At 40.8% G+C, this 72,089-nt stretch overlaps 3 protein-coding genes and 2 long non-coding RNA genes across 5 annotated transcripts; all 5 read left to right on the forward strand.

The window, feature by feature from the left end:
* Positions 1-3,815: 3,815 nt before the first annotated feature.
* LOC113018953 (Fc receptor-like protein 5) lies at positions 3,816-56,733 on the forward strand. Its single transcript, XM_026162412.1, has 15 exons — positions 3,816-3,939; positions 6,829-6,861; positions 7,243-7,482; positions 12,930-13,229; positions 13,401-13,658; positions 13,903-14,151; positions 43,409-43,516; positions 46,503-46,565; positions 46,662-46,721; positions 53,092-53,151; positions 54,870-54,932; positions 55,562-55,627; positions 55,965-56,027; positions 56,275-56,340; positions 56,446-56,733. The coding sequence occupies exons 1-14, from the start codon at positions 3,894-3,896 to the stop codon at positions 56,325-56,327; spliced, it is 1,662 nt and encodes a 553-aa protein (XP_026018197.1). The 5' UTR covers positions 3,816-3,893; the 3' UTR covers positions 56,328-56,340; positions 56,446-56,733.
* Positions 22,505-23,256, forward strand: LOC113018965 (uncharacterized). The gene is made up of 3 exons (XR_003271889.1): positions 22,505-22,519; positions 22,734-22,796; positions 22,908-23,256. It is a non-coding gene; the product is annotated as an uncharacterized LOC113018965 (long non-coding RNA).
* LOC113018956 (high affinity immunoglobulin gamma Fc receptor I-like) lies at positions 36,750-41,471 on the forward strand. Its single transcript, XM_026162418.1, has 5 exons — positions 36,750-36,798; positions 39,592-39,864; positions 40,059-40,325; positions 40,809-41,087; positions 41,188-41,471. Exons 2-5 carry the CDS (start codon positions 39,738-39,740, stop codon positions 41,469-41,471), a joined length of 957 nt encoding a protein of 318 aa, XP_026018203.1. The 5' UTR covers positions 36,750-36,798; positions 39,592-39,737.
* A 6,025-nt stretch (positions 56,734-62,758) lies between the features above and the next one.
* Positions 62,759-69,660, forward strand: LOC113013666 (basement membrane-specific heparan sulfate proteoglycan core protein-like). Its single transcript, XM_026154752.1, has 5 exons — positions 62,759-62,988; positions 63,126-63,386; positions 64,985-65,257; positions 66,901-67,152; positions 69,599-69,660. Exons 2-5 carry the CDS (start codon positions 63,164-63,166, stop codon positions 69,658-69,660), a joined length of 810 nt encoding a protein of 269 aa, XP_026010537.1. The 5' UTR covers positions 62,759-62,988; positions 63,126-63,163.
* Positions 69,661-70,604: 944 nt separating this feature from the next.
* On the forward strand, positions 70,605-71,449 carry LOC113018968 (uncharacterized). The gene is made up of 5 exons (XR_003271892.1): positions 70,605-70,644; positions 70,740-70,755; positions 70,835-70,926; positions 71,052-71,102; positions 71,253-71,449. It is a non-coding gene; the product is annotated as an uncharacterized LOC113018968 (long non-coding RNA).
* The last annotated feature ends 640 nt before the right edge of the window (positions 71,450-72,089 follow it).

Below are 72,089 nucleotides of genomic sequence, written 5' to 3' on the forward strand. Positions count from 1 at the left end.
AGAAAAAGGTTGTCTTCTGCCCTGTCTGTTATGACAATGACATGGTGCCCCTGCAGACACAACAGAACTTACTTGAGTGCCAGGACGACAGCTTGCAGCTCCAGCATTTACAGTGAGGTCAGTAAGTATTTGATCACCCTGTGATTTTTTTTCTCTTACTTAGAAATCATGAAGGGGTCTACAATTTTCAGCATAGGTACATTTACACAGTGAGAGACAGAATCTAAAAAGAAAAATCCGGAAATCACATTGTATGATTTTTGAATTATTTATTTGTGAATTACTGTGTCAAATAAGTATTTGATCACTTGAGTCAAAACATGTTTGGTACAGACGCCTTTGTTAACAATTACAGAGGTCAAACGGTTCCTGTAGTTCTTCACCAGGTTTGCACACACTGCAGGAGGGATTTTGGCCCACTCCTCCATACAGATCTTCTCTACATCTGTCAGGTTTCAGGGTTGTCGCTGAGCAACACAGTTTCAGCTCCCTCCAAACATTTTCTATTGGATTTAGGTCTGGAGACTGGCTAGGCCACTCCAGAACCTTAATATGCTCCTTACGGAGCCACTCCTTGGTTTCCTGGCTGTGGGCTTTGGGTCATTGTCATGTTGGAAGACCCAGCCATGACCCATCTTTAATGCTCTAACTGAGGGAAGGAGGTTTTTGCCCAATATGTCACAATACATGGCCCGTTCATCCTCTCATTAATACAGTGCAGTCGTCCCGTCCCCTATGCAGAAAAACACCCCCAGAGCATGATGCTTCCAGCCCCATGCTTCACTGTACGTATGGTATTATTGGGATGATGGGGTGGCTGTAGCTCAGGTGGCAGAGCAGGTCAGCCACTAATCAGAAGGTCGGTGGTTCGATCCCAGGCTGCATCCTGGCTGCATGCCAAATATCCTTGGGCAAGATACTAACCCCGTGTTTGCCTACTGGTGGTGGTCAGAGGGCCCGATGGCGCCTGTGTCCAGCCTCGCCTCTGTCAGTGCGTCCCAGGGAAGCTGTGGCTATCGCCAGTGTGTGAATGTGTGTGTGAATGGGTGGATGACTGAATGTAGTGTAAAGCGCTTTGGGGTCCTATGGACTAGAAAAGCGCTATACAAATGCAGGCCATGATACTCATCATTCTTCTTCCTCCAAACACGGTGAATGGAGTTAAGACCAAAAAGTTCTACTTTGGGCTCATCTGACCACAGGACTTCCTCCCATGACTCCTCTGGATCATCCAGATGATCCCTGGCAAACTTCAGACAGGCCTGGACATGGGCTGACTTAAGCAGGGGAATCTTCTGTGCGATGCAAGATTTTAAACCATGATGTCTTAGTGTATTACTGATAGTAGCCTTGGAAACGACCAGCTCCTCCCGTGTAGTTCTGGGCTGATTCTTCACTATTCTTGGCATCACTGAAACCCCACGAGGAGAGATCTTCCGTGGGGCCGACAGACATTGACAGTCATCGTTAGCCTCTTCCATTTCCTGTCAATTGCTCCAACAGTTGTTCTTTTTTCACCAAGCTGCTTAGCAATTGCCCTGTAGCCCTTTCCAGCAAGGTCTACAGTTTTGTCTCTTGTGTCTTTTGACAGCTCTTTGGTTTTGCCTATGTTGCTACTTAGACTTGGCTGGTTGTGGGGTGCACAGGTGTCTTTATGACAGCTAACGACCTCAAACAGGTGCTACTTATTTAGAATCATGAGCAGAGTGTAGCTGGACTATTTGAAAGCAAAATAACAGGTCTTTGAGGGTCAGAAATCTGGTTGATAAGCAAGTGATCAAATACTTATTTGACACAGTAATTCACAAATAAATTGTTCGAAAATCATACAATGTGATTACCGGATTTTTCTTTTTAGATTCTGTCTCTCACAGTGGAAATGCACCTATGCTGAAAATTGTAGACCCCTCCATCACTTCTAAGTAAGAGAAGTTGCAAAATCACAGGATGATCAAATACTTATTGACCTCACTGTAAATGTCTGAGACAACCAATGACTGATCTAACAGCTGCTGAGCCGAGAGCCTTCATGGACTGTGCACCAACCTGTTGGGGAGTCATCTGTGAGGACCAACTAGTGGTAGGTTACAGGACCCATCCCTTGGCCCTCCTCCAGGCTGGTTGAGTACCCTCCACCGATGGAGAGCTCGATGTAGCCCCTGTGAGACCACCACTGTTGGGACTGTGTTAAAACATGCTTCAGTTTCTCACATTTTTATGCAATCCTTGTTCATCCTACAGAGTTATCAGTTTCATTAAAAAAAAAATCAGGGGTTTGGGGTGGGATTAAGGAAGTTTCAGAGTACTGCAGATTCCTCAACCTGTAGATGATAGTACATATGAGTCTAATGGTGCACGTCACCCCCTCCCTGCTTGTTCTTTGTTTCTCTGAGCAGACTGTGATGACTGCATGTGTGGAAAAGACTGTTGTTGGTTTGTTTTTATCTGCTGAAAATCAGACACCACAAAATTTCTGTCTGGGCCTCCAAGAAAAGAGGAAATGCAGCCTGTGGTTTCAGCCTGAAGTCTAACGTTTGTTTTATTTAAAGTCAACACAGCACAGTGGAAATGTGCAGGTATGACAATGTGTGAAAACAGGTTAAAAGTAGCTTTATTGTGGTGATGACACATGCTGGACTAAAGGATAAATAAAGCATGTGGGCATCAAGAGAAACGGTGAAAAGCTTGTTTCTCACGCTCATGTCTTTAAGAGTCTCTGCATGGACGTGCTGTAAATGTTCATTTATCTCTGAAATAAATAAAATCATCCATCACTCTCTCTGTCCACAACATCATATACAGATACAGTGATACAAATAAATTTAAAAATCATGCAATGTGATTTCCTGAATTGTTTTCAAAATCCTGTCTCTCACAGTGGGAATGCAGCTACATTGTGAATTTCAGATCCCTCCATGATTTCTAAGTGGGAGAACTTGCAAATTTGCAGGGTGTTCAAATACTTCTGTTCCTCCCTGCATGCTTTTCTTCTTACTGCAACTTCCAAACAGGCCAGTTCCTCACAGTATAACACAAAACTCCAAAGTATAATCACTGCTTTGTAACCAGCAGAGGAGCCAGTAAATCATCTAAACCTACTGATACTAATGTGTCTGTTTGGCTGCTGTTACAGAAATGGTTCCTACACCTGTGATGATGACGTCAGTGTTTGACTCCAAACTGTCTGCTGGACTCTGCAGTATCACAGAGACTTGCTGTCTTCAAGCCTCATAACATATTGATATGTACTGAAACTTTTGCACTTATGTTAACATATAAACTGCAAATAACATAAAAACATGAAGTAACATCTTAATGTATTTTACCTTTCCCACAGAAAAGTGGAGGGAAGGAGAAACAAACATGCTGTTCAACAATCTAAAACACTTCGATATCAACATGTTTGTGAGTGTGTGTAGATGATATTGCAACAAACCTTAACTGTAACCTTTGTAAGAAAGTGTTTGACAGAATAAGGATAGATGCTGTGTTTACATGCTTTAACTATTATTAATATTATAGACTGTATCTTGAGAATGAGAAGTGAGAAACTGAGGTACACTGCATTCTTATATGGAGGGGATTAGCCAATCACAAAGTTACCACACAAAGCTTTCACTGCTGTGTTGTCCTTTTGGACTCCAATGTGGGCGGAGCCTATAGTAGCTTTCATTGTGTATAAGATCACCTAGACAGGTTATGGAGAGACAGACAACCATTCATGTTCACATTCACACCTGCAGGCAATCATTGGAATCACCAGTTAACATAATAATATATGACTTTGGACTCTGGGGAGAAGTCAGATAGGTGGAGGGAGAAGATGCAAACTTCACACAAACAGCCCAGCTGGTGGATTCAAACCAACAACTTTCTTCCTGTGAGGCAACAGTATGAACCACAGTCATCCAGCTCATGGTGGTCTAAGAAGTTTGGAAGGAAAGTGACTAAACTTCTTTAACTTTCTTGAAGACGTGTAACCTCTCATCTAAGAGGCTTTTTCATTTCTAAAAGCAAACAGTAGAGAGTCTCAGGTATTTTAACCTCAGTGAGGGTTTTACTTTAAGTGGGTCATAGACCCACAATTAATGACGTGAGTCATCACATGAGCCAAGCTGTGAAAAAAGGTGCGAGAGTCTGGGGAGGGTCTGTGCTGGCGGACGTTGGTTACTGGCCTGGTAGCCTGGCTACCCTTGGGTGGGTCTGGGACGGGCGTGGAGGCTTGGGGGACTGGGGTGCTCCGCCCTGGTCTGGGGTGCTGGCTGGGCCTTGGGGGCTTAGGTCCTGGTTGTTGTGTCGCTGGAGCTGTGGGTGCATGGGGACTCAGCCCAGTGCAGGGGACCCCTGGTGCATCGGCCCAACTGGAGGGCTCTCTAACTGGTGAGGAGGCTGTTATATCTTTGCAGGAGGTCTCCTCTCTACAGGAGCTCACTCTGCAGGTGGGGGAGAGATATACGATATATATTTTCACGGACCGGCCTTTAAGGTGTCGCGGATAAATACAACAAAATAAAACTAGTACCGGTACCGAAAAAAAGAAGATTGATTTATAACACACGTGAAAAGACCCAGGAAAACCGAGTTAACGATAAAAACGATAACAAAATAACGCTGAAAACCGATAAAGACCCTCAAAACCATGCATTTCACACCTGAGCCTCAACTCTCGCGACCTGGTACCAAACGACTCATGGACTGGTACCGGTCCGAGGCCCGGGGGTTTGGGACCGCTGCCCTAGCAGATCGTTACATGGAGAAACCCTTTGAATACAAGTGTGCTGATCCACACAGGTGTGCACACAGGTGTACACACGGGTGTTCACAGACACAAACTACACCTTTCTTGGCTGCTACCTCAAAGCACATTGTGCGCTGTCGATCTTGCGTGCTGCACAATAACATTTAATATTTAGTATCTACTGTTATCTACTGCTAGCTAGTTCATTGTGATGGTGCTGTATTTATTATGTTGCTCTGTTTTGTTTGTTTTCTCTTCTGTTTTTTTTTTCTCCACATAGTTGATCCAGGTGTTTTGTTTGTTTTTCTTTCTCCCCCCTTTCTCACCGTCTCTTCTCCCCTCTATTTTTCTTTCTCTCCCTCTCTTTCTTTCATTCTTTCTCCCTGTCCTATCCCATAATCATGTCTGTCCCGTCTGTAACAACAGGAAATAAAATAAAATAAATACATAATTATAATAAAGGTCAATCAAATGGACCAATATGGCAAGGCCATGATGATCCACTTGGTAAAGTAAATCTTTCTTGGCCTTAAGACAACAATTCTGATGGCTAAAGATCTAAATGGGACAGGCAAAAAAAAAAGAAAGTGAGCCGTTATGGAGCTTTTTGTACTTAAAAAACACATTAATGAATCAAAGCTAATCAGTGCTCTGTGTATGACTTATTTAGTGAGTCAAAAATAGAAAAGAGTGGCCGTACAGATGAAAGTTTACAATTTTACCATTGTTTTAAGTCACAGTATGTGTGTCTGCTCAGCCTTTCCAAGCGGTAAATGTGAGTTGAGTTCCACAAAAAAAAAGAAATTTCCAACTTCTGGCTTATTCAGAAATTATCATCGGAGATTTTGGGTGAGAATGCTGTGAGAGGTTGCCTCACCCCATCATGTGATGTATTGAGGTCACCTGAAGAAAGATACTAGTGGGGGTTGATGTGCCTGGGAAGAGATCTCAAAACAGGATTGTAGTTGGCTGACAGCTGACGCCATAAGGCACCACCTCTGGTTAATGATGGTCATTCACAGTAGAGACGGCCTCTTTCACTCCTCTTTCAAACCATCATACTAGTCTGTTCAAATGTGAACACTGGCACCTATGAGTGATATTTGATATGATATTGGGAACAGATGAAACCAAATAAATATTTGGAGATCATTGTCTGTGCATAATCCTGGAGAGTGAGTGCGGTGGCCAGAAACTGAAAACAACACATTTTGGGAAGACAGCATTCATGTATTGCACAATAAATGTCTGTGGATCTACACAAACATTGACTGATAAGATGACTCAAGATAAAATATTCCAACATTATGATGATCCACAGCACACTGCACAAATCACATAAAAGTCTCTGAGAATAAAACATAATTATGAGCTGGTAAAATATGTCACCTGACCTGAAACAACAGAAGGTAAGAAGCAAACACAAGAAGCAAGCCTGCATGTTTGCAGTGGACAGGAAATGTGAACACGTCACACAACTGCTGTGGTCAAAGCTACAGGAGCTGTTTGAGGTTTGTATAAAAGGAAAGGAAGCACAGAGAGGCCACAGTCAGAAGAAACACTCTGGTCTTATCTGTATTAAATGCAGCTTCTCTTTTTATTATTGATGTAAAGTCAAAGTGTTTGAGATCAGCTGAGGATCAGAGTGCAGCAGGGCTGGATGTGAGGATGGGGCACTCTTTGCTCTGCATGACGGGGTTATTGTGTAAGTACATTTGTGACATTGTTTGAATGGCACTGATTAATGAAAGTGTTTCTCATGTGTGAGAATTAGAGTGTATCACTGGTTTGAAGTGTTTATGTGAGAGTTTGAACAAAGCATATTTGTGATGTTTATGAAAGTTACAGACAAATGTTGGCTGGTTCCTTGGTTCAGTTTAGTCTGAGTATCGTGTTGGATACATCGCTGCTTGTTGCACTTGACTCATTGTTGTGTACAAGTTCATATATTCATAGTGTTTTATGCACAGAAATATTTTGATGAGCAGTAACTGTGTCATGTGAAAATTAATCTTTAAAAAACACTTTTGTTCATTTTGAGTTTGATTTTCTGTCAGTTTGATGCTGATGATGTTTAATCTTTACTTTAGTGCTCGGTTCTCTCTTCTACGTTAATGCTGAAGGTGAGAAATGGTTCATTTTCCTTGCTTCATATTTATATAATATGTATAATTTTAATCTGATATTTCATATTTCATGCACCATTTTAAATCACATCCTGTTTCTCTGTTTGTGCATTGTTTTATTTAAGATACTAAATGGGTTTATAAACAGTGAGTGAGTTAAATCCTGCAGCTCTGTGCAGTCACTCTGTGGTTTTACTCAGAATATTAATTAACTGCTTTAATTTGTTTCATAAAAACACATCTTATTATTTTCAAGTCCAAATGTCACCAGGATGCAGTAAATCTTTTGACTCTTAACAGCAGCAATAAAAATCAGTTCAGCTTCAAAATGACTTTATGCTTCCATCAATCTCTAACTTGATGTGTTTATGTGAACAGTTCCCAATAAGCCCACCGTGATCCTCGAACCATCCTGGCCTCAGATATACAGCAGTGAGACAGTCACTGTCAGATGTGGAGGAAGTCAGTCGCTGGTTGTATGGAGAGATGGCACAGTAATCAGACCTCGAACATCTGAATACAGAATCAGCAGAGCTACTGAGTCTGACAGTGGAGGATACAGCTGCTGCAACGTGAATCTTTCAGTCTGCAGTGACATCATCACACTGACTGTATCATGTAAGTTGGACACATTTCATTGAGTCATATTGTTCTTTGTTTTAGTTTAGTAACAAAATCAGAGAAAATCGTAACAAACATTAAACACAGATGTGATGATCTCAGTTTCTTCAGTACCTGCACATGTGTAGTTTCCACCACTGCAGCTCAGAATTATACACAATTATTTTGTTTTTATAATTTATTTGAAGTTGTGGATCAAACATGATCAATAAATACAGAATGAGCAGAGCTGCTGTCTGACGATGGAAATACAGATGCTGAAAAAAGAAAAGGCTGATCATCAACAGAGAAGAGTTCTGTTATCACATCACAGCCCTGGTTGGGGTCGGGGATAGCATACAGTATGAAAAACATCTGTGTGAATTATGACTGATAAATGCTGCTGACTGTGCACTGGTTATGCATCTTTATGCATATATATTTATGTGATCATGATCCTTAAAACAAACATTTAAATAAAAAACAGATTAACAAAAAATCTGATAATAAGAGCGACCACAATCAACTGGCCTCAGATCAGCTAACAGTGTATAGTTCACCTGTCTCTGCATTTAGGAGTACAGTTTGGTGACAGAGCATAAAAACAGTCTCACCTGATTCTTGATTCACTCTGATAAAGTTTTCATCATGTTATATACATCCAGCGTTAGCTCCTGGCTCTCTAGCTGGCTAACAGTTAGCTGAGATACCTGTGCTGTCCTCATGTGTGCTGCTGCCAGTTGTTGATTCTCATCAAATTTGCTTTGAAGTCACTTTTTTTTTGTGCTGTTGGTGCCTGTTTGCATCAAGTGTGATGATCACACTGAGATCAGGGACCGACCTACCTGAGAAACCTGAGATCTATTATTGAACTCCATCCATCTTCTTAACCCATCATCCAGGGTTGTGACCTATTAAGCACTTACTGAATTAAAAAAATACATAAATTATAAATTAATAAAAATAAATTTTATTTTTTTAAATTACTATTGAGTTTTTATGTTGAAATCTTTATTTGTTATATAACAAAGTTTTCTCCGAAGCAACTGACAGTCTGATGTTTGTCTTTCCTGTAACATCAACAGCAAGTAAACCCAGAGCCACACTGACAGCACAAAGTTCAGTCATACCAGCAGGGGGCAGTGTGACACTGAGCTGCTCTGTGGAGGGCTCTGCTGGCTGGAAGTTTGACTGGTTCAGACGTGATTCACGGTTTTCTGGAGCTCAGAAAATAGGAGCTGGAAGATCAGAGCACACGATCAGTATTTCAGAAGGAGGCATCTATTACTGCAGAGGAGGGAGAGGAGATCCAGTTTTCTCCACAGAGGACAGTGCTGCAGTTACAATTCAGAAACAAGGTGAGGGTGAAATTTTGTTGTGAAATAAAACGAAACATCATGATTAAACTGAAGTAACAATTGATTTATGATTTTTTTTTCAATTTAATATTTGTGTTTATTTGTTTGTTAGGGAAAGTTTTGGCTGCTTTGAAACTGCAGCACAGCTGGTCTCAGATATTCACTGGTGAGACAATCACTCTCAGATGTGAGATTCAGGGAGGTGAAGGAAAGGTGTGGAAATATGAATGGACAGCACCCAACACAAACAGCCCTCCAACATCCAGTGAATACAGGATCAGCAGAGTTTCAGTGTCCCACAGTGGAGACTACAGATGTCGGGGTAGCAGTGACTATCTCTTAACAGGATGGAGTGATGCCTTCAGACTGACAGTTTCATGTGAGTTGGACCATGATTCATGCTGACATTTCATGTTTTCATGTTTACATCTGTCTTAACAGGAAAACTCCAACAATGATCCAGCTGTCTGCAGGCAGCTCAGGACAACAGTTTTTCTCACTGTGCAAACAGAAAGGAGAGACACCATGGAGGCTCTTAAATATCAGCAGTTTAAAGAGGAATGTACAGAGATGACAGTTTGATAAGAGGATGATAAATCAGTGAAATCTTTAGTTTGTTAGACAGTCTAATGTGTCACATGCAGGTAGGGATGGGAATGGATAAGAATTTATTGATTCTCACTGGCTCCACTTTGAGAGTCGCCACCATCTCTAAGCACAATATCAAAGACATTCATGCAGATTAGAGGCTGTGAGGGCAAATGTTTGTGCATGTTGGAGGTATTTCTCCTCTTTGTTGGGATCATTACTAGAAAAATGTAAAGCAAAAAAGCTCTTACACAAAATCAGCACAAAGAGACCTTACATCGGTTGTCATGGTGATTCTACAGTAGAAACATGAACAAGTAGAAATGGAGCTGCAGCCTGACTGCTCATCAGTTTGTTAGGATGAAGTTCATCACTCTTGGTTATTGGCTAGCTTAGCATTAGCATGCTATCCTTGCAGGTGCTTTAAAGAGCTCCAACAAAAACTACTTTGTTTCTGTTTGTAGATAAATTAATCAGTGAATGTTTAAAGTTTGATCAGTGCTGTAACAAGTTTATTCTTGAGGGTGATTTAATGTTTTACTTATTTTGTTTCTTCAACAGCAAGTAAACCCAGAGCCACACTGACAGCACAAAGTTCAGTCATACCAGCAGGGGGCAGTGTGACACTGAGCTGCTCTGTGGAGGGCTCTGCTGGCTGGAAGTTTGACTGGTTCAGACGTGATTCAGTCTCTTCTAAAGCTCAGCTCATGAGAGGAAATGAAGCAAACAGAGTTATTAGTGTCTCACAAGGAGGTCTGTACCACTGCAGAGGAGGGAGAGGAGATCCAGTTTACTACACAGAGGACAGCAGTGACGTCACAGTTACAGAAACTCGTGAATTTAATTATTTTATTTCTACAACACTAAGAGGTCATTATGTAATGTGTGCTAACAACTTTATCTAATAGCTGTGAGTTTATTAACCCTCAGATAAGTTTTCTGCTCATTAAGATTACTTGGAGAGGTGGGAAAATAGAAACATTTATTCAAAATTGTTTTTGATTTAAGTCCAAAAATTGTGAGATTAAGGACTCACCCTCACAGAGAATGTGCTCTCCAAAAAACATCAACAAAACAATTCAGACCTTTAAAAAATGTATTTTAGCTACAAAAGTTCAGATTCCAAAGAAAAATGAGATCTTGCAGTGAAAAGTTTCAGATTGTGTTTTAATAACAAACAACAAAACAAATGTTTCTTTGTTACAGTGTTGATGTAAACACCAGCCATACCTGCAGGTGTAAACATGAGACTGTGCTGTAACAATGTAAACACTGTATATGAGAGTTGTGTTGGATCTGATTGTTCAGTGTTCAGCATGGTGATGGCTGAGGGATCAAAGCTGTTCCTTAGTTTGTTAGTTCTTGTCTTTCTGGCTCTGAAATGTCTGCCTGAAGGTAGACGTTCACACAGTGCATGACCTGGGTGAGATGGATCCTGAAGGATTTTCTTTGTGTTCCTGAGACTGCGGGAGCTGTGCAGGTCTTCAAGTGAGGGCAAAGGATGGCCGACTATCCTCTGGGTGACCTGTATAACCCTGTGGAGCTATTTCCTCTGTGCTACTGTGCAGCTGTGCTATACAGTTCTTCATGTAGCACAGTATGCTATCAAAAAACAGCTACAGGTCAGGGTGTTTGAAAATATCTCAGTGAATCCTGATGAAACAGTCCTGCCTCTGGCCTGGTTTTGACTGTCTTTGTGCTGATTGTAGCTATTTTACTAAGTGGGATGTGGCCGTGATGAAAACAGTTACCTGTGGTCAGACTGGCCCGAGGTGTGGTTTAAACCTGTAGCCTGTTTGAGGTTGATTTTTTTTCCACTCATGTTACTCTCATGTTTTAAACATCTGAATTTTTATGTTTCTATTTGTCTCTAACTGGATATTTTTCTGTGAACAGTTCCCAGTAAGCCCACTGTGACCCTGCAGCCATCCTGGACTCAGATATACAGCGGTGAGACAGTCACTGTCAGATGTGAGATTCAGGGAGGTGAAGGAGCTCAGTGGACGTATGAATGGAGAGCAGCCAAGTTAAACACACCTCCAACATCCAATGAATACAGAATCATCAGAGCTACTGAGTCTGACAGTGGAGGATACAGCTGCCGGGGCAGGAGGGACTATTTCTTCTCAGAGTGGAGTGATATCATCACACTGACTGTATCATGTAAGATCTTTCATCCAGAGTATCTAAATAAGGAAAAAGCACGTCTTCTTTCTTACAGCTTTATAACTGTCTTTCATGTTGGTCAGTAAAATGTTTAGTTTTTATTCCAACAACAAAAACCTGAACAGCAGCTTTTTATTCACAGTGAAGAGAACAAAACATATGAGAGTAACTTCTCTGCTGTGCAGCTCTAATACATGAAAGATGAAATGCAGAACAAATGCTGGATCTGTCTCAGCTGCTCCACCACATCCACTAAGAAACATTAAATCCACTGATCGTTCCTCATGTGTGTTTTTAACTTAGAAATTCAGCAAATTAAATATGAAAGATTAGTATTGTGTTTGTGTGATAGTTGTACAGTTTGTTGCAGCTTCACCATTAAAGTTATGTGATATTTATTATTTCCATATTTCCACCAAGTTATTTCAACTGGTTTGATTCAGTCATTGACTTTTGTTCTTTTTCTAAACTGAACTGCAGATAAACCAAAGGCCAAACTGAGAGCTGATAACACAGCTGTTCCAGTAGGGGGCAGTGTGACCCTGACCTGCTCTGTGAACCCATCATCATCATCTGGATGGAAATACTACTGGTACAGAGATGAGAAATCCTCTGAAGCCCTGACCACACAAGATGCAGTTTTCCACTCAAATGGACAAATCAGTGTCTCACAGGAAGGACTCTACAGGTGCAGAGGAGGAAGAGGAAACCCAGTTTACTACACAAAGGACAGCCAGTCAGTCAGGATTGGGAAAACTGGTCAGTTTAACATGAGGTCAGATAAATTCCTGATTAAGGAGGAAGATGAAGAAAAAAAAAACTTCAACATTTTTGACATTCACGTGTTTTTATTGTACTTTCTTGAACAGTAACAGCCTCAAACAGGCCTGTTGTGACTCTGTATCCAAACTGGTCTGAGATATACAGAGGAGAGACGATCACTGTCCGATGTGAGATCCACGGAGGAGACACTGAGTGGGATTATGAGTGGGAAACAAACAGCATGATAAAAGCTCCAAATCAAAGTGAATACAGGATTAGATCTGCTTCATCATCCAACAGTGGAAACTATCGCTGTAAGGGCAGAATGAAAAGTTCACAGCATGAAACAACAGAGTGGAGTGATTCAGTCACACTGACAGTTTCTGACAGTAAGTAGAGTCATTGTTCATTTAACCTGGAAATAGAAACAGTTTGTAAAAATGTGTTTTTATTAGTACATGTTGAGATATTTGACATGTTTAGATAGTCTCACTCTTAAAGTTCATCAAAAATATTTGTGAGTCAACATTTTAGTGACATTGAATTCAGAGTTAAGAGACGAAAAATTGAGAGAAAATCGTTGTTGAATAGATGAACCCCGTCCTGTCCTCACTGTGTCTCCATCATGGCTGAGTCCTGGAGCCTCAGTAACTCTGAACTGTGAGGTTGAACATCCGTCTGCAGGATGGAGCTTCTACTGGTATAAAGCTGTTCCTGATCTATCAGAGGAATCCTCCAGTTATGAGCTGCTACCTGATGGCAGTGGGACTGCACAGGACTCCTACATCATTCATGGACAGACACACACAGCAGGATATGTGTGCAGAGCTGGAAGAGGAGACCCAGAGTATCACACTGATCACAGTCGACCAAAGTTTGTTTGGTCTGCAGGTCAGTTTGAGGATTTTAAATCTTCACGCTGATGATTTGAAAGTCTGTAAATCTGGCTGCATAACTATCAGGACTCTTGTGAACCAAACAAAAGTCAAACATATATTTCCACTGTGATATGTTGATCCTAACATCTGTGAGCTTTGTGTCTTCACTGCATGTTGTTTCCAGATGTTCATTCAGCAGCGTCTCTCACAGTGAGTCCTGACAGAGTGCAACACTTCACCTCTGACTCTGTCTCACTGACCTGTGAGGGAAACTTCACTGAGTGGAGAGTGAGGAAGTTCTCTGAGGACGGCCGACTCTCTGACTGTAGGAGAATGACTGGATCCACATGTGACATCAACACATCAAAGTCAGATACTGCAGTGTACTGGTGTGAGTCTGGATCAGGAGAGTTCAGCAGTGCAGTCAACATCACTGTACAGAGTATGTTATTATACATTTACTTCTTGGATCTGAATGATTTAGACGTCACATGAACATTTGTCCCAGCTTTGCTGTATGTGAAGTCATTTTATCTGGAGAAAAATAGCAGTTTTTAAATACACAAGATCAGATCTTCATGATGAAAAACATTTGTACAATCTGTTCTTATTATTGTTTGTCAGCTCTTTCTAAAAGTGTGCACCAGCTGATGTGACTGAAACAATTGTGTGTGATTGTGTCACAGATGATGGTAATGGTCCTATCCTAGTGAGTCCTGTTCATCCTGTGACTGAGGGAGCTTCTGTTAGTCTGAGCTGCAGTTTGAGAACACAAAAAATACTTTCCAATGTGTTTTTCTATCACAATGACAAACTTATTGAAAATGATCCCCGAGGGGAGCTGAAGATCTCTGCAGTGTCAAAGTCTGATGAAGGTTTCTACAAGTGTCAGTACTCAGGAAGAGAGTCAGCACAGAGCTGGATGTCAGTTAAAGGTGAGCAGGATCAAAACATCTGATGGATTTTTATAAACCAATGACTGAGAAGGAACGTTATATTGTCTGATTTAAGTCTCAAAGTCACTCGGCTCCATTTTATAAAAGTATTTTTTTTTTATAAAATTCTAATTTATTAATAATTAATTGCTATTTGTTGTTACAGTAACTGTGTCAGGAGCTGACAGCTCTTCGTCTCCTGTGTGGTTGATTGTTGGACTGGTTTGTGGAGTCTCTCTCATTATTATTCTCCTGCTCTTGTTGTATCACTGCAGACAGTCCAAGTGTAAGAGCCTCTTTTCTGTTATTATTATTGTTATTATTAGTATTAGTATTGATATTGACATTTCATTGAGTATCTGTCACGGTTAGTAAACTAAAACACAACTTTATCACAGAACTTAGAAAATTATCCAAATAAAAAAAAACTAGGAAAACAAATTTCTACAAATCTTATTAAAACAAACTTTGATGAAGGATGTGACAGTAAAGGAAGATTGAGACAGTCTATAAAACACAATATAATGAGATGATGGGAAACAGGTGGGAACACAGTGATAACTAATGCCCCTTTTCCATTAGTACATTGGTGGACAACTCCAGGCTTCGAGGACCGGTGTCCCTGCAGGTTTTAGATGTGTCCTTGAACCAACACAGCTGATTTAAAAATTAGGTCCTCAACATGTCCTGAAGTTCTCCAGAGGTAACAAACTAATAATGTGATTCAGGCGTGTTGACCCAAGGTGAGATCTAAAACCTGCAGGACACCGGCCCTCGGGGCCTGGAATTGCCACCCCTGCATTAGTACCTACTTGGATCAACTCACAACTATTCGAATCGTATTGACTGGTTTTCTATTACAGTCAAGTACCACCTAATGTGTGTGGTCGTCCTAATAGCAACGTGGCTGAGCATCCTGTGACGTAATTAGGATGCGTCAAACACACTACAATGAAGGTGGACGTTGAGGCGATGATATACCTGCTGCTCAGTCTGTGAATTTTCGTCACACTCTGGGACCACGGTGTTGCTTTTGTAGCTGTTTTCCTCATTGCTGGGTTTCAAAAATGGCTGTTTTGATTTTCATCAATGTAATACTCTCATAAGTCATTGAGTGACGCCACTGAGCAGTCAATCAGTGGGATGCAGGCTGTTGACGTCACATTTTGGGATCGCCTCGGATCGCCTGGAACTCCGGCTGAGTAAATACTGAAAAAGTACCTGGTAACAGGAACAATGACCTGATGGAAAACCCTGAAAACCATGGTGACCTGACCTGAGTAGTTACTAATGGAAAAGAGGTTAACAGAATGACTATGGAGGATGTAAAACTAGACCCACGATACAGACGAGAACAGAGTCCAAAATAAAACAGGAAATGAGTGACACTGAGACCTGGAGTAAGACACACGAGCTTGACGCAGACAGTAAACAAAACATGGAGACCAGAGAGAAAGAACAGAGTGAGAACACAAGGGGATAAACAACCTCTCATTAACCAAATAGACAGATAACTGTAATGTAAACATAACATCATACGAGAAAACGAGAATGTCAACAATACAAAATACAGAACTATGAAACTAAGAATGATCAAAAATAGAAAACCAGAGAAACCAAAACATCAAACCCCGGGTCAACCATTCAGGGACCTTGAAGGAAGCACAGGCAGGAAGTTACCTGCTACACATTGTTACCTGTTGCACCTCCAGTGTTGGGAAGGTTACTTTTAAAATGTATTCCGTTACAGAATACAGAATACATGCCCCAAAATGTATTCTGTAACGTATTCCGTTACGTTACTCAATGACAGTAACGTATTCTGAATACTTTGGATTACTTAATATATTATCATGCTTTTTACAACAACGTGAATGTACTATTGCTGTGTGATTTATTACTATTACTGAAGGTGCGCGACTCCGAACTGTAGTAAAGGGACCTCTGACTAATACGGCGGGGTCCCTGTCGGCTCGTAGCCAAAAAATAGCTTTACTTTGTTGTCTGGGTCAACTTTTCTGGCGAGAGACAGAGAGAGGCGTTGAAAGGCTGCTCCAACGGAACTTATTGTTTTCGGAGGAAAACACGAACACGGTGTACAGTCGAATCTTAATAGCTTACTTACAACTGGGCTCGTCAGGCACTCTTCTTGGCTGAAGTGGTTATTATTATATTTACATGCTTCCAGCTCCCGTTTTTCCTCGATGACAACTTGTACCTTTCTACTCCCCTTTTTCTCCCTCCTCGCGCTCACAGACACATAACGTGTATGGCAGTCCATTCTCCCTGCAACACGGACTACACTGCCCATGATGCTACATTCTTTAGAGCTATGCTTGTAGCATTCTGCCTGTTAGCTTAGCACAACAACAACAACAACAACAACGAAAAGGCGCTCTCTCTCTCTCTTTTTTTTTTTTTTTCTTTTCATTTTTTGTCCCGTTTGGATCTATAGCCATCAGAATTGTTATCTTGAGGCCAAGAAAGATGCCAAGCGGATTTATTTTACCAAGTGGATCATCATGGCCTTGCCATATTGGTCCATTTGATTGACCTTTATTATAATTATAAATTTATTTTATTTTTAGTTGCAAACGGGACAGACATGACTGGGGGATAGGACAGGGGGAAAGAATGAAAGAAAGAGGGGGAGAGAAAGAAAGAAAACCAAAGGGGAGAAGAGACGGTGAGAAGGGGGGGAAGAGAGAAAAAAACAAACAAACAAAAAAAAAAAAAAAAAAAAAACTCCTGGGTCACCTGTATGGAGAAAAAAACAGAGGAGACAGCAAACAACAAAGAGCAACATAATAATAGAAAAAAAAAAGCACCATCACAATAAACAAGCTAGCCATAGATATCAATAGTTGCTAAATAATAAACGATATTGTGCAACACTCAAGATAGACAGCGCACAGTGTGCTTTGACGCAGCAGCCAAGAAAGCTGTAGTCCGCGTCTGTGAATACCCATGTGTACACCTGTGTACACCTGTGTGGATCAGCATGCTTGCATTCCAAAGGTTTCTCCATGTAATGATCTGCTAGGGAGTGTGGGGAGCCACAGCCCTGTCCTTTATGGTATCAAGCAGGTATGGAGGAGATCAAAACTCCAGACATCCAGAGGCCCCCAGAACACAAGAGACCAAGGAAGACCCACAGAGGGGCAGCTGCGCCACTGTCCCAGTAAGAGCTAAGGAGAGTCCCAGATGAGGGCTCATTCAGCAGCCGCAGAGCAGAAGCCAGGGGGAGTTGCAGTGACGCGGCCATGAGCTCCGCCGGCAGCCAGCTGTGCCTGAGTGAACGAGCCCCAGGCCGAGAGGCCGGGGGCACCCCACCTCCGAAATGGCCTGAGCGAGCCCCAATAAGCGGCCGCCAAGGAGTGAGCCGGTGTGTACCCGGACGCCCACCCCCAGATACAAAGAACGCACCGACACCTGAGGGAGTCCGCCACTGGTAGGGGAAGTGGTGGTGGGTGGAGATAGGCCTCCAAACCTTGGAGGGCCCGAGATGTCCCCAGAGAGGTGGCGTCTGATACCCAACCTGACATATAGACACAAACATACAGGCACACACATCCATTCCCACCCTCATGCTCTCATATGCACTTCACACTCAACCGACGTGGAGACAGACATAAAGAGACGCTGTATACACGATCACACTCCCCAAGCGTACTCTACAAACCGGGTCTAGGTACCCTTGCCCCTGGAGGGGGGAACCGCACCCAGACCCAGGTGGTGTTACTCTTTTCCCTGCGGTGGGGAGAGGCAGACCGCCCCGACTCCGCAGCAGCAGGGAGGCCCCACACCCCAGACCGCAGCCGGATGGCCAACTCCTCCTAGCCCCCCCGCTCCAGCAGGCCGCAGAGAATGGGGGTGAGAGAAGACTCCAAACCTCCCTCCACCCGCTCATTGTAGTGTTGATGCATGTGTGTTCTAAGGTGCAATTAAAACCCAGGAGGGCATGGAGCTACCTGCCAAGGAGCAGCAGGTAAGCGCATAGTTCCTCCTGCTAGCCCTCAATGTCTACGTACATAGCTGGACTGGCCATCGGGCATACCGGGCATTTGCCCGGTGGGCCGCTGGCGATTTTTTGTTTTTATGGGCCGATCGATTTTTTTTTTTGGAAGGGTATAAATAATGAAAGGTGTTGGATTGGCCAATTGGTCATGATCGACTCTGGGCTGGACCAATTACAGCCAAGGAGGTCGGATGCACCCGCCCCCTTGTTTAGCAATCTTATAGACGAACTAAAGAAAATGGAGAACAAAAAAGGAAAGGAGGTGCAGAAAAAATTAGGGCCAAAAAGAAACAAGCCCTTCAGGCAGACGCTGCCAAATGTGTAAAAATAACTGAATTGTTTGGCGGTGGCTATGACAGAGCTTCCACAGATTTAGCAACATCAGCAAGTGGCGGAGGCCAGCAGGTGGATAAGGGAAAGGGGAGGCAGGAGGAAGAGAGACCGAGGTGGCCGCCGGTCATAGTGGCAAGTGAACTGAACTTTAGGTAAGAGGTTATGACCTGCTGTCTATCTGTGTCAGATATAAACCAAGTTTAGTTGGAGTTTGTTTTCGTTGTGCTGACTTTTTACAGTCGCTTAGAATAACTGGTACTGCGTACTAGCTAGCATGACGGCGTTTATATACTGCTGGGCGGGTGCTATGAAGTTACTGATAGTAAATTGTATTTTATGCTTAAGGTTAGTTTCTCAAACTCCTCACAATCTTAACAAATTGTGCCAATCCTTACATGTTGCACCAGGCTGATTTATCATCAAAAGTGGAGAAGTCCGTGACAGGAGACAGAAGAGCAGCAGAGAGAGATGGAGAGATGACTTTATGTCATCCATGAGGGATGCATTTGACATATGTTTCACATATTATAGCCCAACAAGTTACTCATAGCAATTTAAATACGAGCAATCAATTTTTGGCAAATACCGGAAATCACTTTTTGGCACAACACCGGCTATTGCAGTTAATAATACAACAGCTTCTTGCCATTTTTTGTGTTTCTTTTTATAGCTGTGTAACTGAGTTCAATTGAAAGCCTGCATGCGCTAGTACCTGTTTGCCACAAGTTCCCAGAATCCTTTGCGGTTTCTGAATGACGTCACATTTTTGGTGGGCCGGTCTCTAGTCAAAATGCCCGGGCCGATTTTTTGTCCCAGTCCAGCCCTGTCTACGTGTATTTAAAATTGAGAGGTGGGCAATGATTCTTGGGGTGAGGTGTACACCCTGATGGTAACTTGGACTCCGTGTATTGTGCCCACCCCCAAGATCCTATATGTATGTGTAATGAGGGTGTGAGTAATGTGAATGTCTAAGTTGTGGGATCGCCCAGGAAACACACAGTCGCAGAGAGAGAGAGAGAGAGCGTCGCCCTGTAACCATGGCAACCGTAACGCTGCCGCCTGGAACAACAGAACGTAGCTGTCAAACAAAACCCAATCAGTCCTGACCCGCGACAAAATGAAACAGGAAAGTACCGCAGTGTAATCCATTTATTTCAACAAAGTAACTGTATTCTAAATACCACCTTTTTAAACGGTAACTGTAACGGAATACAGTTACTCATATTTTGTATTTTAAATACGTAACGGCGGTACATGTATTCCATTACTCCCCAACACTGTGTACCTCCAACAGTTACATCATGGTAGCTGAAGGGTCATCAGCTAGGAGCCACCCTTCATTGATGTTTTGCTCCATTAATCATGGAACATCTTGTGGTGGTGGAGCAATGGGTGGAGGTCTCCCTACTGTCCCTGCAGCTGACCCTAGGACGCTTGTCTTCCCCACAGCTGGTCTTTCCAGATCTCCATTAACTTTCACATGTCTTAGATTCAGTTTGTGCTCAGTTTTTATTAAAATCTAGTTGCACAAACATCTAAATAACCAACTGACTACATGCACAAAAGATCAGAAACAAACAGGATTTTATAAACTGATTGTATCTTTAACTCGACTGAAAGAATCCACAAATGTTATTGTTTCATATCAGAACAACACAAACAGTAACACCATGATGGGTTCATGCTCTGAAAATATCTGATAGTCCTGTTGTTGATTTAAACACAACTAATGAAACTCTGTAAAAGGTTTTTCTGTTTTTTCATTTATCTTTGAAAAATGTGTCATGTTGGTTTTCATGTGTGAGCCACTGAAACACTGGTGCAGTACATCATGTGAAAAGCACAGAGCAGCTAGAGATGAAACAGTCTTTTAATTTAAGGAAACTGGCACCATGTCATTGGTTTACAATTGTGTAACTAAAATATGAACATTTCAGGTGCAGATAAACCCCCAGATGTCATTTACTCTAATATTGAACTGGAAAACTTTGGAAATAAGTGTGAGTACACAAAACATATACAATGTAGAAGAAAAGCCTGGAAAGTTTTTGAAAAGTTTAAAAATATATTAAATGTTTTTCTTTTGTGGATTCGATCATCTTCACAGGGAAGCAGCATAAACCAGAGCAGAGTGCTGTTTACTCTGAGGTGAAGACGGGAGCTGCAGGTACAGTCACAACAGTCTCATTCAGTGTTTGTACTTGAACGTGTCATCACATCATTATATTGCAGGTAATTATAGGTCAACATGGAGTTTAGTTATTCACTTACTAATCAGTGTTTCAGCTTTACTGAATCACAGCATCCACAGATTCTGACCCAGACCTCAATCACAAAACACACACATGCAAAGCTGAAGTGTCACAGGCAACAAATGATTTTTACTTAGATTTCTTTCACTGTAGTTGTAAAAAGTTTAAAGTTCATATGTATTCAACATGTTTGTATCATATCTGTGCTGAACAAATGTGTCCTGAGCTCTGACGTCTCTTTTAGAGGACAGTCTGATGTATGCTGAGGTCAAACAGCCCAAAAAAGAAAAAGCCAATGTTACACCCCGGCCTAGGCAACCGGAGTGCAACACGAAAAAAAGTAAAAATAAAGAAAAAACACACGAGAAAGAACTAATACGGACCCTCCACAAAATTAATCCCAAAACGAGATTTAAAGCAAAATACCACATTTATTTACATCACCAAACACAAGACGTCAAACTATTTACAACGGGGGGAAGATCGCGACCATGACATACAGAAACACAAGGCTTAAATACATAGAAGGAGCAATCAGGGAATGGACCACAGGAGGGAAACACAGCTGGGGCAAATTAGACCTGACGAGACAAGGAAACGTAAACTGAACACACTAAGATAACAGACCTTCAAAATAAAACAGGAAACACATGACAGTCACGCAAAAACAAAACACTGACAACACCGAAACGTAACATTTCCCCCCACCCAAAAATCAAACATGTAACCCCAAGTGAAATGTTTGATCAAAAGCGGATGAAGGCTGGTGGAGGCTGGAGCGGTCCCACGGACCCTCCAGCGACGACAAAGGCTGGGGCGGTCCCACGGACCCTCCCCCCAGCGAAGGCGGATGAAGGCTGGAGCGGTCCCTCGGATCCTCCAGCGAAGACAGACGAGCAGCTAACTAGCTGCACACATAGACACGCAGCCCACCAGCTGCACACACGGACACGCAGCCCACCAGCTGCAGAAGGCTGGAGCGGTCCCTCGGATCCTCCAGCGAAGGCGGATGAAGGCTGGAGCGGTCCCACGGACCCTCCAGCAGACGACGAAGGCTGGGGCGGTCCCTCGGATCCTCCAGCGAAGGTGGATGAAGGCTGGAGCGGTCCCTCGGACACTCCAGCGAAGGCGGATGAAGGCTGGAGCGGTCCCCCACGGACCCTCCAGCAGACGACGAAGGCTGGGGCGGTCCCTCGGATCCTCCAGCGAAGGTGGATGAAGGCTGGAGCGGACCCACGGACCCTCCAGCAGACGACGAAGGCTGAGGCGGTCCCTCCCTCGGACCCTCCAGCAACGGCAAACGGCTGAAGCGGCCCTCGGACCCCACAGTGACTGGACGAGCCCCCATATGTTACACCCCGGCCTAGGCAACCGGAGTGCAACACGAAAAAAAGTAAAAATAAAGAAAAAACACACGAGAAAGAACTAATACGGACCCTCCACAAAATTAATCCCAAAACGAGATTTAAAGCAAAATACCACATTTATTTACATCACCAAACACAAGACGTCAAACTATTTACAACGGGGGGAAGATCGCGACCATGACATACAGAAACACAAGGCTTAAATACATAGAAGGAGCAATCAGGGAATGGACCACAGGAGGGAAACACAGCTGGGGCAAATTAGACCTGACGAGACAAGGAAACGTAAACTGAACACACTAAGATAACAGACCTTCAAAATAAAACAGGAAACACATGACAGTCACGCAAAAACAAAACACTGACAACACCGAAACGTAACACCAAGAAAAACAAAGGTGAGCAAAGTCTGCCATCATCTCCACTGAATATTGTTCAACATGTTTATCTGCTCTTACAATGTAAATCTGTTTATTTTAATATTTATATTTATGTATTCACAATCCATCAGCTTTTAAAAATCTACTATTTTATCTTTGCATTAGTGGAGACATCCAGTTTCCTCCTGGTTAATGATATTATTGTTTTCAATGATCTTCTCGTCATTCACAGGAACATCAAGTCCTGCAGCTGATGCAGCAGTTTATTCTGAAGTCACATCAGGAAGCTCTCTCAGTAATTCTGCTGCCATGCAGGCTGATTTATTCTTCACATTATTAAATGTCTTCAGCTCATAATATCTTTACATGTTGGAAATCACTTTGTCTCTTTGTGCTCGTCTTACAGGTCAGTGAGGAGAGCTGTAGCAGCAAAGCCAAGAAGAAGCTTTTTATGAAGCCACTCTTGCTCCTCTGCTCCACAAATATCAGACATGCTCAGCTTTATGTGCAGTTACAATATTACATCATAATATCATATAGAGTTAGTACTCTCTTATAGCATAAAGCATACTGTGTTCTATATAGTCAGCTGTTTTTATATTCTTAAAGCTTTCTGTATATAAAACTTAACTGAATGTTTCCTGTTTCAACATCAGTGAGAACAAAGTGTGAAATATGTGATCTTTAGTAGCTGATAGCACGAATTTAAGTCAGCAGTGTTACATTAAAAAGTACTGTTATGGGCAGCAACACATACTTTTACTGTATTTGTTTAAAAATCTATATTATTAAAAAAAATGATCTGATCAGTACTGTGTGAATTTAAATGTAATGAATGTATTTCTTGATTTCTTTTCTTTTTTGTTTTGTTTTGGGGTTTTTTGCTTTATCTTAAACATTTTTATTCATTTTCATGCATTTATAGTTAGATTGAATCTGAATTGCTCAACTTGAATAAAAGCTTCTAAAACTGAACTATATTTTTAACATTTAAAACAGATTTGAAGGATGGGTCGGGTGTATCCTTCGTGGCCCAACCTATCCCAAAATTCATAGCGCGGCCCAGCCAATTCCAGTTTCCAAGAATGGCGGCAGCTACTTAGTTTTAATATTACTCTTATTACTCTTTCTGGGTTACAAAATAAACTTTTAAGATATTTTCAGGTGAGAATGTAGCTGTGTGCACTTCAAATATCTGCTCTGTTTATCAAGACATCACATATTGGCAAAAGTGCTCCTTTTTGTTACCCACCAGCTCGATAGCTAGCCGGGGTTTCAAGGCTCACAAGAGCCGGCGAGAACACTGAACTACCCGGCACATCATTTTCAGATCCCTGCGGTCTTTGGCTACTCAGGTTAAACATGATCTAAGTCACTTAGATGACTTAAAAAAATATATTTTTTTGGCTTTTCTCAGTGTTTTATTTGTTCCTGAGTAAATCGGTTTGGCTGAGATTAAAGTTATAGTTTTTACACAGCTGAATAAACATCACACAAAACTGATTAAAAAGAGTGAGATGGTAGAATTTACTCCAGTGTCCTGTTATATTTTAGATAGCAAGGAGCAGACGGCTGAGTTTATTATTAAACTTTACTCAGACAATCTGCAAATTTCATTAAAGTTTAATAAACTATCATCTAGTCTTTATTTTTAGTTAGCACATATCTTAAACACTTAATGCTGTAAGCTAATGATAGTTATTTAAGAGCAGATGCTGCTGGTGCAATAAGCTGCACGTTTTACGATCCAATGGATGCATGATCTGATTAGTCAACTATCAAAATAAGCATTTGTGGCAGCCTTAGTCTGAAGTCATAAAACAAGAATTGTGTATATTTTTTGATGGGTGTATTTTAAAACTGGAAACATGACGATAGAGAACAACCTCTTTGTTCTTCTGAGCGGTCTGTCATCCTTACACGTGTGTAACAAACTGTTTATTCTGCTGTTTGTCTTTTTATCAGAGGAAACTGAAACATCTCATGATTTCTGGCTGTGCCTGTGGGTTGAGCCACAAATCTTCTGTTCAGCAGGTTTGATGTTTTCAGCAAACTTCACACAGCAGAGGAAACAAGGAATTCAAAGAGCACCGTGGGAATTTCATAAGCAGCTGTTTTCCTGATTGTTGATTTGTGATTTGCTCATTTAGTGCTTCTGTGTTCAGTTTGTTTGCTACCTGATATGTTACTACAATATTTTAAGTTATTTATTGCAAGTGTTCATTATCAAAAATACATTAAGTCATCGTTTAAGGACGTTTTGTGTAGTACTTTAGTACAAAATATAATCACTGGGTTGTGTTTGGAGTTGGTTGCCAACAGAGGGAGTCATTTTATTATGACTTCATCTGCTTGGCTGGATGTTAAATATTAGAAGATAAAAGTTGAAGACTTTGACTTCAGAGTCTATTATTTGCCATGTCATGTTGCAATAAATAAATACAATACACACAGTTTTCTGTGTCTATAAAAAACAAAGTGTGATGAGCCTTAAAAGTGAAAGAGGATGAATTATTTCTTCTGAGCAGCCTTCAGTGCTTTTGTCACTTGGTGGAAATGATTTTAGTATCACACTCTGTGTTAGTTAGTACACTTTTGCAACATATGTATTTTGTTTGTATGCTTTTATTTTGAAAAGTAGTTTTGTTACTTCCTAACCTCATCCTCTGAACGCAATGAGGTAAACTTAAACTTAGAGCAAAGAGGACATAAAGGAAGTCGTGGCAGGAGGCCGTGGAGCTGTTTCTTTGGAACCAGTGTCAGACCTGGAGGAGGAGCCAGACCCAGTAACAGGTGATATACAACTGATAGACGACAGAGTATATCTTTACCATATTATTGCGATTTATTTAAGGCCGTTGTCACCATATGCAGACTACACTCTTGCACTGCTAGTTTGCTCTGTGTGATTTTATTTTTCATTGTCTGGCTTGTTTTTATTGTTTTATTTAGGAAGAGTTCATCTTTTAGTTGGCTTTAAAATACAGGAATTAACTGTAAATAAATAGAATTTTATTACTACTGCTCTGTATGCCTTTACTGCCACCCCTTTAAGCTGCTGTAGTCTTCTGTATCTCTTTTCACACCTACATGTGTGTAAATGACTGTTGGTGGTTACTTTCTATCCTCTCAGAGGCTTTTTTTTATCCACTGAAAGGCCTTGTGGTTTGTGACCACCTAGAAAAGAGGAAATGCAGCCTGTGGTTTCAGCCTGAAGTCTTCTGTGTTACAGATATGCTGTTTTATGTTATCAGCTCATAGCAGAGAATTAACAGGGAATTCACACAAAGGTCACAGTGGGAATTTCACTTTGTTCTCTGTGTGCATGACACATGTTTATATTTGCTCCCTGTACCCGAATAACAGTAATAATTTTCTCTGGTACATTTAAGTATGGATGACAGTGTGTGACAGCAGATTAAAAATGGTGTCACTGCAGTGATGACACATACTAAACTAAAGGGAAAAAATGACGTGCTGTGAAACCATGAAAATAAATTTCTCACACTGCCTTCATACAGCTGCCTTCAACTGTCACCACAAAACAGGCGTTTCAAAACTTTTGCTCCAGGTTTTTGGTATTTTTAGGTTCATCTCAAAGTATCACGTCTACCCTGTGAATGTTAATAACTGTTAATAAGTTCACTACATCACCACCATCACTCCTATTAATGGAGCCCACTCATCCCCAGACTCTGAATCCTCTATGGAAGGCTTTTCAATCAGATCTTTGAAGTATTCCTTCTACTGCTTACAATATCCTTGGTTGACATCAACAGTGCTCCAGGTGTACTATAAACTTTTTACTCTTCTACCACAACTGAGTTTTAGTTTCAGCTGCAGCCAGGGTTGCAGTATGCTTGGCCTGCCTGTACCTGTTAGCCTCCTCCAAGGTGCCACAAGCTAATAAAGCCTGAGAGTTTGACGTCTTCAACTTGATGGCTGTCTTTACCTCTCAAGTCTACCATCTGGAATACCACCACGACAGGCACCAACAACCTTGCAGCAGCAGCTCTGTGCAGCTGCCTCAGTAATAGAGAAGAAGAACACGATGCAGTCAGATCCCCAGCCTCCTTCAGAATCCTGATCCAACTGACAACCAGGTGGCGATCATCTCAGCTTCTTGCTTCACCTGAGAGTCCAGAACATAGGGCTGCAGATCTGATTATATGATTACAAAAGTGATCATCCTTCGATCTAGGGTGTCCTGGTGACATGCGCTCCTGAGGTTCAACGTTGGTGTTCATTATGGTCAAACTGTGATTAGCACATTAGTCTAATAACAAAACATCACACAGGTTCAGCTGATGCAGAAGGTGAGATGATTCTCACATTATGGACATGTGGCAAAAAGCAAAAACTGGTCTGGTGCTGATTTTTGCTGTCAGCTGTTACCTGTTTAGCTCTGGGGTAATGATGCATCAGCTTCATGTATTCTTGAAGTCAACCCACCATGTGTCATTACACAGGGGAGGCACTTAAAGCTCAAGTCGAGTGAGGTGGACCAGAGAATAGGGCTGTATCTACACCTGACTTGCTTCTAGACATTTCTCACAGTGAACTAGCAACAAAAAACTGGCTTCCTCATCTAAGTACTTAAAAAAAACAATATTTATTTATTTATTTTTGTTTTGCTTTATTTTCTTCCTGATACAGCTTACCGTGGTTGTGCCAAGTAGATTTCATCACAAGGTGTTGAAGACATCCCACAATCAGAGCATTTGGGTGTTCATAAGGCTTACAGTTATATTCAGAACTATTTCCTTTGGCCTTGACTGAAGAAAGATGTATCTGGTAACATTACAACACGTCACATGTGTCAACCAGACTAAAAAGCTGTCTCGTATTCCAGGGATTTAAACGTTGTTGTCACGATTAGTTAACGGACTCAGGAGCAGACCAGGGAAGGGAAAGGTCTGAGAAAGAGCTTCACAAAAAAATCTTCAGTAAGAGATGAACTGATGGAAACAACTCACTGATTCAGATTTTCAGCCTACTGAGCAACTGACGCTGATAGCTCAACGATCCAGCGACGAGTAGCACAGTGCTGCCTATTTAAGTAGGACTCGGGATTACGAAGATAGGCAGCAGGTGTGGAAATGGCAGGTGCGTGGACCTGGGGCGGGAGCCTGTAATGTGCACCCCCTCTGGTAGGAGAGAGAGAGCGAGAGAAAAAGCAAAACAACAAAAACACATGTTGCGTAATTCAGCTGGTGAGGCACAGGGACCATGACAGTTCTGCTGTCCATGCTGTCCATGTGCCCATTTCCACAGTGTGGAAATAATGATGGTTTTTTGAAACAGGAAATGTGTAAAAAAAAAAACTTTCCTGTTCCACCTGTGCTGATGGCAGAGACTGCAGAGATTCAATCATCTGCTGCTCTGTGAGTTCCACCTGTTGACATCCTTTTGGGAACTCTGCCACTGATCAGTACCCATTGCTGCCAATTATGGATTAATTAATTGATTATTATGTGGTTCCTGGGCTTGGTTGGGTTCTGTCATCATGAAGTTCATTAAAAAAATGTTTCATGAATATTTGCTCTGACTGAACTTTTGAAGGCTGGACCAGTGTGAAGTTTGTCTCATTTTAAGCTTTAGATGATAAAACTTTCCTGTTTTATTCTGTTTTCTCTTCTGGTCCTAGAAGCACAATATTTGAAAGTGGAATCAGCTCTGTTTCACCAAACTTGTGATACTTGTATTTTCAAACTGAACTTCAGCCCACCTGTGTTACCTTCATGGCCCACGAGGGGGCCCTGGCCCACACGTTGGGAATTACTGGAGCTGACAAGGTGGTAACTCAGAATACAGTAGTTTATTTGTAAAACATGTATGAAAATAACATGTTTGTCAGCATCAGTGGTGTGAAGCATGTGTGGCAGAGCTGAGAGAGATTCTCTGTTTGTTTCGATACAATGTGATGGTAAAATAATGTTTGCCTGCTGAGCTTTCACAGAGGTGTTATATCTGTCACTGTGAGTCAGCACTGAGCTGCCGAGCTCGCTTCAGTAACACAATGATGACTTAACTATCTTTTTCTTCTGCTGCAGAATTAAAATGAGGAAGAACAATTTAAGCTAAATATGTGTGTTGCCTTCCAGAAAACATGTTTTATCTCTGACAGCTGGCAGCAGAGAGAGCAAGATGCAAAGTTTTAAAAACTCAGTTTTTTGTCTTTGCTGGTTGTCATCTCTTGTAGGAATGAATTTTTATTGATTATCCACTTCCTCTTTCCTCTCTCAGTTATGTTAAAAAGCATCTTGCTGAATATGTAATATGTTATGTATGTCTATGTATGTCATGTATGTGGGCATATGGCAGCACGGTGGTTAGCACTGTTGCCTCACAGTAAGAAGATCCTGACTTCAATTCCACCATCAGGCCGGGGTCTTTCTGTGTGGAGTTTGCATGTTTTCCCCATGTTTGCGTGGGCTCTCCCCAGGTTCTCCGGCTTCCTCCCACAGTCTAAAGACATGCGTTCTGTGGGGATAGGTTGATTGAAAAATCTAAATTGCCCATTTAGATTGTGAATGTGCGACTGGTTGTCTGTCTGTGTGTGTTACCCCTGCAACAGACTGGTGACCTGTTCAGGGTGTTCCCCACCTGGGATAGGCTCCAGTACCCCCTGTGACCCTGAAAAGGATAAGTGGAAGCGAACGGATGGACACATGTATTTAGTTACCAAGTATATTTTAGTTTGTACAAGATGTGCATTCAGATTATTTTTTTTAAGTTTCACAGTGTGATATTATATATGGCCAAAAGTATTCACTCACATCCAGATCACTGAATTCAGCTGTTCCAGCTTCTTAAATTCTAAAACCAAATGGTGGAGTCCCGGGCATTTACACCCTAATGCAGGTCGTTGCTTAACAGGGTCGTTGGCCCACTATTAATCATGTGACTCAAGTTGTGAAAAAAGGCGTGGATCACTATCGCCAGAGGTTTTGGGTAAACCATAAAATTGTGTGACCTTGCCTCACAATTTCATGTGAGCTATCGTCACCTAATGCAAGATGTGCCTGGGCATATGGGAAGGGATCTCAAAACTAGATTGTAGGTGGCAGATGGTTGGTGTCATAAGCCATCCTCTCTGTTCAAAGATGGTCATTCACGGTGACATAGATGTCCTGTTTCAAACAATCTTTCTTGTCTGTCCAAAATGTGAAGATTGGCGTTCTCATTGGCATCGTTCATCTGACCTTGAAGTGCAGACGACGATCTGAGGCCGACATCATATTAAACCCTATGGTTTAAGAATGGGATATCACTCATGTTTATATGTGTGTAAAAGCAGACAAGTGACTACTTTTGGTATCAGAGGATATGTCTACACTTCGACCTGTTGTTATTTCTGTCTGCTATTTATTTACTTTCCGGCTCTTTGAAAGGTCGCGTCAAAATGGACTAACAATGAGGTGGAGTTGTTGCTGCAAATAACACAAAAGTACAAAATTGCAAAAGCAAGTGAGAATTAAAGAATTTGAAGAAAAGCTGTCTGGAGCATGTACAAACAGATATTAATCTTTAAGGCTGTCAAAACTGAGAGCAAACAAAATGCCCTCCGCTAGCTTAGTTTAATTGGTCACATGACTGCATCACATGACTAAAACACGTCATCGTTTTAAAAAGTCTCAGTTTACGCCGACCACACTGTGCCGCGAAAAACTGCGTTTTTCAAATTGATTCACTTTAGAGAGCGTTTTCCATTTTCCTTGACCGAAAAGGCCGTCTCAGTGTGGACGGAAGGCCAAAAGTGAGAGAAAAAGTTGTTTTTGTGTTCCATCCCCATCCAGGAGAACATCCTTGACGGCGTTTTCAGTCAAGGACAGCTGAGCTTTTTGAAAACGCTCTCCAAAGAGGATACATTTAAAAATGTCGTTTTTGCGTCGCAGTGTGATAGCTTTTGTTCAAATTCTTTAATTCTCACTCGCTCTTGCAACTTTGTACTTTTGTGTTACTCGCAGCAACAACTCCACCTCATTGTTAGTCCATTTAAAAAAACTCTGTGCTTTTCCTCTGTGCTGGGCCTCAGTTTGCCGCGACGTTTCAAAGAGCTGGAAAGTAAATAAGTGGGAGACAGAAATTTCTTGCTTTTCACGCATGCACAGTACTGGAACGTAAGTGTTTTTGGCCATTTCAATGTAGATGAACAACTCAGTGAAAACGCATGAAAACAATAGTGTGGACGTGGAGCGTTTTCAGACGAAAACACAGTTTTTAAATTTATCCAGGCTAGTATGGATGTAGCCTTAGTGTGGACATGGCCAAAGTGAATTTACTGTCTGCTCACTGCTCTAGTGAGTATGTGGCAGCTATTACACCTCTTTATGTGTAAACGGGGAACAGGAAGTTCAGTCAAATAAAACTGTTTAACACAATAAAGCAATGCATGGTTGTTGCTGTGCTTTGTATAATTGCTCAGTATGCATCATTCACTCAAGTTACTGTTGCTACAGGACTTAAAACCAAAGTTAAACATCAACTTTAAAAATAAATAAACTTTAATTAATGTAACAGTGCTGGAGCCATTAGGATGGCTGTAGCTGAGGAGGCAGAGCAGCTAGAATCTTCTAATTATCAGAAAGGTTGAGGTTCAGTTCCCTCAAGTCAGAACAACTTTGGGTTTAGTAACAGAACAGGTTTGAATACAAAACAAAAATGGAACCACACAAGAAACAAGCTGATCTGTTCTGAATATACAGGAACTGCTGCAGTCGAAGCTACAACTGCTGTTTGAGCTCAGTGTGAAAAGGAAGGAAGCACAAAGAGTCAGAAGAAGAAGTTACACTCGTATCTACATAAATAACAACATCTCTTTCTTCTGCTTAATTTTTAGTACAAAGTAAAACAGTTAAAGCAGCAGAGCTGGATGTGAGGATGAGGCGCTCTTTGCTCTGCGTGCTGGAGTTATTCTGTAAGTACATCACTGACTTTCTCTGTTTGCATGTTACTGATTAAAGAAACTATTTAAATATCACGAGGAGATGAAAAGGTTTGTCTAACAATGTGATTGGTGCTGACTTGGCTCATTTTAACACTGTGTGGGATACACTGCTGTTTTACATTTAGAGTCTATACTTTATGAGCTCAGAAACTGATTTGAGGATGAACATCAACTGAAAATGCACATTTTTCAAAGAGTTGGATGATGTTTCAATCTTGATTTTAGGGCTCAGTACACTCTTCTATGGAAATGTTGAAGGTAAGATTTTTTTTTTTTCTTTTCTTCCTGTTTATAAAATCTGAACAGTATCGATCTGTATCTGTCATCATCCTGGATTTTGGACCAAGTATTTCAGTTTTGGACTCTCAGCATCTGTTTGATATTCTCTGTTTCACTTGGTTTGTTGTGGTTTTTCAGTTTTTAGTTTTTCTAATATTAAACTTTTTCTTAGATTATGTTTTCATTCATATTCTGTGTGTATAGTTATCTTTTCAGTTATTCTTCAAGCTTGTTTCCCATCCTCCTGTGTTCCCTGAGTCTAGTCTGTGTTTCTCTTAGATCTCCTGTGCTTAGTCAGACTTGTCTTCCTGTTTGTTTACCTTTTGTCTGGGTCAAGATTGTGTCATTGTGTCTCTGTTTCAGTGTTTATGCTTCCTGTTTTATTTTGACAGTCCCTTGTCCCGTGTCTTGTTTTCAGCTGTTTCTTCCCTCTGTCTTGTCTCCCTGATTTAGTTCCCTGATTACTACATGTTAAAGCCAATCTAAAGAGAAATATTCGTTTAGTTTAGTTTAATGTGATGGGTAAGAAAACATTAGATCACATGTGTGGTAGCAGGTTAGAATGAGCCAGGACGGCAATGGAAATGTGCACTGAAGCAGCAAATCGTTTTTTGACCGTGACATCGTTTGTTTGTATGTACGAGTCAGAAATAAATCTGGACATCTCACATTAAGAAGTGGAAAAATTATGTTTTCAAAGCTTGGTAGAGAAATTCGCCACTACACTACATGTGTGTACTTCAGCCTTTGTCGTGATTTGTCTCATAGTTATTTTCCCTGTTTGTTCTGTATTTCTTGGTTAGTATCTGAGTTTTTTGCACTCAGCCCTCTCTGGGTTTTCGGTTTTCATGTGAAGTTTCATCAGTAAAGCTGTTTTGAGTTTAGTTCTGCTTCCACTGAACTAACTGTGGTTACAAATGGCTGTTATTCTAAAACAATTCATGATTTTTTTTTTTTTTTTTTTGGTAAAACTCATTGAGTAAAAGCTTAAAGTCTGCACTTCAGTCACATTAATTATTTGATTTACTGTGGTGGTGAACAGATGCAGAACTACAAATCTAGTAAAACATAATGGCCTTTTTAAAATTCTCACTAAACCTGCAGTGACAATAGTTCTCTTGTTTTGGGGGGATTTTTTTTTATTTTTTTTATTTCTAACTTACAGTACATGACAAGGCCACACTAACAGCAGACAGTACAACTCTACCAGCAGGGGGCAGTGTGACACTGACCTGTGATGTGAAGGACTCTGCTGACTTAAAATATGAGTGGTTCAGACAAACGTCATCTGAAGTAAAGTCCATAATAACTGATGAATCAGGCAGAACGATCTCAGTGTCTGAAGGAGGCACGTACACCTGCAGGGCTGAAGGGAAAATTATCATCATTACAGAAAGTGACTCAGTCACAGTTCAGAAAACTGGTGAGTTTAAACATTTCACTTGAACTAAAACATTTTTTCTGTTATTATTATTATTGTTTTTGTTGTTGTATTTGAGGCATTTTTAAAGACAAATCAGCATTTATTCACATAATTATGATAAAACCTGCTACTGGAAACAACTTTTTGTATTATCTTTTTTTTTGTTCCCTGTTTTGTTGTTGTTGTTTCTTTTTTTTAACAATATTTGTTGAACAGTCTTGGCTGCTGTGAAACTGCAGCCCATGTGAGTTTATCTACAATTCAAACTAAAGTTTCCTGTGTTCATTTATACGTCTGTTTAAACAGGACATCAGGAAACAATTATCTTCCCACCAACAGTTAAAACCCTCTAAAACCTCGAACAATGATCCAGCTGTTTCCAGGCAGCTTACTATTTTATATTTGGTGTTTTTGGCCAATTGTTTGTTGTTGTTGTTGTTTATTAAAATCTTTGTAAAATCAGTAACCTGAAAGTTGCAAGACCCTTTACCCTTTGTTTTATTAAAGCTATCAAACCACATTTCACAGTGAGCAGGTGGAGCAAAGAAAAAAGATCATTCAGGTTCATATTTTTATGAAAGAAATTGTTTTGTTTTTCAGTTTGGTTTTGACTGTTGGAAAATACATTTGTTGACATATTTTCCAACACTGAGACTTTGTATTTTGAGAGTTTAACAGAGTTGTTATGAAACGGCAGATAAATGAGCACGCAATAAAAAAGATCATTCATGTAAACTAAGGTTGGGCGAGTATTTATCGACCATCGACGACAGGCTGAGGCTGACACTGGTCGTTTTTACAAGAGCGATTTATTTATCTGCCCATGAGTAAGTTTGCTAATAATGTTGGTTAAAGCTAAGAGAAGCAGTCAACAGGAGAAAAAAATAACAGGGCTGTTTTAACAGCATCTTCTTCCAGCTGCAAGCAAATGCACTCTCGTCAGTGTGCCCAAATGCAGCAGCCACTTTGTATTTTTTTGGCAACTACAGGGAGTGCAGAATTATTAGGCAAGTTGTATTTTTGAGGCATAATTTTATTATTGAACAACAACCATGTTCTCAATGAACCCAAAAAACTCATTAATATCAAAGCTGAATGTTTTTGGAAGTAGTTTTTAGTTTGTTTTTAGTTTTAGCTATTTTAGGGGGATATCTGTGTGAGCAGGTGACTATTACTGTGCATAATTATTAGGCAACTTAACAAAAAACAAATATATACCCATTTCAATTATTTATTTTTACCAGTGAAACCAATATAACATCTCCACATTCACAAATATACATTTCTGACATTCAAAAACAAAACAAAAACAAATCAGCGACCAATATAGCCACCTTTCTTTGCAAGGACACTCAAAAGCCTGCCATCCATGGATTCTGTCAGTGTTTTGATCTGTTCACCATCAACATTGCGTGCAGCAGCAACCACAGCCTCCCAGACACTGTTCAGAGAGGTATACTGTTTTCCCTCCTTGTAAATCTCACATTTGATGATGGACCACAGGTTCTCAATGGGGTTCAGATCAGGTGAACAAGGAGGCCATGTCATTAGTTTTTCTTCTTTTATACCCTTTCTTGCCAGCCACGCTGTGGAGTACTTGGACGCGTGTGATGGAGCATTGTCCCGCATGAAAATCATGTTTTTCTTGAAGGATGCAGACTTCTTCCTGTACCACTGCTTGAAGAAGGTGTCTTCCAGGAACTGGCAGTAGGACTGGGAGTTGAGCTTGACTCCATCCTCAACCCGAAAAGGCCCCACAAGCTCATCTTTGATGATACCAGCCCAAACGATTTATTTATCTGCCCATTAGTAAGTTTGCTAATAATGTTGGTTAAAGCTAAGAGAAGCAGTCAACAGGAGAAAAAAATAACAGGGCTGTTTTAACAGCATCTTCTTCCAGCTGCAAGAAAATGCACTCTCGTCAGTGTGCCCAAATGCAGCAGCCACTTTGTATTGTTTTGGCAACTAATTCCTCCATGTTTAGACTTCTTCTGTGTTCTAAATGCACAAATCAGTCCGTGCATGATTAATTGCTCAGCCCATCAAAAAGTCACCTGTGTGAATTTATCGCCTATTGTTACTTACTGGACTGATGAATGTTGGTTGGAAAATTTTTACATATCACTCAACCCAAATGTAAACGATAAAATATGAACTCACAAATAGTCTTACATTTAAAGCTGTTTTGCAGTTACTCGGCTGTTATTTTCTAAATATCAAAACATCAACAGGTTTTATACATTTATGAATTTATTTGCTTGTATTTATTTATTTATTTTTTTCATTTATTGCAGCTCATATTGTCACCAGGGTGTAATTAATGTGATTACTATTTACATATATTACACTCACTGAATCCTTTGAAGTCCAAAGTTCAGTTGAAAGTTTAGTTAATCTGAACAGTCTTTATTTATTTATATTATTATTACTATTCCTGAATGGACAATCTGTTCTACTTTTCTTGTAACATCAGCAGCAAGTAAACCCAGAGCCACGCTGACAGCACAAAGTTCAGTCATACCAGCAGGGGGCAGTGTGACACTGAGCTGCTCTGTGGAGGGCTCTGCTGGCTGGAAGTTTGACTGGTTCAGACGTGATTCAGTCTCTTCTAAAGCTCAGCTCATGAGAGGAAATGAAGGAAAAACAGTTATTCATGCAGAGGAGGGAGAGGAGATCCAGTTTTCTGCACAGAGGACAGCAGTGACGTCACAGTTGTGGAGACTTGTCAGTTTAGTATTTTATTCTAAAGCCAGAAAGAAACACACTGATTGTCCCCCTGTCCAGTGAACACCCAGTAATTAATTTCTCAAATGAGAAAATAAACAGTATAACTAATTATAACTAGAAAACAACACATTTACCATTATCATATGTATTCAAGCATCCATCTAGACCTGAAAAAATCATTCATCATGTCACCGGAAGAGCAGAAAACAAACAAATATGAACTTTATGTTGTTTATTTATTAGTAGATTCTACTGCTTTCTCTCTACTTGGCAGTGTCTTGTGTCTGAATTCAAGAAGGAAAAAAAGCTTTTGCAGTCTAGAGTTTTGTATTTTATTGTATTTTTTAACTTATTGATTTGCTTGATAACCTCAAAGTCAGTTCAAGAAAGCAAATCAGACTCATTTGAGCTGACAAAAACATATAAAAACAATAATAACTAAACAACATACATGCTTGAAAAATTTATTACATGCTAAAAGTGAAGTTGTAACATGGCATCATAACTTATGTAAATATGTGTTGATGTTTATTCTTCTAAACAGTTTCTGTCTGTGAATCAGCTGTTTTTCACTCACGTTACTCTCATGTTTAAAACATCAGAATTTTTGTGTTTCTATTTGTGTCTAACTGGATATTTTCCTGTGAACAGTTCCCAGTAAGCCCACTGTGACCCTGCAGCCATCCTGGACTCAGATATACAGCGGTGAGACAGTCACTGTCAGATGTGAGATTCAGGGAGGTGAAGGAGCTCAGTGGACGTATGAATGGAGAGCAGCCAAGTTAAACACACCTCCAACATCCAATGAATACAGAATCATCAGAGCTACTGAGTCTGACAGTGGAGGATACAGCTGCCGGGGCAGGAGGGACTATTTCTTCTCAGAGTGGAGTGATATCATCACACTGACTGTATCATGTAAGATCTTTCATCCAGAGTATCTAAATAAGGAAAAAGCACTTCTTCTTTCTTACAGCTTTATAACTGTCTTTCATGTTGGTCAGTAAAATGTTTAGTTTTTATTCCAACAACAAAAACCTGAACAGCAGCTTTTTATTCACAGTGAAGAGAACAAAACATATGAGAGTAACTTCTCTGCTGTGCAGCTCTAATACATGAAAGATGAAATGCAGAACAAATGCTGAATCTGTCTCAGCTGCTCCACCACATCCACTAAGAAACATTAAATCCACTGATTGTTCCTCATGTGTGTTTTTAACTTAGAAATGCAGCAAATTAAATATGAAAGATTAGTGTTGTGTTTGTGTGATAGTTGTACAGTTTGTTGCAGCTTCACCATTAAAGTTATGTGATATTTATTATTTCCATATTTCCACCAAGTTATTTCAACTGGTTTGATTCAGTCATTGACTTTTGTTCTTTTTCTAAACTGAACTGCAGATAAACCAAAGGCCAAACTGAGAGCTGATAACACAGCTGTTCCAGTAGGGGGCAGTGTGACCCTGACCTGCTCTGTGAACCCATCATCATCATCTGGATGGAAATACTACTGGTACAGAGATGAGAAATCCTCTGAAGCCCTGACCACACAAGATGCAGTTTTCCACTCAAATGGACAAATCAGTGTCTCACAGGAAGGACTCTACAGGTGCAGAGGAGGAAGAGGAAACCCAGTTTACTACACAGAGGACAGCCAGTCAGTCAGGATTGGGAAAACTGGTCAGTTCAAAGTTAATGAACCCCAAATCACTACCTGATGAAAAGTATCTGATGGAAATTGACCCCTTTTGTCATTCACTTGTTCATTTCCTGAATACAGTCCCAATCAGGCCTGTCGTGACTCTGTATCCAAACTGGTCTGAGATATACAGAGGAGAGACGATCACTGTCAGATGTGAGATCCATGGAGGAGACACTGAGTGGGATTATGAGTGGGAAACAAACAGCATGATAAAAGGTCCAAATCAAAATGAATACAGGATTAGATCTGCTTCATCATCCAACAGTGGAAACTATCGCTGTAAGGGCAGAATGAAAAGTTCACAGCATGAAACAACAGAGTGGAGTGATTCAGTCACACTGACAGTTTCTGACAGTAAGTAGAGTCATAGTTCATTTAACCTGGAAATAGAAACAGTTTGTAAAAATGTGTTTTTATTAGTACATGTTGAGTCAAAGTCATTCGTGAAACAATCTGATGAACTTTTTCCTGTAACTTCAACAGCAAGTAAACCCAGAGCCACACTGACAGCACAAAGTTCAGTCATACCAGCAGGGGGCAGTGTGACACTGAGCTGCTCTGTGGAGGGCTCTGCTGGCTGGAAGTTTGACTGGTTCAGACGTGTTTCACAGTTTTCTGGAGCTCAGAAAATAGGAGCTGGAACATCAGAGCACACGATCAGTATTTCAGAAGGAGGCATCTATTACTGCAGAGGAGGGAGAGGAGATCCAGTTTTCTCCACAGAGGACAGTGCTGCAGTTACAATTCAGAAACAAGGTGAGGCACAAATAATTGAAAGTAATACTTGATAACTGTCAATTTTATATATACATATTATTCCATCTTGATTTTATATTTTAAATATTTGTGTTCGTTTATTTGTTTGTTGAACAGTTTTGGCTGCTGTGAAACTGCAGCACAGCTGGTCTCAGATATTCACTGGTGAGACAATCACTCTCAGATGTGAGATTCAGGGAGGTGAAGGAAAGGTGTGGAAATATGAATGGACAGCACCCAACACAAACAGCCCTCCAACATCCTGTCATGGTTGGCTGTGTGGCAGGCAGGCAAGCAGGAGTGGTGGATCCAAAATGCAGGACTCAGACACAGAAGTTCAACTTAAAGCGCAGCTTTATTGCTGGGAAAACCTCTTACTAAACTAAACTCACCAAAGGACAACAAAAACGCTGGTGGACTAAAACACTGAAGCAGAAATACTGAACTGGAGCTAGAGCTGGAAACAAAACACTGGTAACACGGAGGCAAAACACACACAGCTTGTTGAGGGTACGACGCAACACTGACTCAGAGAAACACAGGGAATAAATACACTGGGAAGTAACGAGGAGAATGAGACACAGAAGGAGAGCACAGCTGGGGGAAATTAGAACTGATGAGACAAGCAAAGCAGGACACATTCACATAAGACACGGACCTACAAAGTAAAACAGGAAGTATCACACAGAGACGCAAACTTGACACAGTGGAGACAGCAACTAGGAAACACAGAGACATAAACCATAAGGCAGAGGACTCTAAGAACCGAGAGGCACAGAGGGGAACTCAAACATGCAGACAGACTTACACAGAACAGAGGGGACATAGAGAAACATGAAGGGCAAGGGATCGAAACTAGAAACTCACACCAAGTACAATAATACAAAAATCACAAAGAACTAAAACGCTGGGTCAGGAGACCCAGGACCCTGACACATCCAGTGAATACAGGATCAGCAGAGTTTCAGTGTCCCACAGTGGAGACTACAGATGTCGGGGTAGCAGTGACTATCTCTTAACAGGATGGAGTGATGCCTTCAGACTGACAGTTTCATGTGAGTTGGACCATGATTCATGCTGACATTTCATGTTTTCCTGTTTACATCTGTCTACTACTCTTTGGTGTTCATTCAAAACTGAACTGGTATTTGAAGTTTGAATATTTATTTTCTTATTAACTAATTAATTTTCTTATTGTTATTTTCCCTGAACTAAATGATAACATGATGTATGTTTTCCTGTATCTTCAACAGCAAGTAAACCCAGAGCCACGCTGACAGCACACAGTTCAGTCATACCAGCAGGGGGCAGTGTGACACTGAGCTGCTCTGTGGAGGGCTCTGCTGGCTGGAAGTTTGACTGGTTCAGACGTGATTCAGTCTCTTCTAAAGCTCAGCTCATGAGAGGAAATGAAGCAAACAGAGTTATTAGTGTCTCACAAGGAGGTCTGTACCACTGCAGAGGAGGGAGAGGAGATCCAGTTTACTACACAGAGGACAGCAGTGACGTCACAGTTAGAGAAACTCGTGAGATTAATAATTTTATTTCTGCCAAACTGAGAGATGTTATTTTGTGTCCTGTGCTAACAATTTCATTCAACTGTGAGTTAATTAAACCTGAGATGAGAGACACCTCCTGACAAATAGAAGAATTTATTGCGTCTTATTTTTTTATCTTCATGTTTCTATTTGTGTCTAACTGGATATTTTTCTGTGAACAGTTCCCAGTAAGCCCACTGTGACCCTGCAGCCATCCTGGACTCAGATATACAGCGGTGAGACAGTCACTGTCAGATGTGAGATTCAGGGAGGTGAAGGAGCTCAGTGGACGTATGAATGGAGAGCAGCCAAGTTAAACACACCTCCAACATCCAATGAATACAGAATCATCAGAGCTACTGAGTCTGACAGTGGAGGATACAGCTGCCGGGGCAGGAGGGACTATTTCTTCTCAGAGTGGAGTGATATCATCACACTGACTGTATCATGTAAGATCTTTCATCCAGAGTATCTAAATAAGGAAAAAGCACTTCTTCTTTCTTACAGCTTTATAACTGTCTTTCATGTTGGTCAGTAAAATGTTTAGTTTTTATTCCAACAACAAAAACCTGAACAGCAGCTTTTTATTCACAGTGAAGAGAACAAAACATATGAGAGTAACTTCTCTGCTGTGCAGCTCTAATACATGAAATATGAAATGCAGAACAAATGCTGAATCTGTCTCAGCTGCTCCACCACATCCACTAAGAAACATTAAATCCACTGATTGTTCCTCATGTGTGTTTTTAACTTAGAAATGCAGCAAATTAAATATGAAAGATTAGTGTTGTGTTTATGTGACAGTTGTACAGTTTGTTGCAGCTTCACCATTAAAGTTATGTGATATTTATTACTGACATATTTCCACCAAGTTATTTCAACTGGTTTGATTCAGTCATTGACTTTTGTTCTTTTTCTAAACTGAACTGCAGATAAACCAAAGGCCAAACTGAGAGCTGATAACACAGCTGTTCCAGTAGGGGGCAGTGTGACCCTGACCTGCTCTGTGAGCCCATCATCATCATCTGGATGGAAATACTACTGGTACAGAGATGAGAAATCCTCTGAAGCCCCGACCACACAAGATGCAGTTTTCCACTCAAATGGACAAATCAGTGTCTCACAGGAAGGACTCTACAGGTGCAGAGGAGGAAGAGGAGATCCAGTTTACTACACAGAGGACAGCCAGTCAGTCAGGATTGGGAAAACTGGTCAGTTCAAAGTTAATGAACCCCAAATCACTACCTGATGAAAAGTATCTGATGGAAATTGACCCCTTTTTTCATTCATTTGTTCATTTCCTGAATACAGTCCCAATCAGGCCTGTTGTGACTCTGTATCCAAACTGGTCTGAGATATACAGAGGAGAGACGATCACTGTCAGATGTGAGATCCATGGAGGAGACACTGAGTGGGATTATGAGTGGGAAACAAACAGCATGATAAAAGGTCCAAATCAAAATGAATACAGGATTAGATCTGCTTCATCATCCAACAGTGGAAACTATCGCTGTAAGGGCAGAATGAAAAGTTCACAGCATGAAACAACAGAGTGGAGTGATTCAGTCACACTGACAGTTTCTGACAGTAAGTAGAGTCATAGTTCATTTAACCTGGAAATAGAAACAGTTTGTAAAAATGTGTTTTTATTAGTACATGTTGAGATATTTGACATGTTTAGATAGTCTCACTCTGAAAGTTCATCATAAATATTTGTGAGTCAACATTTTAGTGACATTGAATTTAGAGTTAAGAGACGAAAGATTGAGAGAAAATCTTTGTTGAACAGATGAACCCCGTCCTGTCCTCACTGTGTCTCCATCATGGCTGAGTCCTGGAGCCTCAGTAACTCTGAACTGTGAGGTTGAACATCCGTCTGCAGGATGGAGCTTCTACTGGTATAAAGCTGTTCCTGATCTATCAGAGAAATCCTCCAGTTATGAGCTGCTACCTGATGGCAGTGGGACTGCACAGGACTCCTACATCATTCATGGACAGACACACACAGCAGGATATGTGTGCAGAGCTGGAAGAGGAGACCCAGAGTATCACACTGATCACAGTCAACCAAAGTTTGTCTGGTCTGCAGGTCAGTTTGTTTCTATTGTAACCAGTGCAGCTGTTGTTTACCTCCAAAGGTCACCCAAAGGAGAATTGAATCTTTTCATTTCTGATTGTGATTAAAGTCTTTATTTAAAACTTGTTTAATGTTTAGCTCAGTGAAATAAGTAGGTGACCCTATATGCCGTATGGCTAGGCAGCAGTCCGACCTGTGTCCCTTTGCTGTTTGTCTTCCCCTTTCACTGTCCCTGCTTTCCTGTCTCTCTACACTGTCACTATCAAAAAAAGTAAGAAGCTTTGTGTTTATTAATTGTAATTCTTTCCCTTAGATAAAAGTGCATGTACAGATAAAACAGCCAAAAATACGAAATTTTAAAAAAAAAAGATAAAGAGAGAATGCTAACTAGTTAACGGCTCTGACAAATATGAGGAAAACCCTGACAGATAAGGAGATAGGTAATCGTTGCCATTAAAAAAATAAAAATAAAAAAATTTCTAAAATCTGTGAGCTTTGTCTCTTCACTGCATGTTGTTTCCAGATGTTCATGCAGCAGCGTCTCTCACAGTGAGTCCTGACAGAGTGCAACACTTCACCTCTGACTCTGTCTCACTGACCTGTGAGGGAAACTTCACTGAGTGGAGAGTGAGGAAGTTCTCTGAGGACGGCCGACGGTACTCTGACTGTAGGAGAATGACTGGATCCACATGTGACATCAACACATCAAAGTCAGATACTGCAGTGTACTGGTGTGAGTCTGGATCAGGAGAGTTCAGCAGTGCAGTCAACATCACTGTACAGAGTATGTTATTATACATTTACTTCTTGGTTGTTAATGATTTAGACGTGACATGAACTTTTGTCCCACCTTTGCTGTGTGTGAAGTCATTTCATGTGGAAAAATAAAACACATACAGCAGTTTTTAAATACACAAGATCAGATCTTCATGATGAAAAGCATTTGTACAATCTGTTCTTATTATTGTTTGTCAGCTTTTTCTCAAAGTGTGCACCAGCTGATGTGACTGAAACAATTGTGTGATTGTGTCACAGATGATGGTAATGGTCCTATCCTGGTGAGTCCTGTTCATCCTGTGACTGAGGGAGCTTCTGTTAGTCTGAGCTGCAGTTTGAGAACACAAAAAATACTTTCCAATGTGTTTTTCTATCACAATGACAAACTTATTCAAAATGATCCCCGAGGGGAGCTGAAGATCTCTGCAGTGTCAAAGTCTGATGAAGGTTTCTACAAGTGTCAGTACTCAGGAAGAGAGTCAGCACAGAGCTGGATGTCAGTTAAAGGTGAGCAGGATCAAAACATGCGATGGAGTTTTATAAACCAATGACTGAGAAGGAACGTTAGATTGTCTGATTTAAGTCTCAAAGTCACTTGGCTCTATTTTATAAATGTATTTATTCATAAGATTATAATTTATTAATTAATTTCTGTTTTTTGTTACGTGACTGTGTCAGGAGCTGACAGCTCTTCATCTCCTGTGTGGATGATTGTTGGACTGGTTTGTGGAGTCTCTCTCATTATTATTCTCCTGCTCTTGTTGTATCGCTGCAGACAGTCCAAGTGTAAGAGCCTCTTTTCTGTTTTTATTATTATAATTATTATTATTATTAGTAGTAGTAGTAGTCATAGTCATAGTATTAGTAGTAGTAGTATTGACATTTCATTGAGTATTTGTCACAGTTAGTAAACTAAAACACAACTTTATCACAGAACTTAGAAAGTTATCCAAATAAAACAAAAACAAAAACTAAGAAACCAAATTTCTACAAATCTTATTAAAACAAACTATGATGAAGGATGTGACAGTAAAGGAAGATTGAGGCAGTCTATAAAACACAGGATAATGAGATGATGGGAAACAGGTGGGAACACAGTGATAACTAATGCCCCTTTTCCATTAGTACCTACTCGGATCAACTCACAACTATTCAAATCGTATTGATTGGTTTTCTATTACAATCAAGTACCACCTAATGTGTGTGGTCGTCCTAATAGCAACGTGGCTGAGCATCCTATGACGTAATTAGGATGCGTCACACACACTACAATGAAGGTGGACGTTGAGGCGATGATAAACCTGCTGCTCAGTCTGCGAATTTTCGTCACACTCTGGGACCATGATGTTGCTTTTGCAGCTGTTTTCCTCATTGTTGGGTTTCAAAAATGGCTCTTTTTATTTTCATCAACGAAATACTCTCATAAGTCATCAAGTGATGCCACTGACCAGCCAATCAGTGGGATGCAGGCTGATGACGTCATATTTTGGGATCGCCTCGGGTCGCCTGGAACTCCGGCTGAGTAAATACTGAAAAAGTACCTGGTAACAGGAATAGAGATGGCACGATACCACTTTTTTATGTCCGATACCGATACCGATATCATAAATTTGGATATCTGCCGATACCGATATGAATCCGATATAGTGTTTTTTAATCAACAAAACTGTTTTTTTAAATATCTTGCTGCATTTTGTATAAGTTCATATTCAAGTTTAAAACAACAACTACACTAAAGCTATTCTGTTATACCTGTATGCAAAAAAAATACTTCATAGTTCAGCAATACTGATCAATCTAATAAACTTAAACCTACACCATCCTCCCTATTCTGGTATTTTAAAGAGTACTTAGCGTAAATATTAAGCAACCTAACTAATAGGGTTCCAACTCCCAGAAACAAAAAAAATAAATAAATAAAAAATAGGGAAGCACCCCTCACGCTCCACCTCATGATGCTTAATCGACGTAATCAACCTTAATTTGATGCAGTGTGAAAAAAAATGCACAGAAATCAATTATTTTTCAAGAAATATTAAATAGATTCAACATCTTTCTTCAACAAAATTGCAGACTGCACAGATGGTACCGTCCCAAAGGAAAAAGTACTATAGCTTACTAGGGTATATATATTAGACTTAATAGTCACTATATACAGTAATTGACTTCTATTCTTTTTACATCAAATTAAAACTTTGGGTGTCAGATAATTATTTATTAAAAGCTAGACATTTTAAATGAGAATAAGAAAGAAAAGTATGTCTTTGTGCCCCCTTTTCCCTGTTAATGCCCTATCGGCCCCCCTGGCTAAACTTTGCTAGATCCGCCCCTGCACAGTTACCAGCGTCAGCTACGTAGAAAAAGATCCTGGTGTAGAAAGTAATATTAAATAAATTCTAACAACAGCTTATCAAGCTTAAACGTGCTGCTGTTGTTCAGCCGCTGGTTTCCTCTTTCTGGTGCAAAGTGGGCCAAAAACAAACAAGAGAGACGGACTCGCGACAGAAAAGCCGATCAGCTGATCATTAAGCAGTTTCATGATTGAAGTAGCAGCAAGAAGAGGCAGTCGCTTGTTAAGCTTAATGCAGGAATGCTTTACAAACATTCAGAGATGGACTTACACACTTGCTTTACTTCTCTTGGGGATAACTTTGTCGGAGATGAAATGCCGGGTTGCTAGCGAAGCTCCAAATGCTATCCAGACCACCGACAGGTCCCGCATGCCACAGCCGCTCTATCACGTGACGCATACTGCTCCGACGTGCTAACGTTCTGAGGTGAGTTACGGCGTGTTGCAAGTTTTGCGAGGTGCTTTCGTGATATTTAATGGATCGGATTACATTTTTTATTTTTCTCCGATATCCGATCCAGTAATTTAGGTCAGTATCGGACCGATACCGATACGTAATATCGGATCGGTCCATCTCTAAACAGGAACTATGACCTGATGGAAAACCCTGAAAACCATGGTGACCTGACCTGAGTAGTTACTAATGGAAAAGAGGTTAACAGAATGACTATGGAGGATGTAAAACTAGACCCAAGATACAGACGAGAACAGAGACCAAAATAAAACAGGAAATGACTGACACTGAGACCTGGACTAAGACACACGAGCTTGATGCAGACAGTAGACAAAACATGGAGACCAGAGAGAAAGAACAGAGTGAGAACACAAGGGGATAAACAACCTCTCATTAACCAAATAGACAGATAACTGTAATGTAAACATAACATCATACGAGAAAACGAGAATGTCAACAATACAAAATACAGAACTATGAAACTAAGAATTATCAAAAACTAGAAAACCAGAGAAAGCAAAACATCAAAACCCGGGTCAACCATTCAGGGACCTTGAAGGAAGCACAGGCAGGAAGTTACCTGCTACACATTGTTACCTGTTGCACCTCCAACGGTTACATCATGGTAGCTGAAGGGTCATCAGCTGGGAGCCACCCTTCATTGATGTTTTGCTCCATTAATCATGGAACATCTTGTGGTGGTGGAGCAACGGGTGGAGGTCTCCCTACTGTCCCCACAGCTGACCCTAGGACACTTGTCTTCCCCACATCTGGTCTTTCCCGATCTCCATTAACCTTTACATGACGTAGGTTCAGTTTGTCCTCAGCAGTTTTTTGAAGAACATTTATCAAAATTCAGTTGGACAAACATCTAAATAACCAACAGACTACATGCAATAAAAGAATTTAAGGTAACTGGTACGCTGTCATTGGTTTACAATTGTGTAACAAAAATATGAACATTTTAGGTGCAGATAAACCCCGAGATGTCATTTACTCTAATATTGAACTGGAAAACTTTGGAAATAAGTGTGAGTACACAAAACATAGAATGTAGAAAAAATGTTTTTGAAATGTTTAAAAACGTATTAATTATTTTTCTTTTGTGGATTCGATCATCTTAACAGGGAAGCATCAAAAACCAGAGCAGAGTGCTGTTTATGCTAATGTGAAGACAGGAGCTGCAGGTACAGTCACAACAGTCTCATTCAGTGTTTGTACTTGAATGTGTATATACAGGGTGGGCCATTTATATGGATACACCGTAATAAAATGGGAATGGTTGGTGATATTAAAGTCCTGTTTGTAGCACATTAGTATATGCGAGGGGGCAAACTCCTCAAGATGGGTGGTGACCATGGTGGCCATTTAGAAGTCGGCCATCTTGTATACAACTTTTGTTTTTTCAATAGGAAGAGGGCCATGTGACACATCAGACTTATTGGTAATATCACAAGAAAAACAATGGTGTGCTTGGTTTCAATGTAACTTTATTCTGTCATGAGTTATTTACAAGTTTCTGACCACTTTTAAAATGTGTTCAATGTGCTGCCCATTGTGTTGGATTGTCAATGCAACCCTCTTCTCCCACTCTTCACACACTAATAGCAACACCGCAGGAGAAATGCCAGCACAGGCATCCAGTATCCGTAGTTTCAGGTGCTGCACATCTCATATCTTCACACCATAGACAATTGCCTTCAGATGACCCCAAAGATAAAAGTCTAAGGGGGTCAGATCGGGAGACCTTGGGGTCCATTCAACTGGCCCACGACGACCAATCCACTTTCCAGGAAACTGTTCAAATAGGAATGCTCGGACCTGGCACCCATAATTTGGTGGTGCACGATCTTGCTGGAAAAACTCAGGGAACGTGCCAGCTTCAGTGCATAAAGAGGGACACACATCATCATGTAGCAATTTCAAATATCCAGTGGCCTTGAGGTTTCCCTTGATGAAGAATGGACCCACTATCGTTGTACCCCATATACCACACCAGACCATCACTTTTGTTGTTCCAACAGTCTTGGAGGGATCCATCCAATCTGGGTTAGTGTCAGACCAATAGCGGTGGTTTTGTTTGTTAACTTCACCATTCACATAAAAGTTTGCCTCATCACTGAACAAAATCTTCTGCGTGAACTGAGGGTAGCTGGAGTTTGTAAGGGTGCCATTTGTGAGTAGCTAATATCCGCCGAAGGGATGTTCGACTAATGCCACTCTCCAGTGACATGCGGCGAGTGCTACGCTGTGGGCTCTTGCTGAGTGAAGCTAGGACAGCCACTGATGTTTCTTCATTAGTGACAGTTTTCTTGCGTCCACATTTTGGCAAATCCAACGCTGAACCAGTTTCACAAAACTGAGCAAGCAGTTTGCTAACTGTAGCATGGAAGATGGGTGGTCTCGTAGGGTGTTGCATTGAAATCTGCTGCAATGACCCGGTTACTGCGTTCACCAGATATCAACACAATTTCGATCCGCTCCTCACGTGTTAACCTCCTCGACATGTCAATGGCTGTGAACAAAGAGAAACTTGTAAATAACTCATGAAAGAATAAAGTTACGTTGAAACCACGCACACCATTGTTTTTCTTGTGACATTACCAATAAGTTTTATGTGTCACATGGCCCTCTTCCTATTGAAAAAACAAAAGTTGCATCCAAGATGGCCGACTTCTAAATGGCCACCATGGTCACCACCCATCTTGCCCCCTCACATATACTAATGTGCCACAAAAAGGACTTTAATATCACCAACCATTCCCGTTTTATTACGGTGTATCCATATAAATGGCCCACCCTGTATGTATATATATATATATATATATATATATATATAGATCCGGAACAAGATCCGGGCCATCAACACATACGCCCTGCCCGTGATCAGGTACCCTGCTGGGGTAATAAGCTGGCCAAAGGAGGAGATAGAAGCCACTGACATAAAGACAAGAAAGCTCCTGACCATGCATGGAGGGTTTCACCCCAAGTCCAGCACCCTGAGGCTGTACGCTAAGCGGAAGGAAGGGGGCCGGGGACTGGTGAGTGTCAGCACCACAGTCCAGGATGAGACAAGGAACATCCAAGAATACATTGGGAAGATGGCCCCAACTGACCGAGTGCTCAGTGAATACCTCAGGCAGCAGAAACCCAAGAAAGAGGAGGGAGACGAGGAACCATCATGGAAGGACAGGCCCCTGCACGGTATGTACCACCGGCAGATAGAGGAGGTGGCTGATATCCAGAAATCCTACCAGTGGCTGGACAAAGCTGGACTGAAAGACAGCACAGAGGCACTAATCATGGCAGCACAAGAACAAGCTCTGAGTACAAGATCCATAGAGGCTGGGGTCTATCACACCAGGCAAGACCCCAGGTGCAGGCTGTGTAAAGATGCCCCAGAGACAATCCAGCACATAACAGCAGGGTGCAAGATGCTAGCAGGCAAGGCATACATGGAACGCCATAACCAAGTGGCCGGCATAGTGTACAGGAACATCTGTGCCGAGTATAACCTAGAAGTCCCGAGGTCAAAATGGGAGATTCCCCCAAGGGTGGTGGAGAATGACCGAGCTAAGATCCTGTGGGACTTCCAGATACAGACGGACAAAATGGTGGTGGCTAACCAACCGGACATAGTGGTGGTAGACAAACAGAAGAAGACGGCCGTAGTGATCGATGTAGCGGTTCCCAATGACAGCAATATCAGGAAGAAGGAACACGAGAAGCTGGAGAAATACCAAGGGCTCAGAGAAGAGCTCGAGAGGATGTGGAGGGTGAAGGTAACGGTGGTCCCCGTGGTAATCGGAGCACTAGGTGCGGTGACTCCCAAGCTAGGCGAGTGGCTCCAGCAGATCCCGGGAAAAACATCGGAGATCTCTGTCCAGAAGAGCGCAGTCCTGGGAACAGCTAAGATACTGCGCAGGACCCTCAAGCTCCCAGGCCTCTGGTAGAGGACCCGAGCTTGAAGGATAAACCGCCCGCAGGGGCGTGCTGGGTGTTTATATATATATATATATATATATATATATATATATATATATATATATATATATATATATATACAGGGAGTGCATAATTATTAGGCAAATGAGTATTTTGTCCACATCATCCTCTTCATGCATGTTGTCTTACTCCAAGCTGTATAGGCTCGAAAGCCTACTACCAATTAAGCATATTAGGTGATGTGCATCTCTGTAATGAGAAGGGGTGTGGTCTAATGACATCAACACCCTATATCAGGTGTGCATAATTATTAGGCAACGTCCTTTCCTTTGGCAAAATGGGTCAAAAGAAGGACTTGACAGGCTCAGAAAAGTCAAAAATAGTGAGATATCTTGCAGAGGGATGCAGCAGTCTCAAAATTGCAAAGCTTCTGAAGCGTGATCATCGAACAATCAAGCGTTTCATTCAAAATAGTCAACAGGGTCGCAAGAAGCGTGTGGAAAAACCAAGTCGCAAAATAACTGCCCATGAACTGAGAAAAGTCAAGCGTGCAGCTGCCAAGATGCCACTTGCCACCAGTTTGGCCATATTTCAGAGCTGCAACATCACTGGAGTGCCCAAAAGCACAAGATGTGCAATACTCAGAGACATGGCCAAGGTAAGAAAGGCTGAAAGACGACCACCACTGAACAAGACACACAAGCTGAAACGTCAAGACTGGGCCAAGAAATATCTCAAGACTGATTTTTCTAAGGTTTTATGGACTGATGAAATGAGAGTGAGTCTTGATGGGCCAGATGGATGGGCCCGTGGCTGGATTGGTAAAGGGCAGAGAGCTCCAGTCCGACTCAGACGCCAGCAAGGTGGAGGTGGAGTACTGGTTTGGGCTGGTATCATCAAAGATGAGCTTGTGGGGCCTTTTCGGGTTGAGGATGGAGTCAAGCTCAAATCCCAGTCCTACTGCCAGTTTCTGGAAGACACCTTCTTCAAGCAGTGGTACAGGAAGAAGTCTGCATCCTTCAAGAAAAACATGATTTTCATGCAGGACAATGCTCCATCACACGCGTCCAAGTACTCCACAGCGTGGCTGGCAAGAAAAGGTATAAAAGAAGAAAAACTAATGACATGGCCACCTTGTTCACCTTATCTGGACCCCATTGAGAACCTGTGGTCCATCATCAAATGTGAGATTTACAAGGAGGGAAAACAGTACACCTCTCTGAACAGTGTCTGGGAGGCTGTGGTTGCTGCTGCACGCAATGTTGATGGTGAACAGATCAAAACACTGACAGAGTCCATGGATGGCAGGCTTTTGAGTGTCCTTGCAAAGAAAGGTGGCTATATTGGTCGCTGATTTGTTTTTGTTTTGTTTTTGAATGTCAGAAATGTATATTTGTGAATGTGGAGATGTTATATTGGTTTCACTGGTAAAAATAAATAATTGAAATGGGTATATATTTGTTTTTTGTTAAGTTGCCTAATAATTATGCACAATAATAGTCACCTGCACACACAGATATCCCCCTAAAATAGCTAAAACTAAAAACAAACTAAAACTACTTCCAAAAACATTCAGCTTTGATATTAATGAGTTTTTTGGGTTCATTGAGAACATGGTTGTTGTTCAATAATAAAATTATTCCTCAAAAATACAACTTGCCTAATAATTCTGCACTCCCTGTATATATATATGTGTGTGTGTGTGTGTGTGTGTGTGTGTGTGTGTGTGTGTGTGTGTGTGTATATATATGTGTGTGTGTACGTATATATGTGTATATATAGATGTATATATGTATGTATTAGGGGTGCAACGATACACAAAATTCACGGTTCGGTTCGATACTTTGGTGTCACGGTTTGATATCTTTTCGATACAAAAAAAATGTTCATGCCTTTTTAATTTGTCATTTATTAAAATTATAAATATATATTTTAACAAAAAAGTACAGTTTTTAAATTTTATGTTGCTGAAACAAAAAAGTAATAAAAAAAAAATATATATATATATCTCAGGGCTCGCAAAATTTCAAAATCCCTGGTACCCCTTCGGGCAGGGACTCTTCAGTTTTTGGTAGCCCAAAATAAATTTAAGTAGCCCGAATAAAAAAGAGAGCAATTTTTTGATTTATGTTTTGTTTCCTGTTTTGTTTCCTTTACAATATTATACATTAAAGTATAATATTGTATAATTATATAATATTAACTTCTTTTCTTGTGCGCGTTTCTTATTTTGACAGCGAATGCGCACCTGTGGACCACTTATGTGCACCCCTGGTTATTTAGCTCGTCATATCGCAGCCACAGAAATTCTTTTGTCCATGAAACCATAAAGCTGCACTTTCTTTTTGCCTTATAGTCTGATTTGTCAAAACTTTTCCGTTTTGTGGTCACTTCTTCACCCTGACCTGTCTTATTTGGCTCAGCAGAACTAAAATATATATCCTGCTGCTTTTACACACGCACTCACATAACGCTGAGCGATTCTCTGTGTGATCAACCTCTCAAATGTTTAAGCTTGCTGCGGGAGATTTCACTTGTCATGTTTGCATAGTAAGCTAACGATTGATAAGACGATGTCAGAGGAATTGGTGCGCAAATTATCGTCACTCACCAATCAGTGCTGTCGCTCTCTATACACAGTTTGCAAAGTGAAAGCAAAAAACAAGCGCAAATTCAAACGCGATTTCAATATGTCACATATTGACAGTGGCTCACCGATGCCAATGACATAATTACCCAGCTACATTTCCGAAAGAATGCAAAAGCATTGACATATATTTTTCCTTCCTATGATAGCCCGCAAAATCGCTAGCCCGACGTCCCGGGGCTAGCGATTTTGCGAGCCCTGTATCTGATTGAGGAATCACTCATCTTTGGAAAAGAGAGTTTATTACAGAGAAATGGCTCTTTCCAAAATAAAAAACTATACTATACGCTTCTTCTGGGCTATATTCAACATATTAGGTCCCCATAAGGAGAATCATGTGCTAACGGCTGTCTAAATGACTCGGGTAAAGTTTGTAGCATGCCTGCTTTTTGTTTTTGTCTGCTTCCACTTCTCTTTTGCCTGGGGCTGGACGGCCAACACGTTAACGAGCTAACTGCGCTAACACACTAGTTCCCACCAATGTAATTGAGCTTTGCGTGGCACATCCAACATACTGTTTTACTTTAGTCCATGACGTGCTTACCTTCAGGGTCATACGTCACATGAAGACCAAAATAGTTCCAAACGCCACATCTGAATGAGGGTGGGGGAGGTTCAATTTGCCATGTTGCAACGAGAGCTTAACTTGTCTGGCTAGCTTGCCCTGCGCTCAGTGAATCTGCGTTCGACTACTCCGCCTAGGCTGCACTGTCGAGCGCAGATCCACTGAGTGCTCAACACAGACAGGATCGTTAGAAGGAAAGTTGATAAAATAAATAAAAAAATTTGTATTGTTCGATACATATGCGTACCGAACCGCAAGCACTGTATCGAACGGTTCAATATCGATACGAGTATCGTTGCACCCCTAGTATGTATATATGTATGTATATATATATATATACATACATATATATATATAATTTTTTTTTTTTTTTCCTTTGTGGATTTCATTATCGTGACAGGGAGGCTTCGTAGAGCGGAGGAGAGTGCCATTTACTCTGATGTAAAGATGGGAGCTGCAGGTAAGGTCACAACAGTCTCATCCAGTGATCCGGTCATTGCGTATAGTAGTACTGATCACTAGAGTTGAATCTTGCGCACATGTGGAAATTCATATCCAAAAAACAAGAAGTCTACTTTGTTTAAAGTATGTTATTTTTATTGCATCTAAAGTATGATTTTAGAAATGGTTTCCAGGTGTTTCTTAGAGATATTCCCCCATATTTTTTGGGGTTTTTTGTTTTGTTTTGTTAGTTTGCGTGTTTTAGGGGAGACCAGGTATGGTTGTAACACATTTTGCTCCAGCACCCATAACACAATTAATTTTTGTGCTAGAGGTCACAAACCTTTACACAAATTACCCATTTTTTCCCTATAAATGTCAACCATTCAAAGCCCTGCAAGAATACCACAGACCTTGTGTGTTAATGTTAAATACATGGTGTTCCTTTGTTATCACCTACTCCACAATCAGGGTGGGTTGTAACACATGCTGGGGAGAAGTGTCAGTCGACACCAGAGAATGTGCTTCAAAAAAGTGATGTATTGGAATAAAAGAACAGTTTTTGTCTCTATTTCTCTGTGACTGACCATATCTCAAACACACCCTGGCATGTGCGGCTGTGTACATTAGTTTAGTAGAGCAAACTTTCATAATACAACGGACACTTAGTAAAAAGTTAGTACAATGCAAGTCTGTGTGGTGGAGTGTGGTCTGAGCATGAGAGAAGAAGAGGCAACTGCACAGCAAAGACACATAATAACTCCAGCTTTGTGTCTTTTTAATTTCAGCTAATGTATGGAACAAATCGCTTCCTTTTCAGCTCAATACAAAACGCGTAATATTTTCTCTGAATACGGGACGAAACTCCGTCATGCTAGCTAGTACACAGTACGAGTTATTGTAACTGACTGTAAAAAGTAAGCATAATGAAAATAAACTACACCTGAACTTGGTTTACATCTGACCCAGATAGACTGCAGGTGATAACTTCTTACCTGAAGTTCAGTTCACCTGACACTGGGACCGGTGGCCGCCTCCGGTCTCTCCTCCTCCTGCCTCCCATTTCCCTCATCCACCTGCTGGCCTCTGTGGAAGCTCCGCCATAGCCACCACCAAACAACTGACTTATTTTTACACATCTGCCAGCATCTGATTATACCATTACAAAAAAAAAAACAACAACAAAAAACCCATAAAGACGAAAAATGACCATCGGCCCGCCGGGCAAATGCCCGGTATGCTCGATGGCCAGTCTAGCTATGGTCCTATCATCATAATCATGTATCCACTATTTTTACAGTAGCTGCCAGGGCCAGAAAAGGAGACTGGTAGCTGTGCATGGGTCAAATTTGCTACAAAAAACAAAACAAAAAAACTTTTGTATGTCACAACCAGTTTGTTCTCAATAAAATCTGCATACACTTGCAACCCTGACAAGCACCATGTGAAATCAGGGATGGAAGTGGGTAAAAACTGAAATCATCATATGACTCCTATCTCATCCCTGAGATAGATAGGATGAGATTAGTGGCGTTACAACTCTCCCCATGTTACAACCATACCCAGAACTTATCTATATCTTTAAATATAAAACACATTGTATGTCTTTTGTCTAAGACAGCTAAGCATACATAAAGACAACAGTTGATTTTCATTTCAGTTTCAGTCAACCTCTTGTCCCTTCAGTGAATAGCTACATATCACATTTCTGCTGAATAAATATCACTTCTCTTTTAGAGGACAGTCTGATGTATGCTGAGATCAACCACCACAAAAAACAAAAAGCCAAGAAAAATAAAGGTGAGCAAAGTCTGCCATCATCTCCACTCAGTATTGTTCAGTCTGTTTCTTATCTTAAAGATGTAAATCTTCTTATGTTACAATTTCTATTCACAGTTTACATAATTTAATAAAAGCTTCTTTTTTATCTTTTTTAATTGATATAATCTTTTTTATATGAATTGTTCGTCTAAGTAAGTACATTGATTTTTTTTTAAGTATAAAATATATCTTATAGATTACTGTTGTAGCAGTGTAGCAGTAGCAGTGCATAAATAATCACATTAGGAAGCACTTTTATTAGTAGTAATAGTAATAATAAGAAGAAGACGAAGAATCAATTCCATTCTCTGTTTCAGCACAAGTAAAATCAGGTGCATTCATATCTAATGACTAATCATTTTTTAAAATTAATTTTTTAATTATTAATTTATTTTATATTTCAAGGCGTCTATATAAAACTTTGATTTGATTTCTCTTCCATGCAGCAAAAAAAGTCCATGTTTTTTTTTTGTTTGTTTTTTTCTATTTATTTATTTTTTTGTGCTGTTTTATTTTCTAATTTTTGGACAATTATGATATAAAAAACAGTTATTGATTTTAATTATGAGAATATGAAAAAGTTTAAATAATTGTCTTTCTACTTACAGGAAAATCAAGTCCTGAATCAAACAATGAAGCAGTTTACTCCCAAGTCAAATTAGAAAGAGCTCTAGGTAATATGAAAATATAATTATTAAATCTAACTATATCCTCACTTAACATTTTTTGCATAAAACTTTGAAGGCAAAAGTTAGATATGTCATCTTTAGTATTTGAGCTTAAAAGTTAAGATTTTGCACATTTTTGCAAAGATATATGTAATAAATGTGTAATATTTAGGTACCGCTGTGTCCAAGCTACTTGCACTTTCTTTCTTCACTTGTGAGATTATCTTCAGACCGTTGTAAATTTCTTATAGTTTACCTCCATCCACCTTTTTCCGTTGATCCATCAGCTGTATGTGATATTTGTGTTGCACAAATGTATGCTGAGATCTCATATCTCTCTTAGAGGACAGTCCAATGTATGCTCAGGTCAACCGCTGGGATAAAGGAAATACTAAGACAAACAAGGGTGAGTAAAGCCTGCAATCATTTACAGTGATGACATGGATAATTTATTATAATGATTTATGATTACATTTAAAAATGTAAATCTGTTTGTTTGTGTGTGTGTGCATTTTTGTTTATATCACTAATAAAAACAGTGATAAAGAAAACTTTGTTAACCTGTGGTTTAAGAAAATTATTGTTGTTTTTGTTGTTGTTGTTGTTGTTATGAGACTACACAAGTCTTTTAAGTAAACTTCTCTCCATTACAGGAAAATCAAGTCTTGTGTCAGCTGATGAAGCAATTTACTCTGAAGTCAAATGAGGGAGCACTCTAGGTATTTATGCTGACATGATGGAGTATGATGTGATGATTTATTCTTGTTCTTTAGCTCATATTATTGTTTCAAATTGGAAATCTTGTTGTCTTTTTTGCTTTACAGATCAGTGAGGAGAGCTGTAACAGCAACCCCAAAATGAAGCTTTTTATGAAGCCACTGTTGCTCCTCTGCTACCCAAGTGTCATACACACCCAATAAGTATAAGAGTTATAGGTCATCATCATTATGAAATACAATATCTGTATTAATAACTGTAGACATATTACTGTATTTTAGCACAAAAAAGTACAAACTGGTGTGCTTCTGTTTAGTTTCATGCTCTCTCTATTCACTCAGTGATAATAACAGCATGACTTACAGTCAGCTTTTTCAGTGTTACATATAGTTTATTAATGTTTGGGCAATAAACACGGTATACTTTTGTATGCAATAATCTTCTACATTATTAAAAGAAGACTGATATAATATGATATATATCTGATTGTATTTGTGCAAAATACTAATGAACCTGTTGATGTCAATTATGGAATAATTTGCTTTTTCTCCATGAAAATATGCGTTCATATTATAATATGTGTGTCTCTGGTTGTGTGTGTGTGTGTCTGAGAGAGAGAGATACATACATATAAACATACAGAATGTGAGATGCTGTGTTTGCTCCAGTTCAGTGTGGTGGCAAGGCCCAAAAATAATATCTGCCCGGGACTTTTCACAGAGTCATGAAAGACCTTATCTTCATCTCTTTGACTACAGAACTAAAATGACAAAGAACAATCTAAGCAGAATGTGTGCAAGTGTACTTAGGTACTTACAAGCTTATGGAAAATATATTTTAGCTCTGACAGCTGGTAGACAGAGAGCATAGACACAGAACAACTGTCTGTGACTCACCGGCTGAAGAAGTGGAAGAGTGAGAAACTGAAATGTCCAATCTGTGTTCTTTTTGGAGTCCGGAGAATTGCTGGGAGCAGAAAGGCAGAAACAGAGTTGTCCCCAGGAGGGACAAACCAGGATTCAGGGACAGGAACAGAAAAACAGCACAACATGACACTCAGTCTGGGCCTGTATAGGACCTCATATGGGTATTCTGTAATTAGTGTTGCCAACTGTCCCATTTCAGCTGGCACATCCCATATAATGAGCAAAATTGGTTTGTCCCTTATTCTACCAAATATCATGAAAATTGATGGTTACCCGCAATGTCACACACAGTGCATTTTTACACTATGCCCAGCTTGTTGTGCACTGTGCTTCTGGCACGCCACGGTGTCCCTTATTTGATATTTAAAAGTTGGCAACCCTATCTGTAATTGACATATCATTTACATATCCACGTAGGCTGCCCTACATCAAATGACCAGCATATCTCTGTACTTCCAAATGAGCTGTTAAAGGGGTCTTTGTGTGATCTGTCCTTGGTGAAGCAAATGGACGAAAAGATTTGACACATTGACAGAGCTTCTCTCCACCACTGCAGCACCAATGTAGAAAGATGTCCTGGTCCACCACTTCTCCTCTGCTCAGGCTTAGCCTTTCACCAGCCCCTCACTCTTCATCCTCCATGCTCACCATTTCTTCTTTTCTGCCAGTACTTGCATCTCGCACGATGAAGAAGCTCTTGATGGTGAAGTAGTAGTTACCAGCCCAAGACCTGCAGCATGTCTGGGGAGCTCACCTTTGCCCATTTTTCTGGAAATTCCTGACTCAATGTTGGCCAGCTCTTCTGGCTTGATGATACCAAGCAGTTCATTGGTGGTTCTGCACCTAGTTAGTCTGAGGCATCTGCAACCTTAACTCCTCGAGCTCCCTCTTCCAGGTAGAAGCTCCCACCTATGTTGCCCAGGATAATTGCTAATCTGTGAGCCCTGTGCAGCTCAAGCTTTAGAAACCCAGGCTACCAAAGCCTCCTGAGCAGCTCCAGGTTCCCGAGTCATCTCTGAAGCCTTCAGTGCTGCTCTAGTCACCAGTCATCCCATACAAACAGAATCAGAGCCCATGGGCCCTGAGCAACCAGGACCAGACGCCATGGATTTTTCGCCACCGAGTTCAGAGGGCCTCTGTGTTCCTGCGCTGCTACAGTTGACCTCCAACCAAGGCACCTAAGGTTCATTGTTCTGGTCCCAGTCCCTTCCAACATCTTCATCAAGATGATAGAGAATTATGTGTGGGATCACATTTTTTTTATATTTAAAATTAAATGTCTATCTATGATTAGCACACTTGGCTCGCAGTACTAACCACAGCCTGCTCATATATTTCTCTGTGGAGTTTCCCACAGAGTAAGTCAGAATAAACTTTACTCTGACTTCCTCTGACAGACCAAAGATGTCCTTGAGAATGGCTGATTCTCTCTCTCTATGTTGACCCTCTGACAATGTGGCGACCTTTCCAAGATGTACACCACTTTTTGTCCCTGTGTCACTTTGAATTAGATAAGAGGTTAAACAATTGATTGGATGTTACTGTTTTGACAGTGTTGCACTCTCTGACTTTTGATGGGAGCACTGTATCCCTATACACCAGATCATGTCAGCAACAACAACTTCACCTGTAGAGTTCAAGACTTTGCAGATGATAAATGCTGTATTCTTTTTAATAAAAGTAACATAATCAGTACAGTAAATTGTACTACTTTCTTTTTGTGTCAGCTTTGCATATGTGCATATGTAGTTTCTGTCCATTCTGCTATACTTATTTTTATGTACTGAAAGTGACCTGATGAATTACGTCATCTAGAGAAAAGGAAATGCAGTCTGTAGCTTAGAGCTGCTTTTATGTTCACCAAATTTTTAAGCAGACGATCAAAAAAGGAATCTAGTCAAGAAGAGCACAGTGGGAATTTAATGGTGCTCCTTTTGCACTGCGCTACCCATAGTGTTAATGCAAGGCTATGAAAAATTTGAGAGAACTGGAGTGACTATGGCCATGACACATATCTTTGTGTGTGTGCGTGTGTGTGTGTGCATGTGTGTGCATGTGTGTGTGTGTGTGTAGATGTGTAGAGAAGCTGCAAAGAGTGCGTTTGTCAGTCAAACAAATGGCAATTTTTCCTCATTGTTTACTGATGTTTAATATTGTAACGAGGAAACAAATGTAATCACACTAGTCCACGTAGTAGTTTAGATGATGCATGTATTTCATAGTGAATTACCAATGATGGGAACCACTGCAACCAGAAAGTAGTGCTATGATCACTGTAAATGATAATTACATAAATAAATGCAGAACATAATGTGACTGTTTTGACCTTTCTTGGCACAAGAAGCAAGCTGATGTGGACAACAAATGTCAGCAGTGGAACGGTGCTGCTGTGGTTTGTGTAGCTGTTTATAGTTCTATGAGCTCATTATAAAGGGGAAGGAAGCACAAAGACACTTTACAAGGAAACAGCTTCACCGTTAGAACACGTTGACTTTAGCACTGCAGCAGGGTTGGGTGTGACAATGAGGCACTCTTTGTTCTGCATGCTTGATTTATTATGTGAGTACATTCATAACTGTGTCTTATGAGTATCACAAATTATTGAACATGTTTCTGTATTATTGTAGGGTCTTTATCTTACAATGTAAAGTGCCTCGATGTGGCTGTTGTTGTAATTTGAAGCTAAATAAATAAAACTGAACTGAACTGAATTATGAGAATTACAGTAAATTTCCAGACAATACAATTTGTCTTGAATGTAGCACATTTAAAGTTTATTTCAATATAATTATATTGAGTGATTCCTTAACTTCATCAAAAACAGGTTTAACAAAATCTGATCAGGTTTCAATCTTCATTTCAGTGCTCAGTACGGTCTTCTATGGAAATGCTACAGGTGAGATTTTTTCTTTCTTTCTTGTTTTCCTCAAATGTAATTCAGTCTTTATTTATTTATTTTCGTATTTATTGCCATTACCTCTTGAATGAAATTAATCTCTTGAATTTGCCAAATATCCTAATAATGAGATACTGCACATATAAAGTACTTTGAATATTAAGAAGAAGAATCGAGACTTTTTTTAAATCAAGAAGAAGAGGAAGCGACTGAAGGCAAAGGGAAGAATTAAATGGTGAAAGTTGAAGGAGGAAGAATGCTGCACAGGGAGGAGTTGAGATAGATCTGGGTGGTAGGCAAGAATTACCAGACGACTGGGAAAGTACAATTGTAGAGGTGAGGGAAACCATGAGGAACATATTCGATGTATTCTCTTGGCAGAAGAAAAAGGACAAGGAGACTTAGCAGTGGAATCATGAAGTATAGGAAAGTCAAGTCAAGTCAGCTTTATTTGTATAGCACATTTAAAAGACATCAAGTATCGGCCAAAGTGCTGAACAGGGATGATGTAATCAAATAAAAGAAATAATTAAAATAAATGAGTTAAAAACATCACAAAACATCCAAATATATACACACACCCAAGCAGACTCTTATATACATTTGTTTATACAAGTATATATGTACCAGTACATATGCACATACGTATACATGCATATATGCACACACACACACACACGAGTACGCACGTGGACATAAATACATGTATACATATACACGTGCATAAATGATCCAATGAGATAAAACACCAGAATAGCTAAAATGTAACAAAAGCGGCATCAGATCCGAAAGTCTTTGAAAATAGATAGGTCTTCAAATTTGATTTGAAGATTTCCAAAGAGGAAGACAATTTTATAAAAGAGGAAGACTGTTCCAGAGTCTCGGAGCAGCGATGGAGGAAGCCCTGTCACCTCTGGATTTTATCTGGGTGCGTAGAACCAGTAAAAACATCTGACTGGAGGAATGCAGAGTTCGAGTGGGTAGGTAAAGGCTAAGGAGATCTGAAATGTAAGCTGGAGCCAAGCCATGGAGGGCTTTAAAAACAAATAATAAAACCTTGAAATCAATTTGGTATTTAACTGGCAGCCAATGTAAAGATGTGAGTATCGGAGTAATACTGTCTCTCTTTCTCGCATCCGTCAGGAGCCTTGCGGCTGTATTTTGAACAAGTTGCAGGCGGGACAGGCTTCATTGACAGACGCGTAAATAGAGAGAGTTACAGAAATCAAGATATGATGAAATGAAGGCATAATAATAATAATAATAATAATAATAATAATAATGGATAACAGTTTCCAGATCTTTAGATGACAAGATAGTTTTGAGGATAGAAATGCTCCTGAGCTGGAAGAAACTGCCAACAACAACTCAATTTATTTGTTTGTACAGCTTGAGGGTAGAATCCTCAATATTTTTAACATGGGGATGTAGATTAGCTGATCGTGGGCCCAAGTCATTTCTTGTGAGACTAACAGAGTCTTGTTGGCCAAAAATTGTAATGTCACTTTTGTCATGGTTTAGTTTGAGAAAGTTCAAAGACATCCAGCAATTTATGTCACTAAGACAATCTGAAACTTTCTGCAATGTGCTATCAACACCTGGTTTTAGGGAGAGGTAGGACTGTGTATCATCTGCATAACAAAGAAAATCAAAAATGAGAGACGAGGACAGGTGGAGGAAGTGAAGAAAGGTATGAAGAGGTGGAAAAGATCCTTAAAATGCACAGAAGGATTTAGCTGTTATTCTGCACCTCCATTGCTGGAGTGGATATATAGAGCTGGGGAAAACAAGATGGTTGTTGCCTGTTGTTGCAGTAATTCCAGAACCAGACTCTTGTATGTGAAAATAATAGCAGTCCTATTGTGCTTGGTTAGCCTGTACCTGACAGGTTCCAATAAATGAAGGGGAGTGCAACTCTGGCAATCGCTTAATTACAAACTCAGGTGTGGTAGAAGTTTGGTTCCATGTCACAAAACCTTTGGTTGACTTAAAAGTGATCCTGGCAAACGACCATGTGACTCAGGAAGCAAAGCAGTGCAACCATGGAAATATGGCAACCTTAGTTCAGGATACAGTTGGATATAGAAGTAATACTTTAAAGAAATCCTCAATCACACTGGCATTAACCACAAGGTGGTTCAGATGTCCTGGGAGCCTCCTCAGTGAGGTGTTCCAAGCATGTCCTACCGAAGGTAGCCCCAGAGCAATCCCAGGACATATTGAGAATAGATAGGATATCCATACCAGGGAGATTTGTGACATTCAGGTCTCTCTTGAAAAAAGGAATCTCTAATCTCAATGATGCTTTTACCTGCATAAATAAAAAAACAATGAATAACTGGGGACTCTGCCAGATGCTCCCAGCACAAATTACCTATATGGCTGACTGATATCACATAAAACTCTACTGCCTTAATAAGTTATTAAGGAAAACTTAATAGCTTCAGTCCATAATAGCTAACAAACCAGATAATGATTTTTTAAAAATTTCTATAACAAATGTATTGCAAGTCATATCTTTGTGTTTTACTTGTTTTATATTTTGCTTTAAACAGCCAGTAAACCTCGGGCCTTAATAACAGCACATGAGGGAGTCATACCAGCAGGGGGCAGTGTGACACTGAGCTGCTCTGTGGAGGGCTCTGCTGGCTGGAAGTTTGACTGGTTCAGACGTGATTCAGAGTTTTCTGTGGCTCAGAAAATAGGAGCTGGAACATCAGAGCACACGATCAGTATTTCAGAAGGAGGCATCTATTACTGCAGAGGAGGTAGAGGAGATCCAGTTTTCTCCACAGAGGACAGCGTTCCAGTTAAAATTAAGAAACGGGGTGAGTGTTACATTTTGAAATAACAAATATTAATCACTGACATCAAAGTAACACTTCATAAACCTTTTACCTGTTAATTTCTTTTCTCTTTTTATTTTTTTGTTTTTCTTCACATTGTGTTTGTTTTTTGGGAACAGTCCTGTATGTTGTAAAGTCGCAACACCGTTGGCCTCAGATGTTCATTGGTGAGACAATCATCCTTCAATGTGAGATCCAAGGAGGGGAAGACAAGGAGATGACATATGAATGGAAATCACCAAACCCAAACATCCCTGAAACATCCAGTGAATACAGGATCAGCAGATTATCAGTGTCCCACAGTGGAGACTACAAATGTCGGGGTAGCAGTGACTATCTCTTAGCAAAATGGAGTGACCCCTTCACACTGATTGTCTTGTGTGAGTTGAACTGTCTAGCATACATAAAAAATAGATTTAATGTACACATGTGAAAGACAGGAAAGGGAGACCTATAATATTATTTCTCAAAAGGGAATGTACAGTGTTAAGAAATCAGTAAAATCTTTTGATAATTTTAGTCAGTCTATGTGTGCCTCTACATCATGTAGCTAAAATACTGAGGGGATGTTTAGATTGCACCGAGTCTGAGGCAGTGGTGGTGACGGTGATGGTAAAGGGACCTAATGACTTTCACCCCACCCCACTTTCCAAAATTATGACTTTCCAGAAAAAAGTATTCTTAACAACAGCACTAACAAAACAAAACAAAAACCAGCTTTATAATGATTCCACGTGTCTATCATGTTCTAAATTTGATTTTTTTTTTATATGAGCACAGGTCATTTTTTACTTTGCAAAGATACATGACCCTATAAAGTGGTGAGATGTAATATATATAATAAACTCCAAAAACAGTTTGAAAAATCAGGTTCAGTAAAAGGACTAGATGTTACAGTCCCTGATAATGCATTGCTTTGAATGGACAAAATCTTGAGGAATGGCTGTTATGAGAAAAGGCAGCCCAGAAACTTTACCAGCGGCACTCATCGTTATGCCTCAACTTTCGGTCTTTTACCCGGCCGTTTAGCCTGCCGTTGCACCTGTCCTTTGATCCCAATCTCTCTAAGCAGTTTTGCTGTTGTACTGGCAACAAAGCCCCTGCACCCCACTTCCACTGGGCACACCTTGATCTTCCAGCCTCTGTACTTTGAGCTTCTTAAGCTCAAAAGCTTCCTCAATTGCTTCCTCCCATGGTACCATTTTTGGGGAGTTAGACCAAAGGACGAGTAGTTGTTATGATCTCGGTGGGAAAAATTAGCCTCTGATCCAAGTCCACGTGCATCTGCCAATCCCTGGCAACCTTCAGTGGGCCCAGGTCCGGGTTTGAGGGGCTTGGCTTCAGCTTGTCTCCCTCCCGGATAAATGCTGATGAAAACTGACGCTCCTCTTGGTTTGTGAAAGGTTGAGCTTTGATGGATTTTCTTTTATACTCAACTTTCTCGGCTAGAGAACTGAGGACCTGGTTGTGTCTCCATGTGTATCTGCCCTGAGTAAGGCTAGTCCTACAACCAACCAAGATGTGCTTGAGTGTGGCTGGGATTGTACACAGGGGGCTGGATGGGTCCTTTCCAAACCACAGCTGCAGATTTATTGGGGAAGGTAGCACATCGTGTGTTGCTCGGATGATGAAACTCCCCAGAAGAGTTTCCTCTTTTTGACACTCTCCCACTTGTTAGGGTGGGAGCAGTGCCTCTCACCATGGGGTCCCGGGAGTCTGTGAGTGACATCTCAAGCCTCACTTTGGCACATTTAAACTCCTCTACCAGGCTAGCGATAGGCAATGACAGTATCCTGTTGCTATAGAGTCCAAAGCTGATGAGGCATTTGGGAAGTCCGAGCCACTTCTTAACATTGGAGCTCACTACAATTTAAATGACTGACTGAATGTATAAAGTGTGATTGTTTTCATAACAAAATTCTTGTTAAAGAAAATTGACATCAATCTACTGTTTTTTCTCTTTCTGTATCTTCAACAGCAAATAAACCCAGAGCCACACTGAGAGCACAAAGTTCAACCATACCAGCAGGGGGCAGTGTGACACTGAGCTGCTCTGTGGAGGGCTCTGCTGGCTGGAAGTTTGACTGGTTCAGACGTGATTCAGTCTCTTCTAAAGCTCAGCTCATGAGAGGAAATGAAGCAAACAGAGTTATTAGTGTCTCACAAGGAGGTCTGTACCACTGCAGAGGAGGGAGAGGAGATCCAGTTTACTACACAGAGGACAGCAGTGAATTCATTGTGGAGGAAACCTGTGAGTTTAACTGTTACAGTATTTCTGACAAGGCACAGTGACTCATTGTATTTGTGATCTGCACTGTTTGTCTGTCTTTCTATACTTTAATACTTTCAAAGCCAATTGAACGTATTTCCATTATATTTTGATTCTATCTTGTTGTTCAGTCTTCCAGTTTGTTTATTAACTAGCTAGTTGTTTTCCAACCAGTACACTCATATGTTTGAAATAACAGAATCTATCAGTTATATGTTTTATTTTTGATAAAGATAAGGTGATGATAAATGGCTAATAGTAAACTCAAAAAGTTAAAAAACACATAACAGATGGCTGTGATGAGAATAATGGTCAGGGTATGTTCGAGGGAGGAACCCTGAGGAAGGAATACATTTAAAACTCAGAATACTGGGACACCTGACCAGATACCATGACACAAAGTCACAAAGTGCTAAGGTGGAGTGTATAAAAGGAAACCAGTAACTGCAGATCTCCAAATCTCCTCCTCTCCTCACCTGTGAAATAGACCCCAAGATACTTAATCTCCTCTACTTGGGGCAGCAACTTATCCCTGACCTGGAGTGGGCATGCCACCCTTTTCCAGCTGAGGACCTCAAGCCTCAGACTTGGAGGTGCTGATTCTTATTTCTGCCACTTTAAACTCAGCTGAACAGCCCAACATGACTCCTTCCTCTGCCTGATGGCTCCCTTCACCTCTGGTGCCCACCAGTTGTTTTGTGGGTTACCACCACTACAGGCACCAACCACCTTGCAGCCGGAGCTCAGTGCAGCAGTCTCAGCAATGGAGGTGCTTAAAATGGTCCATTCAGACTTAATGTCCGCAGTCTCCCTCAGAATGCTGTCAAAGTAAGTAACAGTACACCACTCAGGTTCAGGTCAGGCAGGCCATTGTTCCCAATCAAACCCCTCCAGGTCTCAGTGTAGTTTCCCACATGAGTGTTGAAGTCTCCCAGTAGACGACAGAGTCCCCAGGTGGAGCACTCTTAAGCAAGCCACCCATGATTTTCAACAAGGGCAGGTACTGTTGTTCAGTGCATAACTGCAGATCACAGTCAGGACCCTTTCCCCAACCTGAAGTTGCAGAGAACAAACCATCGGTTTGCCAGGAATCTGTCTGCCACGGTTTATGCCATTGACTGCCACCAAGCACACACTGCAGTCGCCCTTTTGCCTGCCTCCTGTGGATGGCAGGTCTACAGGCGGGTGGTCCCATGTCCTTTTTTTGGGCTGCACCCAGCTGGGCCCCGTGGGCTAAGGCCCAGCAAGTAGGTGCTCAACTTGTGCACCCTCCCCAGGTCTGTCTCCAGGGCATCAGCCTGGCGACATCTCCATGGTGTACCTTGCATCTTGCCTTGTGGTAGCTGGGATAGAAATTCAGCCCCCCTATGACCTTGATAAGGATAAGTAATTAGCAAATATTTTTTATTTAAATTGTACATGTTATCACTTTAAACATTTTGATAGGTTTTCTATCTTATACTGTGAATAAAATTTGCATTTATGAGATTTGCATGTCCTGCATCGATGTTATGGATTACATGTATAATAATTAACAATATTGGCATTCTTTTCTATTAAGATGTAATAAAGTAACCATCTTTTTTCTACCTTAATGCTTTACTTGTGTTTTCCAAACTGACCAGCACAAACTGAAAAACCTCGGGCCTCACTGGGGGGCAGCGTGACCCTGAACTGCTCTGTGAACGACTCTGCAAGATGGAGATATTACTGGTTCAGACGTACCTCAGAGTCTTCTGCAGCCCAGAGAATAACAAACGGAACATCATCCCACACTTTCAGTGTCGCAGAAGGAGGCATCTATTACTGCAGAGGAGGAAGAGGAGACCCAGTTTTCTTCACAGAGGACAGTGTTTCAGTCACAATTGAGACAAATGGTAAGTGTTGTATTTTGTTCAGATATAAAACAAATGAAATCCATAATTAACATGAAATTAACAGCTGACAAAATTTTCTTTGCTATTGATTCATTCATTATTCATTATTTTTGTCCCATGTCTTAAACTACTTGGTTAAGGCAGAGTCAAAAGAAGGGATATATATATATATATATATATATACGATCCTATATATATATATATATATATAGGATCGTAAGTTCGATTCCTGCCTGGGGCGTCTGTATCCAGTAAGGGTCCTAAGGCTAGACCCCCTATGCTAAGCAAGCCTACCGCAGACATGAGCGAGACAGATAAATATGAAGGCATGCCGGCTCGGACGTCGCCCGGATCAACAAGGTCCGCGTCAGGTGTTGAGGAACCAGGGCACCCTGACGAAAAGTGGGCTACTGGAACAAGAAGGCATCGGTGGGCAAGACACGAAAACAGGGTGCAGCCACCTCCTGTACATGGATGACATCAAGCTGTATGCCAAGAGTGAACGAGACATCGATTCACTGATCCACACTACCAGGCTACACAGCAATGACATTGGAATGTCGTTCGGACTGGAGAAGTGTAGTCGGATGGTAACAAAGAGAGGGAAGGTAGTCAGAACTGAGGGGATTGAACTACCAGAAGGCAACATTGCAGACATAGAGGACAGTTACAAGTACCTGGGGATCCCGCAGGCAAATGGGAACCATGAAGAGGCCGCTAGAAAAGCTGCAAACAAGATCCGGGCCATCAACACGTACGCCCTGCCCGTGATCAGGTACCCTGCTGGGGTAATAGGCTGGCCAAAGGAGGAGATAGAAGCCACTGACATAAAGACAAGAACGCTCCTTACCATGCATGGAGGGTTTCACCCCAAGTCCAGCACCCTGAGGCTGTACGCTAAGCGGAAGGAAGGGGGCCGGGCACTGGTGAGTGTCAGCACCACAGTCCAGGATGAGACAAGGAACATCCAAGAATACATTGGGAAGATGGCCCCAACTGACCGAGTGCTCAGTGAATACCTCAGGCAGCAGAAACCCAAGAAAGAGGAGGGAGACAAGGAACCATCATGGAAGGACAGGCCCCTGCACGGTATGTACCACCGGCAGATAGAGGAGGTGGCTGATATCCAGAAATCCTACCAGTGGCTGGACAAAGCTGGACTGAAAGACAGCACAGAGGCACTAATCATGGCAGCACAAGAACAAGCTCTGAGTACAAGATCCATAGAGGCTGGGGTCTATCACACCAGGCAAGACCCCAGGTGCAGGCTGTGTAAAGATGCCCCAGAGACAATCCAGCACATAACAGCAGGGTGCAAGATGCTAGCAGGCAAGGCATACATGGAACCCCATAACCAAGTGGCCGGCATAGTGTAAAGGAACATCTGTGCCGAGTATAACCTGGAAGTCCCGAGGTCAAAATGGGAGATGCCCCCAAGGGTGGTGGAGAATGACCGAGCTAAGATCCTGTGGGACTTCCAGATACAGACGGACAAAATGGTGGTGGCTAACCAACCGGACATAGTGGTGGTAGACAAACAGAAGAAGACGGCCGTAGTGATCGATGTAGCGGTTCCGAATGACAGCAATATCAGGAAGAAGGAACACGAGAAGCTGGAGAAATACCAAGGGCTCAGAGAAGAGCTCGAGAGGATGTGGAGGGTGAAGGTAACGGTGGTCCCCGTGGTAATCGGAGCACTAGGTGCGGTGACTCCCAAGCTAGGCGAGTGGCTCCAGCAGATCCCGGGAATAACATCGGAGATCTCTGTCCAGAAGAGCGCAGTCCTGGGAACAGCTAAGATACTGCGCAGGACCCTCAAGCTCCCAGGCCTCTGGTAGAGGACCCGAGCTTGAAGGATAAACCGCCCGCAGGGGCGTGCTGGGTGTTTATATATATATATATATATATATATATATATATAATTGATTGTGAAACTGCTAAAATTCTCAAAACCTAGGGAGCCAAAATGAGAATCTGTTATATTTTGTTGTACAATAGATCTGAATTACTTTTGTTTCAATTTATAGCAAAATCCTGACAGGAATAGAACACCAGATACAACTTTTCTGTTTATCGCTCTCAAAAGATGAATATAGGTACTACCAACAAAAGAAATAAGTAATAAATAAAAGTAATCTGTTAACAAAACAATATTTAGATGCCAGCAGCTCATACTGCTGATGAAGGGGCTGATTCTTCTTTATTTATCTATTACTATCGCTCAACATTTTAATACATCAACGATAGCCAGGTCCTGCTACCTGTGGGTTTGGAGTCAATTTGGCATCTCACAGCTTTTATTTATTTATTTTTTTTGGTATGGTGTACGCACACAAAACCATGCTATGACCGTCTGGTGTGGTGAAACACATTAACCAACTCAGGGTTCATACCTCAAAGCCAATGACGGCTGTCTCTGCAGCATTTTTCATATGTGTGGCTCCAGGTCCTTGCATGCTACTGCATTTCCTCAACCTCCTGGTTGTGAATATTTTTGCCCAGCCATGAAAAATATCAAGCAACAAAAGCTAACTCAGGCATCTAATATAAATTTCTAATTGAATAAATCATTTTATATATTTTCAAAAAAATTGTAAAAATTAAAATTCAGTTTTATTTATACAGCATCAAATCACAACAACAGTTGCCACAAGGTGCTTCATATTGTAAGGTAAAGACGATACAATAATACAAAGAAAACAGAGGAAAACCCAATAATCATATGACCCTTTATGAGCAAGTGCTTCAGCAAATGTGAGAAGGAAAAACTCCTTTTTAACAGTAAGAAACAGCTAGCATCTAGCCCCGTGCGTGGGGGTGCACGGCATCAACGTGTTAGCGCAGTTAGCTCGTTGACACGTTAGCGCCATCCAGCCCCACGCATGGGGCGATCCGCTCTAATGGAATGATATGGTACTATAAGGTCCTTAAGATAAGATGGGGCCTGATTATTTAAGACCTTGTATGTGAGGAGCAAGATTTTGAATTCAATTCAGAATTTAACAGGACGCCAATGAAGGGAAGCCAATAATATAGGAGAAATATGTTCTCTCTTTCTAGTCCCTGTCAGTAATCTAGTCCCTAGATTGCTGCTCTTGCTGCAGCAATTTGGATTAACTGAAGACTTTTCAGGGAGTTTTAAGGACATCCTGCTTGGATTTATGTTCATATTTCTTTAATTTACTAACTTACTCTTACTCAGTAGTATTTATCACATTTATTGTCTTTAAGAGATACATGTAGTTTGACTTCTTCATTTTAGTCTGACTTTAGCTGTAATCTATGCTTTTCTGTCACTGACCACTCAGAGTTTGTGCTCTCTACATCCAAAATGTTATTCCATCGTTTATGTTGTTTTATATTTTATAATTTAAGGTTTCAGATGTGAAAGCCACTCGTTTCTTGTGCCTTTCATCATTGGACTTGTTTTTGGAAGTTTACTCACTGTTCCTGTGTTGTTGTGCTGTATATGCTGCCACACAAGGATAAGAGGTGAGACTACCACATATTTATATTAGACTGAAGGGTTTATACATTCTGGTAATTTAAAGGGATTACAGTATGCATTTCTTTCCCTTTTTTGACAGATCGCTGTAGAAACAGGTTTGTACAGTACTGTTTCTGTTCTTTTTAAGCATGACAATGTTAAACATGAGTTTTACATTTACACGACATGTTTTAGGTTCATCCAGTCTCCAAACATCAATCAATCCTCTGCTGCACCCCAAACTCCTAACCAAAGTGACACTCAGATTTACTCCTCTCTTCTCCACGGTCAGCCCTAAAAATGATAACTTTTGTAACTATTAAAAGTCATTTAGCACTAAAGATACAGACATACAAAAACAAACAAAATAAAACTAATTTTACTTTATTTCTTGTATTTTACTCTCCTGTAGGTGATCTTTCTGTCTATGAATCGATCAGAAACTCTGGAATCACTCGAAGTGGTACAGTATAAACTTTAATAGACTTCTTAGGATACATGTGTCCTAAATCTGACGAAGCCTTTATTCTGAAATTGAAATAGGAACTGATGACAAGTAAAATTTGTGTGCATGCTTTGGATGTCAGTGCTCTTATATCGTTCTCCCTTGCAGACTTTCATTCGCGTCACCCACATCCTCCCAATCTCCACCTCACTAACACCTCAGTCAGAGCTCCATCCAAGCCTCAGTCTTCATCTTCACCACCACCAGAGTTTAGACTCCAGGGGAAACTCTCCTAAGTCCTATCACTGTTTGGATTCTGTTCTGCCATGATGGGTCATTGAAGTTGAATTGCCAAAGGCATTAATTCATTTCTCATATATAGCCATATAATATATACCGTATATATATATATATATATATATATATATATATATACAGGGAGTGCAGAATTGTTAGGCAAATGAGTATTTTGTCCACATCATCCTCTTCATGCATGTTGTCTTACTCCAAGCTGTATAGGCTCAAAAGCCTACTACCAATTAAGCATATTAGGTGATGTGCATCTCTGTAATGAGAAGGGGTGTGGTCTAATGACATCAACACCCTATATCAGGTGTGCATAATTATTAGGCAACGTCCTTTCCTTTGGCAAAATGGGTCAAAAGAAGGACTTGACAGGCTCAGAAAAGTCAAAAATAGTGAGATATCTTGCAGAGGGATGCAGCAGTCTCAAAATTGCAAAGCTTCTGAAGCGTGATCATCGAACAATCAGGCGTTTCATTCAAAATAGTCAACAAGGTCGCAAGAAGCGTGTGGAAAAACCAAGGCGCAAAATAACTGCCCATGAACTGAGAAAAGTCAAGCGTGCAGCTGCCAAGATGCCACTTGCCACCAGTTTGGCCATATTTCAGAGCTGCAACATCACTGGAGTGCCCAAAAGCACAAGGTGTGCAATACTCAGAGACATGGCCAAGGTAAGAAAGGCTGAAAGACAACCACCACTGA

Source organism: Astatotilapia calliptera, chromosome 3 (genome assembly GCF_900246225.1).
Source record: "Astatotilapia calliptera chromosome 3, fAstCal1.2, whole genome shotgun sequence".
NCBI lineage: Eukaryota > Metazoa > Chordata > Actinopteri > Cichliformes > Cichlidae > Astatotilapia > Astatotilapia calliptera.

What these genes read in the sequence shown, in the direction of transcription:
- LOC113018953 (XM_026162412.1), top strand. Translation starts at nt 3,894, where the DNA reads ATGAACCACAGTCATCCAGCTCATGGTGGTCTAAGAAGTTTGGAAG. An exon ending in TCGCTGCAGACAGTCCAAGT is followed by an intron (nt 43,517 to 46,502) that starts GTAAGAGCCTCT and finishes TGAACATTTTAG; the next exon opens with GTGCAGATAAACCCCGAGAT. An exon ending in GGAAAACTTTGGAAATAAGT is followed by an intron (nt 46,566 to 46,661) that starts GTGAGTACACAA and finishes TCATCTTAACAG; the next exon opens with GGAAGCATCAAAAACCAGAG.
- LOC113018956 (XM_026162418.1), top strand. Translation starts at nt 39,738, where the DNA reads ATGAGAGGAAATGAAGCAAACAGAGTTATTAGTGTCTCACAAGGAGGT. An exon ending in CATCACACTGACTGTATCAT is followed by an intron (nt 40,326 to 40,808) that starts GTAAGATCTTTC and finishes ACTGAACTGCAG; the next exon opens with ATAAACCAAAGGCCAAACTG. An exon ending in AGTCAGGATTGGGAAAACTG is followed by an intron (nt 41,088 to 41,187) that starts GTCAGTTCAAAG and finishes TCCTGAATACAG; the next exon opens with TCCCAATCAGGCCTGTTGTG.
- LOC113013666 (XM_026154752.1), top strand. Translation starts at nt 63,164, where the DNA reads ATGTTCATTGGTGAGACAATCATCCTTCAATGTGAGATCCAAGGAGGG. An exon ending in CTTCACACTGATTGTCTTGT is followed by an intron (nt 63,387 to 64,984) that starts GTGAGTTGAACT and finishes TATCTTCAACAG; the next exon opens with CAAATAAACCCAGAGCCACA. An exon ending in AGTCACAATTGAGACAAATG is followed by an intron (nt 67,153 to 69,598) that starts GTAAGTGTTGTA and finishes GTGTGGCTCCAG; the next exon opens with GTCCTTGCATGCTACTGCAT.